Source organism: Petromyzon marinus, unplaced genomic scaffold (assembly GCF_048934315.1).
Source record: "Petromyzon marinus isolate PM22_M1 ecotype Great Lakes invasive population unplaced genomic scaffold, UKy_Petmar_22M1.pri1.0 PM_G_Scaffold_21, whole genome shotgun sequence".
Lineage (NCBI taxonomy): Eukaryota > Metazoa > Chordata > Hyperoartia > Petromyzontiformes > Petromyzontidae > Petromyzon > Petromyzon marinus.
The window spans coordinates 2,323,097-2,394,903 of record NW_027422773.1 but is presented as its reverse complement, the minus strand read 5'-3'; the positions used below and the strand labels follow the sequence as shown (position 1 = coordinate 2,394,903).

The 71,807-nt window shown below is 51.4% G+C and overlaps 2 protein-coding genes across 7 annotated transcripts in view; one reads left to right on the top strand and one right to left on the bottom strand.

Annotated features, from left to right (window-relative positions):
• Nucleotides 1–16,810: 16,810 nt before the first annotated feature.
• LOC142912561 (neuronal cell adhesion molecule-like) lies at nt 16,811–53,493 on the top strand. Of its 5 annotated transcripts, none has more exons than XM_076060679.1 (12): nt 16,811–16,967; nt 22,761–22,889; nt 25,170–25,275; nt 36,860–37,083; nt 37,254–37,376; nt 38,130–38,297; nt 40,782–40,890; nt 45,265–45,449; nt 45,735–45,869; nt 49,263–49,406; nt 50,003–50,114; nt 52,181–53,493. In XM_076060679.1, the coding sequence occupies exons 2-12, from the start codon at nt 22,802–22,804 to the stop codon at nt 52,350–52,352; spliced, it is 1,566 nt and encodes a 521-aa protein (XP_075916794.1). In that variant the 5' UTR covers nt 16,811–16,967; nt 22,761–22,801; the 3' UTR covers nt 52,353–53,493. The 5 variants fall into 5 exon arrangements, with proteins under 5 accessions (XP_075916794.1, XP_075916791.1, XP_075916792.1 ...); XM_076060676.1 differs by having other exon boundaries at nt 16,811–16,987; XM_076060677.1 differs by having other exon boundaries at nt 16,811–16,987; nt 22,687–22,889.
• A 15,837-nt stretch (nt 53,494–69,330) lies between these two features.
• Nucleotides 69,331–71,807, bottom strand: part of LOC142912560 (protocadherin Fat 1-like) — a 37,847-nt gene continuing 35,370 nt past the window's right edge. For both annotated transcript variants that reach the window (XM_076060674.1, XM_076060675.1), the window contains exons 16-18: nt 70,797–71,174; nt 70,289–70,536; nt 69,331–69,997 (exon numbers count right to left, since the gene is read on the bottom strand). In XM_076060674.1, the coding sequence (XP_075916789.1) occupies nt 69,989–69,997; nt 70,289–70,536; nt 70,797–71,174 (635 nt within the window). In that variant the 3' untranslated portion in view covers nt 69,331–69,988. The remainder of the gene's footprint in view (nt 69,998–70,288; nt 70,537–70,796; nt 71,175–71,807) is intronic.

Below are 71,807 nucleotides of genomic sequence, written 5' to 3'. Positions count from 1 at the left end.
TTAAAAGGAGACATGATGGTTCAATGAGCCACTCTGTCTACAGGAAAGCTACCCATACAGATGCTTACTTGAAACCGGATTCCCACCACCATCCATCCCAGAAGAACTCCCTCATCAAGACTCTATACCATAGAGCCCAATGCATTTCCGACCAGGAACACATTACCAGTGAACTCAAGCACGTACACCAGGCTCTCAGGGCTAATGGTTACTCCGACTACACAATCCGCAAAGCCATCACTCCAGTCATGAAGAAGGATCCTCTTGTGGAGCCACTCAAAACCATCACCTTACCCTACATTGCAGGGGTCACTAAAAAGATCTCCAAAATCCTGAATAAACACAAGATCCAGGTCCGATTCAACACAGTACATAAAATCCGTGATTTAGTTCCATCTGTAAAAGATGCTGTTCCAGACATACAGTACCCGGGCGTTTACAAACTAAAGTGCCTCTGTGGTAGTAGCTACATTGGAGAAACCAAACGACATATCTCGGACCGCATCCGCGAACATATAGCAGACTTGAAACACGGTAGAACGAACTCCTCTGCCGTGGCAGATCACTGTTATAATTCAGTGGGCTCACATGACATTGATTTCTCCAAGACGGAGGTTCTTTGCAAACCAACCGGCTACCATGAGAGATTCGTTCATGAGGCCATTCACATATACAAGCACAGAGACAATTTCAACCAAGAAGATGGATTCTGGCTTAGTAACCATTGGAAAGATGTTTTAAACCATTTCCGTTCTTAATTAATTGTATTTTACGATGACCTTCAGACCGCAGCTCTTTCGCCAGCATTGAATCTTAATACCTCTCACACCACGGTTAATGGTATGGTTTACAACATGGAGTATAATAGCGCCTCGCAGCTGTCTCTCTCCCCCTCCTCTGTTCCGACCATGGATGAACTCGTCCATCTGAACGGGGCCCGTAGCTATCCGTGTTGCTAAAGTTGAGGGTAAGAATCCACCCATTTTTTCGCCATATAGCATTGTGATATATAACGACTTATTGTTGGTAGCTTAGCTGATTGGAGAATATAGAGTTTATTGATAACATTAAGGTAATTTATATTTTAGTTTTGTATTGGTTCACTATATAGTATTCATTATATATTGTATTGTATACCCAGTTACTGTGAATAGCTCAGATGTGTAGGCCTTGACTTCAACATAGCCATTTCTGTGACCAGTCACTAGCTAATCACTCAGTTATTTCAATGCTAAATTCGCCTAGTTATTTCAATGCTAAATTCTGCTGTTTGATTTGTACTAGGTGCCTCGGTGAATGTGTATGCTCTGACTTTAACATAGCTATTTCTGTGACCAGTTACAAGCTAATCACTCAGCTATTTCAATGCTAAATTCTATGCTAATTCCTTTGTCAAGGGGTGCCTCTGCGGATGTGTATGCTTTAACTTTTAACATAGCTATTTCTGTGACCAGTCACAAGCTAATCACTCAGCCATTTCAATGCTAAATTATATGCTAATTCCTTTGTCAAGGCGCTTTGTTTCCTCTCACACAGCTTAAAGGTCGTGATCTGAACGTGGCTTTTTCACTCCAGTGCTGTCCTACCAGACAGTCTCGTCCCTTCACCTGATGAAGGCCGCTTGTATTGTGGCCGAAACGTCGTGAGAATATTATTGTGTTATTTTATTTTATCAATTTATTATTTTATTCTCATTCTACGTGACTTTACCGAAAGAACCAAAGAAGATGAAACATCACTGAATTGTCGGGGCCGTTGCCCACCGACTCCCCCGTTCCATTCATACCGCTACCCCCCGGCTGCTCTGTCAGGTCCAGACTACCGACCCCTAATGCCTCGCCCCCCCTGTACCTCTGCCTGAGATGTCGACCGCGTTTGCGTAGCTTAATTAGCGGCTCGATGCGCTACCCTGTTCAACGGCGGCGTGTCGCGGTGAGCGCGCTCGCAAAGTAAAACCCCGTCCTGCACGGGAATAAACAGGCGCGGCGCGCTCCCGTGGGATTTCCTCCCGCCCACGCTCCACGCGTTTAAGCAAAAACAAACACGCCGCGATTACTTTGATCCGATTTAACGGGTTGTTTACACAGCTGCGTATTCACGCACGCCAGGCGCTTAATTCGCTATTAGACAATCGCGCGAGTGCGCGCCCGCCACCCCGTCACACAGGCGCGCGAGCGCAAAGCGCTACTGTAGGCTATTGCGCAGGTACACGAGCGCTGGGCACCACCGAAGATATTCGTGTAGGTACGCGCGCGCTGAACAATACTGTAAACGATCGTACAGGTACGGACACTAAGCACGTTCTACTCCCTTATTCACTGCAAACAGCCGTTGTATGCGCGCGAACACAAAACACTCTGTACACACTCGTACCGGTATGCGAACACCAAACACTCCGTCTACCTCCTCGCACTCAAAGTGACCACGACACAGCTTTATCCTATTAGTGGTTTTATTCCCCGCGAGTATCGAACTAGACTGTGCGTGTCAGTACGGACCAGCAGGACAGGTCTAACCTATCTCGCTACTGCCTGATACTTAATGGACCTGTCTGCCCTCGATTTTCTCTCCGAATTTTGTCCCTTTGTCTTACCTCTCTCTCTCGTACTTACAGTCCGACCTCGCAGCGATGGAGGTCGCGGATAGATGATGCTGTAAACAGAATCTGGCTGTTCTCTGCCCCGTCTCACGGACGTGCGAGTAACAGTCAGGTGACAACTCCCCGATCCCTCCCTCCTGTTGATCTCCAGTCAAATAATAAAAATGGCCCCGTGCTTCCCCAAAGCGTCCCTTTTTATGCTCCTTTCAAAGCCCTCGCACCGCCCATCCGCGGTGCATCACGGGTCAGGCCGTTAATCCGCGGTACATCATGGGTAGGGCCGTTAATCCGCGGTGCATCATGGGTAGGGCCGTTAATCCGCGGTGCATCATGGGTAGAGACGCTAGCCCGCAGTGCACCATGGGTAGAGACGCTTAACCCATGCTGCCCCGCTCCCCACCTGTCTGCTGATCCGTGTGTGTCTTGGGCATCTCCTCACTGCGGTTCTCAGTGGGTTCGCCGTGGTCATTTAATTCTAAGTTAAGCCACGGCGCCGCAGTGCCATTTGGCCTGGGGGGGGGGGGGGGGGTGTCTGCCAATTCCCTGACCCTGAGAAACCGTGGAGCACCCCCACGAGGGGGCCTCTCGGGTAAAAACTCAGGGCAGGTGCCCCCCTCCCCTCCCTCCCCATGAGGCCCTACTTGAGTGTGTGTGTGTTTAGGTGGGGGGGGGGGGGGGTGGCGGGGGAAGTGCTGTGATGGGAGTCGGATGGCTTCTCGGTCGCAGCAGATGGCCCGATGGCTGGCGCAGCTGCAGGAGTACAACCTGCAAATCGAGTACCGTGCTGGGCGTACGCGCACCAACACGGACGCCTTGTCGAGGCGACCCACGGTGTGCGCCGAGACAAGGGTGGAGGAAGCTTGCCCGTGCTTCAGGGGGGGCCGTTGTCGGCAGGTGGTGGACCCCCAGGAGCGCACCGAGACTAACCCTTCCCTGGTGAGAGGCAGTGCAGTATGTGCCAAAGAGACCACTCGGCGGACACGGAGCCCACACCCCGGGGCCCGACGGGTCGGTCAACCCCACCCGATCGGATCCAGGAGGACGTCGGCTGCGCCTTCCCGAGCCTGGACGACAAGCAGCTGAGGCGGATCCAGCTTCGGGATCCAGATCTGGCGGCGGTGGAGGCGGCCCTACGGGAGAAAGAGGACACCCTACCGGGGCCCTGGAGTGGTTTGTATGCCCGATTGTGCGTGCAGAACGGGGTGGTATGGGAGCTAACCGAAGCCGGCCAGCCGGAATGCATCTGCGTGCCCGCCCAGGTGTGACCCCAGCTGCTGAGACTAGTGCACGACCACCCGCTCGGGGGCCATGATGGAGAACGGCGCACTCGTGAAACCCTGCGCTGCCAGTATCTCTCGCCCAAGTTGGCACAAGACGTGGCCGCCTGGGTGCAGGGCTGCCGCGCGTGTCAGCAATGCGGGCCGAAACCGGCGCGATACCAGGTACCCCTGAGGCCGTTCCGCGTCAGCCAGATGAACCAGTTGGTCGGGATCGACCTGCAGGGGCCATTCCCGCGATCCCACCGGGGCAACCAATATATTCTCGTAGCGGTGGAGTACTTCACACGCTATCCCGTAGCGGTAGCCATCCCCGATAAGACAGCCCTCGTAGTAGCCCGAGCGATCGTGGAACACTACGTACTTAAGCACGGGATCCCCGAACGAGTCATTACTGACCAGGGTAGTGAGTTTGAGGCAGAGCTATTCCAGGCACTGTGCCGGGAGTTCGGGATCCAGAAGGACCGAACTACGGCGTATCACCCCCAGGCAAATGGGATGGTAGAGAGAATGAACCAGACTCTAGCAGGGAAGCTTAAACGCATGGCGGCCACGAATCAACGGGACTGGGACGAACACCTCCCCTATGCTCTGTTCGCCTACGCCACCACAGTACACACATCCACAGGACAGACCCCGCTCCTAATGATGTTTGGTCGCGAGTCTCGCCTGCCTACAGATCTGCTGTTCGGTGTCCCTCCGCCGCAACGGGAGGAAGGGAGCCGCCCCGTGGAGCACTTGATGGGGTCCCTGCGAGAAGCTAGGGTCCGTGCCTACCCGCAAGGCGAGACCGCACACTGGCGGCAGGAGCAGGGCGCCCGACCCTGGATGGAGCCCCCCTTCTACTCGGCGGGCTCTAAGGTGTGGCTGCACACCCCTCGCGTCGGGGCCGGGCAGGTGGGGAAGTTAACCACCTACTGGCGGGGACCCTGGACGGTTGGGCGACAGATCTCCCCCTGGACAGTACTGATTCAGGGGGGAGAGAGGGGCCGGGAGATGGTAGTTAATGTTCGGCGACTAAAACCATGGAGGGCAGCCCCAGCGAGGGAGAACCCCACCGTTCGAGGACCTCGAAACCCCGGGGTCCCCACACCCCCGATACCCAGGGGCCTCGCACGGTATATGAGCCCCACGGGGTCCCGGGCCCCAGGGGGTCCGGGCCCAAGCCAGGAGAGACGGGGACGGCGCCCCCTGAACCCTACCACCCCCGAGTTTGTCTCCCAGCCCGCAGGTAGCCAGGGCCAGAGGGAACCATTGAAGTGGAGAAGGAGACTGCCGCCGGAACCCTGAGAGACGGAGCCACCACCCCCGAGACACAGCCACGAGAGCCGGGCGAGTCCCACGGACCCCGCGGTGCTACCTTGTAGGGTCAACCCAGGCGAGGTGCTCCAGTCAACCCGGGACGGGGACTGGCACCTTGGGGGGCTGTGTGGTGCCGCCGCAGCAGAGCCGCTCCAGCGGAGCCGTGCCCACTGCCGCGACGCCGTCACCGAGGCCTCGGATTTCCCGCCACTCTCCCGGGGCCGGTGCCTTCTCAGACGTCCGCGTTTTGCCCACTGCACAGTCGTGAGGCCGCCGCAGCAGAGCCACTCTGCCAAGGTCGTGCCCACCACCGTGAAGCCGCCACCGGGGGATGCCGACGCCGACGCGGAGCACCCTCGCCACCCCCCCCCCCCCCCCCGAACGCACACACGCCCCACGTAGAGCCGGGAGGGGAGGTCACCCGGCCGACAGGTTTTTGTCCAGAAGGCCCTAGTGGGATCGAACTTCATGGTTTCCTGCGGCCGGGAAATTGGGCGATCTTCCCCCTGTAGCTGACATGCACTGCGGCGCCGCGACCTAATATTAAAGTGGCATAGTCACGGCAAGGGCCATCGAGCCACCGCGAGTGGAACCACACACGCACAAGCACGGGTCAGTGGACTGGTAGCGGGAGAACAGAGAGCGGACGTCGGTGAGATCACTGCGGCGACGTCACCCGAGCTGGGATCCGGGTATCGAAAGGGCGGGAAAATCCGAGCCCCTGATTGGACGGGAGGCCAAGAGACCGAAACGGCGAAATTCCTTTGTTGTAGGTAGGATAAAGGGAGGGGGATTCAGGTAGCAAGTCAGTTCTTCTTCAAGTTCATCGCGGTTCCAGGAGCAGCAGAGTCAGCCGTCCGAGACGTCCGTGAGACGTACTCCAGCACCGCCAGGCTCGCCCCTCTACAGAGACAACTCGCCGCCTCGTCCCCTTACAGCGGTCAGCACAGCAGGGTGGAAGTAAGTGCGAGGGAGAGAGGCGTAAGTTTAAGTGTTTTAAATCCAGGGTAGAGAGCGGGGCGATCGGTAGGAGAAATTGAATCGAAGACCTCCGAGGGATAGACTAGCGACCACTGACCCACACCATCACACTTTGATTAAATTGGTTACTCGCGGCAAATAAAATCGCTAGCTGGAGGATAAAACTGCGTCGTGCGGTCTTTGAGAGCGTGGAGCGTGCTTGGTGTCCCCGCATCTGTACAATCACTTAGAATAGTGCTTAGCGCTCGCGCTCCGGTGTGACTGGGTTACGATCGCTCGCCTGTACGAGTGTCTATAGCGAGGTAGCGAGCGACGCGCCAGGCGTACGCGTATTCGCGCGGCGGTTTGAACGGCCCCTTTAAATCAGAACGCAGGGATCCCCTTCAACCAGCGTAGCGCGCTGTAAGCGTAGAGCGTACCGCCCCGCTAATAGAAATATGCCAACGCGGGCAGCAGCAAAGGCAGGGGTACAGGGAGGCGAGGGAGTTGAGCCAGGGGGTAGCGGTACGAGCGTCACGGGGGAATCGGGAGACAGCGGCCCCGACAATTCGGTGATGGCGGGAGACGGTAGCCCCCACACATCCACAGCAGCACGTACAGTTTCAGTTTTTTTTATTTTGGTATAGCCCTTTGAGCCATTCGGCTCTTGAATCGGGTGCAGCCACAACAAACAAAAAAATACGAACAAGAAAACATCTTAAAGTGACTACTACGTGTGACTGTGTAAAAACATAAAATCCATGAAAAAAAAACCCCATCAAAATATTCCTGAAAAAAGCACCGTGCACCAACAACGCTGTGTGCAAAAAAATCCCCAGCTGGTAAATGTCACGTGCACTCGCGCACTCACTGCAGCGCTCAGCTGCAGTGAGTGCGACTGGTTATGTTTCTATATTTTACAAAAATTGTATTCCGATTGTACGGGCCAGTTCGTGACACGGGGAAGGAGTGTCCGTTCAGAGCACTAGCAGGGCAGCGCTAACAACGTGTTTTTCGAGAACGGCCTGTAGAAGGAGATATCACAGAACTACTGCTTAGATCCCTTCACATTCCCACATGCCCTCAAGAAGAGGTTCATCGCATTGCAGTAAAATCTTTTTCTTTTAAATCTCTGAGCCGGATATTTTTTTTTCGCCAATTTAAGAAAAACTAATTTGATAGCGTGGAATGATCTTGTGATGTCATTGGTGACCGGCCCGAGACCATCGATTCCCTACACTTAACAACATTTGAAAATGGGCCGCTCAAACCCCACGTTTGACCCCAGGAATTTGAGCCTGGGCCACTCAGCGCTCAGATCCGTGACCTCCCCGAACACCTCCACGCGCGGTAATTCATCTCTCACAGTGCTGGTGCCAGTCTATGGGGGGGCTTAAGCAGACATTATTTGGGCCACCTCCCTTTGTCTTCAACATCCAGGTGTCCAACCTGTGTCAGTTCCTGCCTCAGGTGAGCAGTGGTGGTGAGGGTGGTGGTGGTGGTGGTTAGCGTGGTGGTGAGGGTGGTGGTGGTGAGGGTGGTGGTGATGATGTTAATGACGATGGTGTCGATGACGATGTTGACGTTGGTGATGATGTTGATGTTGATGATGTTGACGATGTTGACGTTGACAATGATGATGTTGATGATGTTGCAGGAGAAAGTGAGAGAGTTTGCCAAACTCTCTCGCGTTGACCGTCTAAAAAGCGATGTAGAAGTCCGTGGGATCCATTGACCTCTACAATCTCCACCAGAGACTCAAGGTCCTCCAGAAGTCACGCGGCAACACCGCCACCACCACCACCACCACACTCTGGGAGCGATTTCTACGCGAGTGTTTGGGGGCGTGACCCCCCCCATCCCGCACCGTTGGGACCGTTTCGCTCGGCGTTAGAGATAGGGCTCGAAGCATGGCATCCTGAGCTACCCGTAGCGGTAGTAACGCGGTGTTAGCGATAGTAATGCAGTGTTAGCGGTAGCTACGCGGTGTTAGCGGTAGCAGCGCGGTGTTAGCGGTAGCAACGCGGTGTTAGCGGTAGCAACGCGGTGTTAGCGGTAGCAATGCGGTGTTAGCGGTAGTAACGCTGTGTTAGCGGTAGTAATGCTGTATTAGCGGTAGTAACGCGGTGTTAGCGGTAGACCGCACACTGGCGGCAGGAGCAGGGCGCCCGACCCTGGATGGAGCCCCCCTTCTACTCGGCGGGCTCTAAGGTGTGGCTGCACACCCCTCGCGTCGGGGCCGGGCAGGTGGGGAAGTTAACCACCTACTGGCGGGGACCCTGGACGGTTGGGCGACAGATCTCCCCCTGGACAGTACTGATTCAGGGGGGAGAGAGGGGCCGGGAGATGGTAGTTAATGTTCGGCGACTAAAACCATGGAGGGCAGCCCCAGCGAGGGAGAACCCCACCGTTCGAGGACCTCGAAACCCCGGGGTCCCCACACCCCCGATACCCAGGGGCCTCGCACGGTATATGAGCCCCACGGGGTCCCGGGCCCCAGGGGGTCCGGGCCCAAGCCAGGAGAGACGGGGACGGCGCCCCCTGAACCCTACCACCCCCGAGTTTGTCTCCCAGCCCGCAGGTAGCCAGGGCCAGAGGGAACCATTGAAGTGGAGAAGGAGACTGCCGCCGGAACCCTGAGAGACGGAGCCACCACCCCCGAGACACAGCCACGAGAGCCGGGCGAGTCCCACGGACCCCGCGGTGCTACCTTGTAGGGTCAACCCAGGCGAGGTGCTCCAGTCAACCCGGGACGGGGACTGGCACCTTGGGGGGCTGTGTGGTGCCGCCGCAGCAGAGCCGCTCCAGCGGAGCCGTGCCCACTGCCGCGACGCCGTCACCGAGGCCTCGGATTTCCCGCCACTCTCCCGGGGCCGGTGCCTTCTCAGACGTCCGCGTTTTGCCCACTGCACAGTCGTGAGGCCGCCGCAGCAGAGCCACTCTGCCAAGGTCGTGCCCACCACCGTGAAGCCGCCACCGGGGGATGCCGACGCCGACGCGGAGCACCCTCGCCACCCCCCCCCCCCCCCCCCCCGAACGCACACACGCCCCACGTAGAGCCGGGAGGGGAGGTCACCCGGCCGACAGGTTTTTGTCCAGAAGGCCCTAGTGGGATCGAACTTCATGGTTTCCTGCGGCCGGGAAATTGGGCGATCTTCCCCCTGTAGCTGACATGCACTGCGGCGCCGCGACCTAATATTAAAGTGGCATAGTCACGGCAAGGGCCATCGAGCCACCGCGAGTGGAACCACACACGCACAAGCACGGGTCAGTGGACTGGTAGCGGGAGAACAGAGAGCGGACGTCGGTGAGATCACTGCGGCGACGTCACCCGAGCTGGGATCCGGGTATCGAAAGGGCGGGAAAATCCGAGCCCCTGATTGGACGGGAGGCCAAGAGACCGAAACGGCGAAATTCCTTTGTTGTAGGTAGGATAAAGGGAGGGGGATTCAGGTAGCAAGTCAGTTCTTCTTCAAGTTCATCGCGGTTCCAGGAGCAGCAGAGTCAGCCGTCCGAGACGTCCGTGAGACGTACTCCAGCACCGCCAGGCTCGCCCCTCTACAGAGACAACTCGCCGCCTCGTCCCCTTACAGCGGTCAGCACAGCAGGGTGGAAGTAAGTGCGAGGGAGAGAGGCATAAGTTTAAGTGTTTTAAATCCAGGGTAGAGAGCGGGGCGATCGGTAGGAGAAATTGAATCGAAGACCTCCGAGGGATAGACTAGCGTCCACTGACCCACACCATCACACTTTGATTAAATTGGTTACTCGCGGCAAATAAAATCGCTAGCTGGAGGATAAAACTGCGTCGTGCGGTCTTTGAGAGCGTGGAGCGTGCTTGGTGTCCCCGCATCTGTACAATCACTTAGAATAGTGCTTAGCGCTCGCGCTCCGGTGTGACTGGGTTACGATCGCTCGCCTGTACGAGTGTCTATAGCGAGGTAGCGAGCGACGCGCCAGGCGTACGCGTATTCGCGCGGCGGTTTGAACGGCCCCTTTAAATCAGAACGCAGGGATCCCCTTCAACCAGCGTAGCGCGCTGTAAGCGTAGAGCGTACCGCCCCGCTAATAGAAATATGCCAACGCGGGCAGCAGCAAAGGCAGGGGTACAGGGAGGCGAGGGAGTTGAGCCAGGGGGTAGCGGTACGAGCGTCACGGGGGAATCGGGAGACAGCGGCCCCGACAATTCGGTGATGGCGGGAGACGGTAGCCCCCACACATCCACAGCAGCACGTACAGTTTCAGTTTTTTTTTATTTTGGTATAGCCCTTTGAGCCATTCGGCTCTTGAATCGGGTGCAGCCACAACAAACAAAAAAATACGAACAAGAAAACATCTTAAAGTGACTACTACGTGTGACTGTGTAAAAACATAAAATCCATGAAAAAAAAACCCCATCAAAATATTCCTGAAAAAAGCACCGTGCACCAACAACGCTGTGTGCAAAAAAATCCCCAGCTGGTAAATGTCACGTGCACTCGCGCACTCACTGCAGCGCTCAGCTGCAGTGAGTGCGACTGGTTATGTTTCTATATTTTACAAAAATTGTATTCCGATTGTACGGGCCAGTTCGTGACACGGGGAAGGAGTGTCCGTTCAGAGCACTAGCAGGGCAGCGCTAACAACGTGTTTTTCGAGAACGGCCTGTAGAAGGAGATATCACAGAACTACTGCTTAGATCCCTTCACATTCCCACATGCCCTCAAGAAGAGGTTCATCGCATTGCAGTAAAATCTTTTTCTTTTAAATCTCTGAGCCGGATATTTTTTTTTCGCCAATTTAAGAAAAACTAATTTGATAGCGTGGAATGATCTTGTGATGTCATTGGTGACCGGCCCGAGACCATCGATTCCCTACACTTAACAACATTTGAAAATGGGCCGCTCAAACCCCACGTTTGACCCCAGGAATTTGAGCCTGGGCCACTCAGCGCTCAGATCTGTGACCTCCCCGAACACCTCCACGCGCGGTAATTCATCTCTCACAGTGCTGGTGCCAGTCTATGGGGGGGCTTAAGCAGACATTATTTGGGCCACCTCCCTTTGTCTTCAACATCCAGGTGTCCAACCTGTGTCAGTTCCTGCCTCAGGTGAGCAGTGGTGGTGAGGGTGGTGGTGGTGGTGGTTAGCGTGGTGGTGAGGGTGGTGGTGGTGAGGGTGGTGGTGATGATGTTAATGACGATGGTGTCGATGACGATGTTGACGTTGGTGATGATGTTGATGTTGATGATGTTGACGATGTTGACGTTGACAATGATGATGTTGATGATGTTGCAGGAGAAAGTGAGAGAGTTTGCCAAACTCTCTCGCGTTGACCGTCTAAAAAGCGATGTAGAAGTCCGTGGGATCCATTGACCTCTACAATCTCCACCAGAGACTCAAGGTCCTCCAGAAGTCACGCGGCAACACCGCCACCACCACCACCACCACACTCTGGGAGCGATTTCTACGCGAGTGTTTGGGGGCGTGACCCCCCCCATCCCGCACCGTTGGGACCGTTTCGCTCGGCGTTAGAGATAGGGCTCGAAGCATGGCATCCTGAGCTACCCGTAGCGGTAGTAACGCGGTGTTAGCGATAGTAATGCGGTGTTAGCGGTAGCTACGCGGTGTTAGCGGTAGCAGCGCGGTGTTAGCGGTAGCAACGCGGTGTTAGCGGTAGCAACGCGGTGTTAGCGGTAGCAATGCGGTGTTAGCGGTAGTAACGCTGTGTTAGCGGTAGTAATGCTGTATTAGCGGTAGTAACGCGGTGTTAGCGGTAGTAACGCGGTGTTAGCGGTTATTCCCATGACTTGCTACCTTTTTTAGGATTTTAGTTACTTCCTTTTTTTAGGGGTTTTTCGTCATCGTGTCTCGTTTAAAGGTTTGTTCAGCTCGCGATTCTCGTTTCGCCGGTATTCGTTTGACGCTGTTGTGCGGGTGTAGTGAACTGTCATTTTTTTGCCAGTTAATAATTAAATCGATAGCCTCGTGTCATCGACTGTGATATTAGCAGGGCTTGAATCATCAGACACCAAGTCCTTTCTTTTTTCGTTTCGTCAAAGCGGCTTACACGGCCCATATTTTACAACAACAACAACTAACACAACTGTGTGGGCATACATGCACTTGTATCGATGTGCAAATGGAGGAATATTTTAACGCTCAATGTGCGAACCTCTGCCTCAAAAGTACAGAAAGTGGCCGCTATTATTATTCCCCACAGACTTTGCTTTTGCGACCAAGACAGTGATATTTTGAAATGTACCTATTTTCAATGAGAAAATGGGCGAATAAAAATTAACATGTATTTATACTAAAGTAATAACAAAAATTGCTACAAAAGATTTATAAGCAAGTAGTTTTTCAAGATTTATGATTTTACTGTCAATCACTTTCACGAATCAGCCCCCAAAATATAGTCTCCCATCATGTTCTCGTTATACTGCTGCGAAGGGTCGGGCCCTCTCGACCACGTGTTCGCCCCCTCCCTGACGAGTCGAGGGCGGGCACCGTCGCCGTGTGGATTCACTGCCGGCGAGCGCCCCCCCCGCCCCGGACGAGGTTCTCGGCTCTCGCCGCCGTTAGAAGCCACGACAGCGCGAATTGTCGGTGCTGCTGCTGGCGTGATGAACACTCCGCGCGCTCCGCTCGGCCCCCCTCCGTGGCGTCGCGGGGGGCACTGCGCCCGCGCCCGAACTCGGCGAGTCACCGGGGTGACCGCATGCAGGTGGCCGCGCTCTATGCTTTAAACGTGTCTTGAAAAACAGCGTCGAAATTCGTGCAATCGCGCCTCGAAATGCTGCTGAATTTGTAACGTGCACGGTTTTCGCACCGAGGCCACTTGCGTGAAAAGCGAGAGGCAAGCTAGAAGGGAGCCATATCCGGTGAAATAAATGTCCAAGCTCTGCGCTTCTACACTGCGACGTTCAGCCAAATCCATGAATGACTATACACTACTATACACAACACTACACACTAGTGCTGTACTAGTACACTACACTATACACCACTATACACTACACACTAGTGCTGTACTAGTACACTACACTATACACCACTATACACTACACACTAGTGCTGTACTAGTACACTACACTATACACTACACTATACACTACACAATAGTGCTGTACTAGTACACTACACTATACACTACACTACACACTAGTGCTGTACTAGTACACTACACTATACACCACTATACACTACACACTCGTGCTGTACTAGTACACTACACTATATACTACACTACACACTAGTGCTGTACTAGTACACTACACTATACACCACTATACACTACACACTAGTGCTGTACTAGTACACTACACTATACACTACACTATACACTACACACTCGTGCTGTACTAGTACACTACACTATACACTACACTACACACTAGTGCTGTACTAGTACACTACACTATACACTACACTATACACTACACACTCGTGCTGTACTAGTACACTACACTATATACTACACTACACACTAGTGCTGTACTAGTACACTACACTATACACCACTATACACTACACACTAGTGCTGTGCTAGTACACTACACTATACACCACTATACACTACACACTAGTGCTGTACTAGTACACTACACTATACACCACTATACACTACACACTAGTGCTGTACTAGTACACTACACTATACACTACACTATACACTACACACTCGTGCTGTACTAGTACACTACACTATACACTACACTACACACTAGTGCTGTACTAGTACACTACACTATACACTACACTATACACTACACACTCGTGCTGTACTAGTACACTACACTATATACTACACTACACACTAGTGCTGTACTAGTACACTACACTATACACCACTATACACTACACACTAGTGCTGTACTAGTACACTACACTATACACCACTATACACTACACACTAGTGCTGTACTAGTACACTACACTATATACTACACTACACACTAGTGCTGTACTAGTACACTACACTATACACCACTATACACTACACACTAGTGCTGTACTAGTACACTACACTATACACCACTATACACTACACACTAGTGCTGTACTAGTACACTACACTATATACTACACTACACACTAGTGCTGTACTAGTACACTACACTATACACCACTATACACTACACACTAGTGCTGTACTAGTACACTACACTATACACTACACACTCGTGCTGTACTAGTACACTACACTATACGCTACACTACACACTAGTGCTGTACTAGTACACTACACTATACACTACACACTCGTGCTGTACTAGTACACTACACTATACGCTACACTACACACTAGTGCTGTACTAGTACACTACACTATACACTACACTATACACTACACACTCGTGCTGTACTAGTACACTACACTATATACTACACTACACACTAGTGCTGTACTAGTACACTACACTATACACCACTATACACTACACACTAGTGCTGTACTAGTACACTACACTATACACTACACTATACACTACACACTCGTGCTGTGCTAGTGACGAATTGGCACGTTCTGTTTACGTGACAACCCTTACTCGTTGGCTGTGTCGGGTGGTGGCGGGTTTTTACGACGCAAAATTTATCTATTTCCGCGATCTAACCAAACAAACAGAAACCTCTGTTGTGGATGAGGGAGGCCTTTGCCCAGCAATGGGAATGTACTGGCTGACAACAATAACAACAAACAAACAGCAACAACAAACCGGATGTCTCCGGTCAATGTTGCCCCAGAGCCCCATGCGGTTCTGACCGGCACGGTTGGCTACGCGCGATGCGAAAGACGTTCCAACGTCCACGCACGGAGCAGTTGCATCGCCTGTCAAATTCGATAGCTACGCCACTGCTCAAAGTTCAGCTCCAGCTGTTTGTGTCGGGGTCAGCTGCAACCCCACACTGCCCCCTCTCCACTGCACACACCCACACACGAGAATTCCTAGGCGGGGGTTTAGATGCCCTTTTATTTTGCATCCCTTCTCTCCGTGGGCCGAGATGCCTGCTGTGTCGCAGCTGCGGTTTGACTGTGAAGAGCCACGTGGCACGATAGATGTTGTGCACGCTACCCGCTTGCCGACAGCGCTTTGACGAACCGGGGGGGGGGGGGGGGGGGGCTCAGGGGCAATGCTCTGAGGCTGCACTGCTCAGTTTCTGCTTTTGAATCTGAGCAAGCTGCCCGTGATCAAATTTTGCTCGCGCAAGGGTTGTGAGTGAATGGTCTCTGCCTGGTCACCAATGACTCAAACACACACACAATAATACGTCATCATAATCATGTACGTTTGTATTCTTGGGTCTTTCGGTAAAGTCACGTAGACTTTTTTGTCATTTTCTTTGAAGCTATCGACGTGACTTTACTGAAAGACCCAAAGAATGTGAATTCCTGCAGTCACGAAAGCTTTAAGTCAAGATTTAATGTATGTTTGTTTCACCAATTGTGCCTTATTCCTGCTCTGAAACGAACGTATATGTGCACGTTTTATTGACATGTGGCGGACACAGCAGGGCACGTAACTAGTGTGCCCGGGGCTTCATCTCTCACCAAAATACTTTCCAAGCTGCTGGTAGACTGGAGTGGGTGCACAACGACAAGAGACGGAGCTAAATAGAGAGGTATACTGGATGTGGTGTGCTGGGTGCAGGAACAATGTCTCTGCCGCCGATCCGGACACACCCAGATGAAATGAAGTCCTCGTGTGGATACAGTCCAGTGCGGATGGATTAAGAGGCCAATTCCAGTGATTTCAGCAGTAGTTCTGACGTCATCTCTCACGGTCCTTGTCTGAAACGGGGTGATGATTCATTGCTCGCTATACAATATAACAGAATCGAGATTGATATCGCGACTAAAAACCAACGCATCTTTGAGCTCCAAATGGAAATGTGTTAGTCTCAAGACATAACGTCGATATTACAATTGCAATATAAATGTAAAAAAATTGAAAATGATACTCCTGCGTAGGTTTTGTTTTTGCTTTAAGGGTTCTGCTGTAGAGCTCTCAATTATATTTTCCGGTTGTGCCACGTGTTGTGGGGCGCGGTGACCGACGTTTCGCTCCACGCGCTGGCATCTTCAGGAATTGGATGCAGTTCCTATACAGCATGCGGTAAACAACCCACAAAACGGAGAAGCCCCCAAAATATGCATATCTCTATATATAAGACACGAGCTTTACTACTACACGGCTTCGCCCGAGACTTGGATTATTGTCTTGGATTAATACAGGGCCTACGCGGAGGGGGGGGGGGGGAGCGGGTGACGTCACCGCTCACTTGCCGTGCAAAATATATCCATTGTTGCGCTCCCACCTCAAAACACAAAAGTCTATTTTTATACTTTTTGCATTGTGTACAGTCTGGAAGCTACCCACGTGCCAAATTTCAAGTTTGTTGCATGTCGGGAAGTATTCTAAACATTTCGAACAGACACACATTCACAACTTTGCCTTTTATATACATAGATTATAGGTTCACGTGAATCCTCGCCTACTTAAACAGTTTTTTCTTCTTGCTGTGGTTGTCCCACCTGATGACGGTTGCTTGTGTTACGATCGAAACGTCGTCATCTGTTATTTTTCTACCTACGTGACTCTATGGGGCAGTGTTGTCAATGGGCGGTGCTTATCAGTTCTACGGATTGTGAATCATGCTCGCCCTCACGTGTTCTCCTATCCGCGCTACGTTTTCTAAAAGCGCCCTGCTAAGGCCTCACGTGATCGCAGCTGCGCGCAGTCGCCTGCCCGTGTTAGAGGCACGAAACGTCGGATTTCCTCCACCACCACCACACGAGGACACAGAAAAGAGCTCAAGACCCCCCCCAGACATCTACGCAGCGTTGCGCTGGTGAGGGCCGCGTTGCGCTGGTGAGTGCCGCGTCGAGGCCTAGTCCCGGGGAGTGATGCCGCTCTCGGCTAGATTGCCCAGCCGGCCGAGGTGGCACCCTGGCCGGCTACGGAGCCGCTGTCACTCGATGAACCCTATTGGAGACCTGTCAGATGGTCTAGGTATGTAGCAGGGAGCAAGCTTCTAAATATGTATTAAGGCTGCTTATAGGCTTTTGTAACGAATCGTAGCTGCATTTTTTAAACTTGCATTGTTTGCAATGAATGCACACGCAAAAATGCGTGTGCATTGCTCAAATACTTCACTTGAGCACGTGTTCAAACTCACTTTTTCCTATTTAGGAGCTTACAAACTGCCGCCTATAAAGTCACGTAGGTAAAAAATAAAATAAAAATAAATGAAAACGACTAAATTAAATCACGACGTTTCGGAGGCAACACAAGCTTCCTTCATCAGGCGTAAAAAAAGCACAGTTATTTTTGCTGTGCCTTTTTTTCTTAGACCGAGTAACCTGCTTGAACAAGTAACACATCCATAAACTCTGCCAGTACTGTATCTCGTTTTATTCACAGTCCGTGTTTACAAGGACGACAAAAATGCACGTAATTATCAGTACGTCGACCTTGCGGTGACGCTTTGCCAGGAGCCCTTTCATATCAACTTTATATTTTTTGATTTAAAGCTTTCGTGACTGCAGTAATTCATATTCTTAGTTTTTTCGGTAAAGTCACGTTGAAGAGAAACAACAAAATAACAAAATATATATAAAACAATAAAAATTCTCACGACGTTTCGACCATAACTCAAACGGTCATCATCAGGCGTGTCGGTTTGCATAAATTTATTTTGAAAACGTCATATTTATTTATTTATATAAAAAAATAACGTTTGCGTCACGCGCAACGATTGGCTGTTTGCCAGGACTAGTCCATCTATTTTTTGAAAAGAGGAGGGGGGAGACGAAATTTGTTTTTATGTATGCTGTCTGAAAGCCACTGTAAGCGTGAACAATCAATCAAGAACTGAAATGATTTATCAAATCTTTCCAATGATTGCTAAGATAGAATCCATCTTCTCGGTTGAAATTGTCTCTGTGTTTGTATATGTGGATAGCCTCATGAACGAATCTCTCATGGAAGCCAGATGGCTTACAAAGAACCTCCGTCTTGGAAAAGTCAATGGCATGTGAGCCTACTGAATTAGAACAATGATCTGCTACGGCCGAGGTGTTGGTCCTACCGTGTTTAAGGTCTGCTTTATGTTCACGAATGCGGTCCGAGATATGGCGTTTGGTTTCTCCAATGTAACTACTACCACAGAGGCAACTTAGTTTGTAGACACCAGGGTATTGTATGTCCGGAATCACATCTTTTACAGACGGAACCAGATCACGGATTTTATGTAATGTGTTGAAACGGACCTGGATCTTGTGTTTATTCAAGATTTTGGAGATCTTTTTTGTGATCCCAGCAATGTAGGGTAAAGTGATGGTTTTGAAAGGCTCCTCAAGAGGGTTCTTCTTCATGGTTTGAGTGATAGCTTTGCGGATTGTATAGTCGGAGTAACCATTAGCCCTAAGAGCTTGGTGTACGTGCTTGAGTTCACTGCTTATGTGTTCCTGGTCGGATATGCATTGGGCTCTATGATACAGAGTCTTGATGAGAGAATTCTTCTGTGATGGATGGTGGTGGGAATCCGGTTTCAGATAAGCATCCGTATGGGTAGCTTTCCTGTAGACAGAGTGGCTCATTGAACCATCAGGTCTCTTTTTAATTAGGACATCCAAAAAAGGTATCTTGCCATCTATTTCGACTTCCATGGTAAATCTGATGGCTGGGTGTATGGAATTGATGTGGTCGAAGAATTGGTCTAGAGCAGGCCGGCCATGTGGCCAGATGACAAAAGTGTCATTCACGTACCTCTTCCATAAGGTTGGGCGCAGAGTGGCAGTCTGGATGGCGTCAGTCTCAAATTTCTCCATGAAAATGTTAGCTATAACTGGAGAAAGGGGGGAGCCCATTGGGGTGCCCTCAGTTTGTTTGTAGAAAGTTCCATTCCAAGTGAAGTATGTATTGGTTAAACAGTGTCTCACCAGGGGGGGTACCTCAGTGTTTAGTCCTTGATGAACCAAGTCTTCAATGATTGCAATGGTGTCAGGTACAGGAACCTTGGTGAATAAGGAAACTACATCAAAACTGACAAGCAGGTCGTCTGGGGACAGGGAAATACCCTTGATTGTTGATACCAGGTGAGTAGAATTTTGTACCGCAGAGGTGGTCTTTCCAGTGAAAGGACGCAGGATTTCAGACAAAAAACGAGCTAGTTTGTAGGTGGGGGAGCTGATAGTAGAGACTATGGGACGAAGAGGTGTATCAACTTTATGTATTTTTGGTAAGCCGTATAATCTTGGTGGCCTGGCAGCAGAAGGTTTCAATGAAAACTGTTTAGATTGATCAATTAATGCGGTTGAATCAGAAATTATTTTGTTGGTTTGTGTGACGAGGCTGTTGGTGGGATCTCTTTTTATTTTTGTATAACTACCATCGTCGAGTAATTCTTTAATTTTGTTGTTGTATTCTATTTTATCCATGATAACAGTAGCATTGCCTTTGTCAGCTGAGAGAACTACAATATCATTCCTCTTTTTTAATTTATATAATTCAAAACGCTCATTTTTTTTCAGCAAAAATTCAAAACGCTCATTTTTTTTTTCAGCAAAAATGAGCGTTTTGAATTATATAAATTAAAAAAGAGGAATGATATTGTAGTTCTCTCAGCTGACAAAGGCAATGCTACTGTTATCATGGATAAAATAGAATACAACAACAAAATTAAAGAATTACTCGACGATGGTAGTTATACAAAAATAAAAAGAGATCCCACCAACAGCCTCGTCACACAAACCAACAAAATAATTTCTGATTCAACCGCATTAATTGATCAATCTAAACAGTTTTCATTGAAACCTTCTGCTGCCAGGCCACCAAGATTATACGGCTTACCAAAAATACATAAAGTTGATACACCTCTTCGTCCCATAGTCTCTACTATCAGCTCCCCCACCTACAAACTAGCTCGTTTTTTGTCTGAAATCCTGCGTCCTTTCACTGGAAAGACCACCTCTGCGGTACAAAATTCTACTCACCTGGTATCAACAATCAAGGGTATTTCCCTGTCCCCAGACGACCTGCTTGTCAGTTTTGATGTAGTTTCCTTATTCACCAAGGTTCCTGTACCTGACACCATTGCAATCATTGAAGACTTGGTTCATCAAGGACTAAACACTGAGGTACCCCCCCTGGTGAGACACTGTTTAACCAATACATACTTCACTTGGAATGGAACTTTCTACAAACAAACTGAGGGCACCCCAATGGGCTCCCCCCTTTCTCCAGTTATAGCTAACATTTTCATGGAGAAATTTGAGACTGACGCCATCCAGACTGCCACTCTGCGCCCAACCTTATGGAAGAGGTACGTGAATGACACTTTTGTCATCTGGCCACATGGCCGGCCTGCTCTAGACCAATTCTTCGACCACATCAATTCCATACACCCAGCCATCAGATTTACCATGGAAGTCGAAATAGATGGCAAGATACCTTTTTTGGATGTCCTAATTAAAAAGAGACCTGATGGTTCAATGAGCCACTCTGTCTACAGGAAAGCTACCCATACGGATGCTTATCTGAAACCGGATTCCCACCACCATCCATCACAGAAGAATTCTCTCATCAAGACTCTGTATCATAGAGCCCAATGCATATCCGACCAGGAACACATTACCAGTGAACTCAAGCACGTACACCAAGCTCTTAGGGCTAATGGTTACTCCGACTATACAATCCGCAAAGCTATCACTCAAACCATGAAGAAGAACCCTCTTGAGGAGCCTTTCAAAACCATCACTTTACCCTACATTGCTGGGATCACAAAAAAGATCTCCAAAATCTTGAATAAACACAAGATCCAGGTCCGTTTCAACACATTACATAAAATCCGTGATCTGGTTCCGTCTGTAAAAGATGTGATTCCGGACATACAATACCCTGGTGTCTACAAACTAAGTTGCCTCTGTGGTAGTAGTTACATTGGAGAAACCAAACGCCATATCTCGGACCGCATTCGTGAACATAAAGCAGACCTTAAACACGGTAGGACCAACACCTCGGCCGTAGCAGATCATTGTTCTAATTCAGTAGGCTCACATGCCATTGACTTTTCCAAGACGGAGGTTCTTTGTAAGCCATCTGGCTTCCATGAGAGATTCGTTCATGAGGCTATCCACATATACAAACACAGAGACAATTTCAACCGAGAAGATGGATTCTATCTTAGCAATCATTGGAAAGATTTGATAAATCATTTCAGTTCTTGATTGATTGTTCACGCTTACAGTGGCTTTCAGACAGCATACATAAAAACAAATTTCGTCTCCCCCCTCCTCTTTTCAAAAAATAGATGGACTAGTCCTGGCAAACAGCCAATCGTTGCGCGTGACGCAAACGTTATTTTTTATATAAATAAATAAATATGCCGTTTTCAAAATAAATTTATGCAAACCGACACACCTGATGATGACCGTTTGAGTTATGGTCGAAACGTCGTGAGAATTTTTATTGTTTTATATATATTTTGTTATTTTGTTGTTTCTCTTCAACGTGACTTTACCGAAAAAACTAAGAATATAACTTTATATTTGTTTCCATCAACAATTGTTTCACACAGCACTTGCACAGACGTGCAGCCGTGTTGGTTTCTATCCTGGAGGGTGTTCTCACTCCGGGGGGGGGGGGGGGGGGGAGCTGTTTAAGTGATGGGAGAAACCTGAGCTGTGGCTGTTACAGCGTTGCCCTGTTTCCTGGGGTATCAATGTTGATTTTTATTTATCTGGTTTAAAAAAATCGGCACGAGCATTGGTGCCAAAATAAGACTGTGTTTCCTCAACTTTAGTATTCTGCAGTGGCGAAATGCAGCCTCAGTGAAATGAGCACGTAAACATGATGAACGCAGGAGCACGTGTCCATCAATTAGGAGCACGTGTCCATCAATTAGGAGCACGTGTCCATCAATTAGGAGCACGTGTCCATCAATTAGGAGCACGTGCCCATCAATTAGGAGCACGTGCCCATCAATTAGGAGCACGTGTCCATCAATTAGGAGCACGTGTCCATCAATTAGGAGCACGTGTCCATCAATTAGGAGCACGTGTCCATCAATTAGGAGCGTGCATCCAAGTGTCCCTTGCAAAGGAGATCTTTAACCTGACATGGTTGTCACCTGGTGTACTGGAGGTCGTGGGTTTGATACCGACTGACACTACCTGCTGTATATTTGGAGTTTACGTGTCTCACTCCATGTGGTCACGTGGAATTTACTCCGGGTCCTCCTGTGTTTCCGTCCACATTCAGAAACACCACGCGTTTACAGTATTTGTCTATACTGCTATAAATGTCCACTTGATGATATCAGCCACCAGTTGTGGCCAGATCTCTGGGCTTTGCGTGGCAAGATCATGTATGGGTTAGTTTTATTAGTATATATTTGTAAAGTGGTTTGTTTACTCTTCCTGTACTCTGCCCCTCACATCGTGTTTGTTGTTGTGATGTTCTGACCCAGTGCCCCAGCTGGACATATATGAAAAATAGCTTCATAGCTCTTTGGATTCCTACTCCTGCAGTCTTAATAAATATCATTCCTCCTGCTCCACCTCCTCCAGCTCCCTCCCTCCCTTCCCCCCTCCTGCTACCTCCCTCCCCCTCCTGCTCCCTCCCTTCTACCCCCTCCTCCTAGCCAAGTGAAGGAAGCCCCCGGTCCGACCATCTGCTCCCCCGATGGACGCCTTCACCACCGCACGCTTTGTGGCGCTGCTATTGGCTGTGCTGGGCGACCGTCACCACCCACTCGCCCTGCCCCTTGACCGTGAGTAGCAAACTCTGCCCCGCCACCCCATTTGAGACGATGCCCCCCTCTCTCAACTCTACACCCACCAATCGTCCACTAAAGACCATCGGCTAAACTCGACTCGTTAGACTTCACCGGGCAATGCCCACCGAGCTACGTGGCTCCTTTCTTTCAGAAGCGACCCCGGCGGTCGCAAATGATAGCCGCAACAAAGCGGCACAACGTTCACAGCGGCGGCCCGAACACTCTGAACGCCTGACGCCGACTCTTCGCGCGGAGGGAAAAACTGGTGCCCAGAAATGTCCGAAGCCAACTGCGTCTTACGGGATTTTGGGTCCTCGTGTGCCGCTCAACGTACAGCGTCGCCGGATGCTGCTGGCGTTGAGGGGTGCCGTACAAAATCTTCTTCTTCCGCGCAGCCGATGCGGATGCAGAGCGACAACTGCGATTTCACGTGCAGGTGGTCAAGGCCAGACCGCCGTATCAGGAATTAGAGGCGTGGTGGCCGTGACGTCTCCTCCGTGCTTCTCGATTGGGGCAAACTTCTACCGGAGAGTTTCACATTTTCTTTGGTTCTTTCGGTAAAGTCACGTAGAATGATAATAAAATAATAAATTGATAAAATAAAATAACACAATAATATTCTCACGACGTTTCGGCCACAACACAAGCGGCCTTCATCAGGTGAAGGGGGGCGAGACTGTCTGGTAGGACAGCGCTGGAGTGAAAGAGCCACGTTCAGATACGGCCTTTAAGCTGTGTGAGAGGAACAAAGCGCCTTGACAAAGGAATTAGCATAAAATTTAGCATTGAAAAGGCTGAATGATTAGCTTGTGACTGGTCACAGAAATAGCTATGTTAAAAGTTAAAGCATACACACCTGCAGAGGCACCCATTGTTAAAGGGATTAGCATAGAATTTAGCATTGAAATAGCTAAGTTAAGGCATACACATCTTGACAATGGAATTAGCATAGAATTTAGCATTGAGAAAGCTGAGTGATTAGCTTGTACCTGCTGCAGAAATAGCTACGTTAAAGTCAGAGCATACACATTCACCGAGGCCCTTAGTACAAATCAAACAGGAGAATTTAGCATTGAAATAACTAGGCGAATCCAGCATTGAAACAACTGAGTGATTAGCTAGTGACTGGTCACAGAAATGACTACACATCTGAGCTATTCACAGTACTATATATTGAACCAATAAAAACTAAAATATAAATTACCTTCATGTTATCAATAAACTCTATATTCTCCAATCAGCTAAGCTACCAACAATAAGTCGTTATATATCACAATGCTGTATGGCGAAAAAATGGGTGGATTCTTACCCTCAAATTTCAGCACCACGGATAGCTACGGGCCCCGTTCAGACAAACGAGTTCGTGGTGCTGAAATTTGAGGGTAAGAATCCACCCATTTTTTCGCCATATAGCATTGTGATATATAACGACTTATTGTTGGTAGCTTAGCTGATTGGAGAATATAGAGTTTATTGATAACATGAAGGTAATTTATATTTTAGTTTTTATTGGTTCACTATATAGTACTGTGAATAGCTCAGATGTGTAGTCATTTCTGTGACCAGTCACTAGCTAATCACTCAGTTGTTTCAATGCTGGATTCGCCTAGTTATTTCAATGCTAAATTCTCCTGTTTGATTTGTACTAAGGGCCTCGGTGAATGTGTATGCTCTGACTTTAACGTAGCTATTTCTGCAGCAGGTACAAGCTAATCACTCAGCTTTCTCAATGCTAAATTCTATGCTACTTCTATTGTCAAGATGTGTATGCCTTAACTTAGCTATTTCAATGCAAAATTCTATGCTAATCCCTTTAACAATGGGTGCCTCTGCGGGTGTGTATGCTTTAACTTTTAACATAGCTATTTCTGTGACCAGTCACAAGCTAATCATTCAGCCATTTCAATGCTAAATTATATGCTAATTCCTTTGTCAAGGCGCTTTGTTCCTCTCACACAGCTTAAAGGCCGTATCTGAACGTGGCTCTTTCACTCCAGCGCTGTCCTACCAGACAGTCTCGCCCCCCTTCACCTGATGAAGGCCGCTTGTGTTGTGGCCGAAACGTCGTGAGAATATTATTGTGTTATTTTATTTTATCAATTTATTATTTTATTATCATTCTACGTGAGTTTACCGAAAGAACCAAAGAAGATGAATCATTGCAGTCACGAAAGCTTTAAATCGAAGTTTCACATTTTTTCATTTGTGCACCGGGTCTCCTCCACGTCTGTTTGCTGCAAGCTATGCTTCTATTAACCCGTCGATCTCTTGCAGTTACTCACCCTCCTTCCATCAGGCGGCATTCGCCATTGAATTACATCGTGGAACCGCAGGACAACATTGTGATGGAGTGTGAGGCCCAAGGCAACCCAACGCCCAAGTACGCTCCCTCCCTCCCTCCCTCACTCCCTCCCTCCCTGCCTCCCTCCCTCCCTCCCTCTCTCTTTTTTTTCACATTTTATTTACGCTTCAACATTGACAAGCTGCGTTGACAACAAGGCCTGAACAAAGGCCGGTGTCCTAAAACAACAACCAACGAACCGCTTTCCCCACCGACAATTTGGTACTGAATTCCTCCTTCCCTCTCAACTGCACAGCACAGCGGTGTAAGAAACTCTGGCGAAAGACAATTTACAAGGTTGGCCGTTTAAAATAAAAATTAAATTAAAATTAAACTCCCCTCCCTCCCTCCCTCACTCCCTCCCTGCCTCCCTCACTCCCTCACTCCCTCCCTCACTCCCTCACTCCCTCCCTCCCTCTCTCACTCCCTCCCTCCCTCCCTCACTCCCTCTCTCTTTTTTTTACGATCAGAGGAAACAAGAAGATGCTCGGTGTAGTCGGCACTTTGCTCCGTTCATCATTTCGTTTTTTTGTTTTTTTATGCTTTGCTTTATGTAAACCCCCCCCCCCTCCCTTTTAAATGAAAGACCCAACAAATTTTTTTTCTGCTCTCCTTTCCCCTTCCCTCTCTCTCTACCCCCCTCTCTGCCCCCCCCCCCCTCTCTCTACCCCCCTCTCTGCCTCTCCTCTCTCTCTACCCCCCTCTCCGCCCCTTCTCTCTCTCTGCCCCCTCTCTTCCTACTCCATTTGGCTCTCTCTCGCTCTCTCTTTTTTCTTTATAACTACAACAAGTGCTGCATCTGCACGCAGCCCTTCCCACAGTCAAACGGCCTTCGACGGGTAGCTTAGATCTGCATGCAGAGCTCTCCGTCATCTGCCACCGAGCACACGGCCTCCTCCAGTGCCCACTGCTCCTTGAAGGCCGGCACGGCGTGGGTCAGCCGCGCATGGCGGAACTCCAGCCACACCCTGGCTCCGACCAGAGCGCGGAAGATGCCCAGGCTGCTGGCTGGACGTTGCCCCTCCAGGACCATCTTCCTCGCCCTGTATATGGCGAGCTTGGCGTAGCCGAAGAGCACGTTGACCAGCCCCTGAAGATGTTGGGGTCCGTCGCCCTTCGGGTATCCAAAGATGAGGACCGTCGGGGAGAAGTGAAGGCTGAACCTTAGAAGGATGTTTCTCAGGACCTTGAACAGCGAGTCCAGGCTCTTGCACTCCACGTATTGGTATGCCACCGTCTCCACTTTACCGCAGAACCGGCACTCCGGGGACGTGTCGGTGAAGCGCGCCAGGGAGACGTTGGTGGTGACGGTGCCATGGGTGATGCTCCAGTTGAGATCGCCGATGCGGTTGTATGTCGGCCTGCAGTAGAGTTGCCTCCAGCGAGGCCTCTCCGGAGAGATGCAGGGCAGGGCTTTCCTCCAGGCATGGTCCTTGTGGCTCCTCAGGGTGTCCTGTTGGTGGAACCGGACCATGTAGGAGTAGAGCACCTTCCTCTTTACATTTGCGAAGGCCACCTCCGGTAGGTCTTCTAGCCGGCACAGGTTGTGATCCGCCTTGGTTTGTCGGTATTGGCGATGCAGTGGCACGACTGAGAGCTCCGGTGGAGGGGGATCGAGAGGGGCCTCGTCATCCCCAACGCCGATGGGGGGCGTTCTCCCCACTGCCGCTGAGAAGGCCCCCTTGGCTTCGGCCAGGATCCGGGCAGCCACCCGGAGCGACTGCAGCCCTGTCTTTGCGGCCATGTCTGCTGGTCCGAGCCACTGGCCCCGTGTTTCAGGCTCCACCAGATCCCCCATCCTGGTGAGCCGCGCGTTGGCGAGGCGCCTCTCCGTGCCAGGGGTGGTGGTGGTGGATGGCAGCTTTGTCTGTGGGTTCCTGAGGATCGGTTCGAAGACCAGATCCTCGGCGGATCGCGGTTGGTTCAGCCTCCTGACGGCGAGGGAGCTCCATGTCTGCAGGACGCTTCTGTAGAAGGGTGGCAGCTGTCCCAGTGGGAGGCCCTGCAGGTCCATGTAGAATAGTTGCTTGGAGCACTGCAGACCCCCAGCTGTTTCAGGAGGAAAGAGGCCGTGACTCTCCAGGCCGGTGCAGGGGCGGCATGCAGGAACTTTTGCGCCGCCTGCAGTCGGAAGGTGGCCAGCCCGTGACCGCCCTCGTCCAGTGGCAGGGCCAGGACCCCAGCCGCGACCCGGTGTCCTCCACCCCACCAGAAGAAGTCGAGGGCTCGCTTCTGAAGTGCGTTGACGAGGCTCATGGGGGGGTGCAGGGAGAAAAGTTGGTGCCACAGCATGGACGTCACGAGCTGGTTCACCACCAACGTCTTTGTCCTGAAGGTGAGGAACTTGCACAGGTGACCCCAGGTGCCCAGCCGCTCCTTCACCTTCTCCTCCAGCTCGACCCAGTTCCTCTGCGGTGGTTCCTCCTCTGGTCCGAGGAACATTCCCAGGTGGTGCAGCGATGTTGTGCTCCAATTGATGACTTTTGCCTTCTCGGGACACTCGGTCATGTCCCACGCTCCAACCAGCAGGCCGCTGCACTTTTGCCAGTTCATTTTTGATGAGGAGGCTTTCGAAAAGACCTCCTGGCACTCATGCAGCAGGGCGACATCAGCCAGGGAGCGCAGGATGAGGAGGACGTCGTCGGCGTATGCCGTCAGGACCAACTTGACGCTTGGTTCCCTCAGCACCAGGCCGCTGAGTCTCCACCTTATGAGACTCAGGAAAGGCTCTAATGCCAGGGCATAAAGTTGGCCCGACAATGGGCATCCCTGTCTCACTCCTCGTTCAAATTTGACCGGGGCAGTGAGGGCGCCGTTGATCTTAATCATGCACTCCGCCTTGGTGTAAAGTAGGCGGATCGTTCGGACAAAGGCATCCCCAAAACCCAAGGTCTTGAGGGTTCCCAGCAGGTACTTGTGGTCCATTCTGTCAAAAGCCTTTTCCTGGTCAAGAGCCAGAAACGCGATTGGGATGCCCAACCTCTGGGACACCGCGATGAGGTCCCTGACCAGGAAGATGCCGTCGTGGATGGTTCGTCCGGGGATGGTGTAGGACTGGTCCCCGTTTACGACTTGTGCAATCACCCCTTTCAGTCGCAGGGAGAGAGCCTTCGTCAATATTTTGTAGTCTGTGTTCAGGAGGGACACCGGATGCCAGTTTTGTAGGTGCCTCACATCTTCGTTTTTGGGAAGCAGAGTGAGCACCGCCCTCCTCCAAGACTGAGGCATCACCCCGGTGACTGAGGCTTCCTCCAGCACCTCTCTGTAGTCCTCCCGCAGGGATGACCAAAAAGCGGCGTAAAACTCCCCTGTTAGGCTGTCTAACCCTGGGGATTTATTCGGGGCCAGTCCTCTTACGGCTGCGTCAAGGTCAGTCCTGGTGAGCTTTTGCTCTAGCAGCTCTCTCCCGTCTTCCCCCAGGGTGGGTAGACCACTCCATGCCTCCGCCTGGGCCGGTTCCGATGTTTCTTCAGGGGAGAACAGGTTGCCGTAGAAGTCTCTGATGATGGTCGACTTCTGCTGGAGTTCGTGCACCAGGACACCATCACCATCAAAGAGGCACTCCATGGATTTGCGTCTCCCATTCTGCCTCCCGAGGGAGTAGAAAAGCGGGGATCCCGTGTCGAGGTCCGTGATGAGCTTCACCCGGGATCGCACAAACGCTCCCCTCGTCTGCTCCTCCTGTAGCCCTTTGAGACGCTCCCTATTCTCCTCGTATTCTTGGAGAAGAGCAGGGTCGCTGTCCTCGGCGAGGCGACCCTCCAAATTGAGGACTCGGGCTTCCATGTCAGTGATGTCCACGTTCTTCAGTCTGGTGCTCCCCCAGGTGTATTGTTGGCACAACAGCCTGGTGTGCACTTTGCCCATATCCCACCATTGGGCCAGAGAGTCGAACTGCGTTTTGGTTTTTCGCCACTCTTCCCAGAAGTCCTCGAACATTTCTAAGAAGGTGCCATCCTCCAGCAGTGAGTTGTTAAAATGCCAGCGGGACGTGCCCTCACGGGCCCTCTCCAGCCTGACACGGAGCACGATGAGGTTGTGGTCCGTGAAGGGTGCCGCCCTGATGCCAGACGTTGTGGCGCACGTCACAAAGCTCTTAGAGATGTAAAATCTGTCGAGCCTGGACTGCGTCACCGAGCCATCGCACCTCGTCCTCGTGTACGTGAACTAGCGTTGGCCCGGGTGATGTATGCGCCACACATCCACCAAGGCAGCGTCCTCCAGGAGTCCCTGCATTTCCCTCTTAGGCCCTACTCCCCCCGGCTGCCCCCCCCGAACGATCCAGGGCGCCGAGTGTGCAGTTGTGGTCGCCACCCACAATCATGCACACATCGTCCGGGATCCCGGCCAGGTGCCTCCTCAGGAGGTGCAGAAACGGGATCTTCTCCTTGTTGGTCACCGGCGCGTACACATTCAGTAGGTGGGTGGTGACATCGCCCACCCTGACCGTTACCGCGAGCAGCCTTCCCTTCACCACTTCGGTGTGGGTGATGAGTTCGGGATGAAACCCTTTAGCGAACAGGGTCGCGACTCCACAGGAGGTGTTGTCAAGGTGACTGTAGAAGGAGTCCCCTCCCCACTCCTTCCTCCAGTGATCCTCGTCCTCGACCGTGAGATGCGTCTCGTGAATGAAGAAGACAGAGGCAGCGTGTTTCCTCGCAAGAGACATTGCGTAAAACCTCCGCACTGCCTCCCTGCACCCGTTCACATTCAGGGAGCCGATGTACATAGGCATTGCTTGTTCCTTTCCCCCGTGGCCTCCCACCTTATAATTTGTTTATTTGTTTGCGGAAAAATCTCAGCTTTGCCCTGTCCTTGCCCCGGGACTCGAGTCTCTGCTTGGCAAGGAATCTCTCTGCTTGAGTCACAGAGGCCTTTATTGCCTTGCTGTCCTTCCAACGAGCCAAGGCAATGTCCGCTCTGTCCTTCCTCATGTTGGTCTCGTCGAGGAATTTCCAGAGATCTTCCGAGGAGATCAGGGGAGTCTGAGGGTCAAGGAGTGTAGACCTCTGGCTGCTCTCGCTCCCCATGCTGAAGCAGTCGTCCCGATCTGAATCGATTTCCTCGGCGTCCGGCTCCGCTGGAAGAGCTGCAGCGGCTGAGCTGGCGCATGACCCAGCGGCGTCCTCTCCCCCGGTGTTAGGGATGGCCTGGGATGGCTCCTGCTCAGGCTCTTCGGGTGGATGGCCCGGTGTCTCTTCCGCTGGTTTTAGATCAGCAGTGGTACGGGGACCTTCCTTCTCATTCCCATCCATTTCGTCCTTGCCCTTGGTGAGTGTTTCTCCGCCAACTTCTTCCTCTTGGTCAAGGGCTTTCTGTATAGCTGGTGGGGAGTGAGTCTCTATGACAACAGTAGGCGGGTCGATTTCCGTGGTGATGTCGCCTTCATCGTCGACGGTCTCCTGCTGTAGAAACCCTTCCCCAGACGCACGCTGCTTCTTCCTCTTGGTGGGTTTCTTCCTCGCCGCCCGCGCGTCACTTGGCGTGGCGTCTGGGAAGGCAAAAACCGCGTCTTCGGCATCTGGCAGCTGTTCTGCTTCCTCCCGTGGTGTGGGGGGTTTCACCGCTTCTTCCTGTTCGAGGTCTGGGAGGGGTTCCTCCTCTGAATTTGACCCTTGAGATCCGGGTCCTTCTGTATTCTTCCTCTTGCAATTTGTCGCTTGAGGCGGCGAAGTTGGGGCCACGACTTGAGGTGTAGGAGGCTGCGTGGCTGGTGGGTCTGGTGTGGGCTGTTGGGGGGCTTGTTGCAATGGGGGCTCTTGCTGCTTTGCCCCCCTTGCTCTGCCTCCCTCCTCCCCGCTCTTTTCTCCGACCCTCGCCGTCGTCGGTTTAGGGCAATCCCTTCGGAAGTGCCCCTCTTCTTTGCAGAGATTGCATCTGATGGAATCTTTGGCATAAAACAGTCTATGGGCAATGCCTGCATTGACAATGACAAACGAGCCCTCTTCCTGCTGTCCGTGAGTCAGCAGGACGTGCACCTGCCTCTTGAAAGATAAAATGTGATTGAGAGCAGGCTTTCTGCACCCCAGTGCCAGGGCACGTACTGGCACCACGATGGTGCCCAGCTTGGACACGTGCTCCAACACGGCCTTGTCGGGGATGTAGGGCGGCACGTTCGAAATGACTATTCGCGCCGCCACCGAAGCGATGGGTTCCAGCTGGACGTGGAGTCCCCCAACGGTCATCCCCTTCTCGACGGCCGCATCGGCCACCTTCTTCGTCGTCAGGAAGAATACGGCTTTCCCGCTGACCTTCGAGGCGTGGGTGATGGTGGCCGGCGGGACGATGGCGGCCAGGGCCTCGACGTATGCCTCGATCGTGACGGAGCTCGAGGCGTAGCAACGGATGCCGTTCTCGCGCAGCGGCAGTGGTCACCAATTGGGGGGGTTGGCCTTGGAGCAGAGGCCCTAGTGGGGGGCCTCGTGACTACAGGCAGATTGGCAGCTGCGACCTTTGCGTAGGTGGCCATTTTCTTCCTGCTGCCTTCAATTTCTACCTGACTGTGGTGCTGCGCTTCTATACAGAGCTCCCCTTGAGAGAATGTAAACTGAGGATGAATAAAGAATCCTCGTTTAAGAAAATAATGAAAGGAAAAAAGAAAGGAAAGAGATATATTTATTTATTCAATAAACTATTTTTATTGAATAAATTATGAAGCAGTAAATGGAAAAATAATTTGATAGTGATATCTAATAATAAATTTGCGTGTTAAATAAATGAATGTATTTTGCAAACAAATCTACTTTTTAGAAAAATGTGTTTATTAAATGCATTCACTCATCGTTAAATAAATACAACTTAGAGTCCTTGCACACTCGTGGAGGCAAACAAAAAAAACGCAGTGTTAAGGAATCATTAACTAATAGATTGCTTTAGCCTCAAAGTAAACAATTACTTGTGTGGCCTTAAATTTCTGCGCTACAGTGTGGATGCCTCCACGTGGCTCACACAAAATGTAAGTTATAACAAATCTCAAATAGTTTGAGATTCGTAAACCGAGATTAAAAACATAAGCAGAAGAATAAAGGAACAATAAGTAGAGTATAAAAATACCTGTAAAGTATGAAAACGATGCTTTAATTAACTATAGGATTGAGCCCATCGCCTAAGAAACACCAACGTGTTTCAAAAGGCTATGGCCTCACCCTGAACTGTTAAGCTTAAAAAAAGTAAAGAAAAATGAGCAACACAAAAAGTACTACTTGTGTGTGCAAAAGGCAGAATACTTACTCCTGATGAGTAAAAACTTGAAGAAAAGAAATGAATTAGAAGAGGGTATGTTAGATTTATAAAGTTACCACGGGGAGCTCAAACGAAGCGCGTCCTCTCTTTCTCTCCCTCCCTCCCTCTCTCACTCCCTCACTCCCTCCCTCACTCCCTCTCCCACTCCCTCCCTCCCTCCCTCTCTCCCTCCCTCCCTCCCTCTCCCTCAATCCCTCTCCTCCCTCACTCCCTCCCTCTCCTCCCTCCTTTTATTTTTATTTAACGATCAGAAGAAACAGAAAGATGCTCGGTCTTTCGGCACTTTGCTTCGTTCATCATGTCGTCTTTTTTTCGTCTTTTTTGTTTGCTTACGTGCCCCCTTTTAAAACAAAAATTAAAGATATAACACGGTTTTCCCATGTAACATAAATCGCATTGTCTGCTACTGTGTTCGTAAACACCATTAAAAAATTCAACCTTAAAAACCCATCACCACCAGATCCCCTGCTTTTGTCACATTACACAAAGCACCCTCGGTAGCCCAACGCGTCGAGAAAGACGTGACGCCCCCCGTCAACTGAGCGTACCGAAATTCCAGCCAAATTCTGCCAGAAACCAGGGCCTTGAAGATGCGGCAGTGGCTGGGGACGCCGCTCCCGTCAATTGCGCATTTCCTGGCCCTATAGATGGCCAGTTTGGCGTTGTTCATGATGAAGTCCGTCAACCCCTCGATATCCTTGGTACCCTCGTGCCCCCTATATCCAAAAATAAGAATTGTGGGGGAGAAATGAAGATTGAATTTCAGTAGAATATTGCGTAACAGCTTATAGAGTGAGTCTAGGCTTTTGCGGCGTACGTATTGATGCGCCACTGTTTCGAGCTCACCACAGAATCCGCGTTCAGGATTTGCGTCTGTGAAAAGTGCCAGGAATGTGTTCGTGGTCACAGTCCCATGGGCAGTGCTCCAGCTAAGATCACCGTGGCGCTTGTACGATGGATTTGAGTAAAACAGCTCCCAATGAGACCTCAAGCGATCACCGCAGGGGCATCGTGTCCCTCCAAGCGTAGCCCTAACGTGACGTTATTATTTGTTGATGGTGGAAATCGACCATTTGGGCGTACAGCTTTTTCCGGTCTACACCTGAGAAGCACCCCTCCTGGCCATTCCCCGTGGCGTGCCCCCCGTGCTGCCGTGAGGAAGAGAGGCGAGTGTGCTCCCGTGCTGGGACGACATTCAGCTTTGGTGGCACTGGGCCACCGCCGGCTGACTCGTCGCCAACGCTCGCAGCAGGCGCGCTCCCCACTGCTGTTGAGAAGGACCTTCATACCTCATTCACGAGTTTTGCGGCGAGTCTCACCGAGCGCATCTTGGTCATCGCAGTTATCTCGGCAGGGAGAAGCCATTGCCCCCCCCCCAGTGCCCGGTTTCACAAAATCGCCCACCCTCATGAGATGTGCGTCCACCACGCGTTTCTCCATGGCAGGGCCCGCAAGAGACGATAGTGCCGTGTGGGGGTTCCGTAACAGTGGCTCGTGAGCAAATTCTGATGCCGACTGGGGTGTGTTCAGTCGGGCGGTGACAAGGAAACCCCATGTATCTAGGATACTCCTGTAGAAGTGGGGAATCTGCGTGAGTGGAATACCCGTAATGTCCACGAAGAAGAGCTGCTTGCTGCACTGAAGGCCCCCCGAGGTTATTCAGAAAAAAAAAAGATGCTGTGGAGCACCACACGGGTGATGGGGCCGAGTAGAGAAACCTCTGTACGGCTTATAGACGAAAAGTAGAGAGCTGGCTCCGTACACACACCAGACCGTGCCCGCCCTCCCGCAGTGGCAAGGCCAAGACACTGGCAGCCACACGGTGCTTCCTCTGCGACCAGAAGAAGGCAGCTTTCAGTCTCTGAAGTTTTGCTAAGAGCTATGCGGGTGGAGTGAGGGAAAAGAAGCGGTGCCACAAGGTGGTATCCTCCGTCGATGCTTTATTGGGTGATGCCGCTTGCCCCTCCACTGATGACCCTCCATCGTCCTCGTCCCGGTCACCGCGCGTAGTTTGGTCAGTCGGGTCCTATTTGGGCTCCTCCGTGCTCTCGGCCGCTCGCGTTTCCTGGGAGCCCTCGGCCGCCTCGCAGGGCGCGTCGTCGCGGTCTGAAGCGCGACCCTCTTCACTGGTTTCCTCCGTCACTGCACAGGTTGCGTTTCACCCCCCGCTTCTATTTCAGGCTGCAGATTTTCTTCAGGCGTCCCGCGCTTGAGCTTGGTTCCCGCACGGGGCTTCTTCCCTGTTGTGTGTCCCGCCTCTAGGGGTGTCTGGGACGGTGAAGACCGCCGTCCTTGCCACCGGCAGCTCTCCACGTCTCCCCCAGGTGTTGGTGCGATGTCCGACTCCAACTCTGGGAGATCTTTAAAGGGACTGACCTCATCCCCGCTTGACTCTGGGGACGACGAAGCCGAATCCTCCTATAAATTTCCTCTTCAGAGGTCCGGCTGTCAATGATGGCTGGGTGGCTGGCTGAGCCTCGGTCTCCATGGCAGTAGCTGGTGTCGGAGCGGGGTCTACCGCCATCTCGGGTGATCTCCGTGGTGAGGGACCCTCTCCTGGGTCACTTGTTGGGTGTGCTTCTTTAGCATCCTTTTCCACCGTTGCCTCGCTGTTGGATTGGGCATTTGCTGTCTTTGGTGCAGTGTTTTTTAATATGCCCCTCTACTTTGCATAGGTTGCATTTTAGCACGTCCCTGCAGTAAAACAGCCTATGGGCCATTTCTCCATGCATGACGACAAAGGAGCCCTCCCTCAAGCTGCCCATTGGGCACCAGCATGTAGACCTGCCTTCTAAATGACAAGACATGCCTCAAGGCAGGATTTTTGAGGCCCAGAGGCACACGCTGTAGGTTGGAAGTCAGCGTACCCAACTTAGCCAGGTTATCTTGGATGTCTTTATCGGGAATGTAGGGGGGGGACGTTGGATGCGATCACGCGTACCGATGGCGACGACAGTGGCTCCAAGGTGAGGTGCCAATTGTCAACCGTCAGCCCCTTCTCTATGGTGGCGTTTGCCATCTTTTCGGACTGCATGAAGAAAACCACCCTTCCGCTCACCTTGGAGGCGTACTTTATCGAGCCTCCAGGCACGATGGCGCCCAGCGCTTCCGCGTAAACTTCGAGCGGGACATCGGTGGAAGCCGGGGCAGCGGATCCCAGCCTTCGCGTGGAGGCTCCAGCTGCTGCTGCTGCTGCTGCGGGCGCCTTACAGGCCCCAAGAGACCGGCCTTGCGTAGGCGTGGTAGCTTTCTCGTGTGAGATGTCGCACACAACTGCTAAAGCAAATCTCTCTTATTTTCTAAAGCCAAGAAAATTATTGACAAAAAAACAAGAAACGAAGATGAATGTTTATAAAGATGGTCAAACCTGTGTTATGACCACCTTCTCATAATTACTATTACTGCTGTCCACCCAAAGCTCCCATGGAGAGGGTAAAATTACTTAATGTTGAAAAAAAGCACACCAATAAAAATAAAAAATGCTGTAAACACGCTCGCAGTACAACACAAGAGGGGTCTAAAGGGGATGTTGGCACTGCACTCACACCGGCCGGCGTGGGTACAGTGCCAACACGTGGGTGCGTGTAACACGTGGAGGCACGCGAGACAAAGGAATGAACAGAAAACACGAAAAACGCACAAAATTCTAAAAATTGCTTGAGGAACAAAGGAACTCAAAATCGAATTAACAACAAAGAAAAGCGTGATTATGAAATCGACTATCAAGTAAAAGTGGAGGATTGTGCGGAGAGCGAAGACACCTGTACACTGCAGAGAGCGCAGCCGCGCCCTGAACGGTGAAAACAACATAAAGGAACGAGGAAAGAAGGACGAAGGAAGTCCAAATAAATAAAGAAAGTGATCACAAATTGTGTGTAAAGCAAGACACTGTTGGTGAAAATACATCCCGAAAAAAGGGTGAGAAAAATAAAAGTTTTAGAGGTAAGGCCAGGAGCTTCGGGTGAAACACGTCTCTCTCCATCCCCTCCCTCCCTCCCTCCCTCCCTCCCTCCCTCCCTCCCTCCCTCCCTCCCTCCCTCCCTCCCTCCCTCCCTCCCTCCCTCCCTCCCTCCCTCCCTCCCTCCCTCCCTCCCTCCCTCCCCTCCCTTCCTCCCTCCCTCCCTCCCTCTCCTCCCTCCCTTCCTCCCTCTCCTCCCTCCCCATCCCTCCCTCCCTCCCCTCCATCTTCTCCCTCCCTCTCCCTCCCTCCCTCCCTCTCCTCCCTCCCTCCCTCCCTCCCTCCCTCCCTCCCTCCTCTCCCTCCCTCCCTCCCTCCCTCCCTCCCTCTCCTCCCTCCCCTCCCTCCCTCCCTCCCCTCCCTCCCTCCCTCCCTCCCTCCCTCTCCTCCCCTCTCCTCCCTCCCCTCCCATTTGCGCTTCAGGTTCCGGTGGAGCAAAGACGGCCGGCGTTTTGACCCAGGCTGGGACCCCAACGTGAAGCAACACGGGAATGGCTCCGGCACTTTCACCGTGGACACGGCGGCGGTGTTGGCCGCATCCGGCGGCCGACACGGCGCTATGGAGGCCTACGAGGGGGTCTACCGCTGCTCGGCGGAGAACCGGCATGGAACGGCCCTCACCGCCAACATCGCCGTGCGGCTGGCTCGTGAGTAGGGGGACAAGCACCCCGGCGCGGCGCGCGGTAAACCAGCCGGCCCGGCGTGCGCCGCGGTGCCGGCCTTGCAAAGGTGCCGCTCGCTGACAGCGCTTGCCCCGACAATCTGTTAAGGCTACACGGGCGGGGGCGGGGGCGGCGTCTTTGTTTTTGTGCTGCAGGTGCCCCGGCGTGGCCCCTTGAGGACCTGAGCCCCGTATTCGCCGAGGAGGGCTCCCCGGCCGTGCTGCGCTGCAACCCTCCCCACGGCTTTCCCCCTCCCGACATCTTCTGGTTGGACGGCTGTGAGTACCACGGTGGATAGGAAGATGTTGACTACCTCTCCTGGTACACGGGAGGTCGTGGGTTTGATCCCGACCCTGACGACGCCTGCTGCTGCGTATTTGGGAGTTTGAGGTGTCTCTCGTCGCCATCGCGGTGGCTAGGAGATGTTGACTACCTTGCCTGGTATGCAGGGCTTCTTCCTCTTTCCCACGGATGCTGATGTAGATGCAGAGACAACGACTACAATTTCACATTCAGGTTGTCGAGCCAGGCAAGCGAGAAGTGGAGTGCATCATTGCCGTGATGTATCCTTCCAGATTTGTGAATCGGGGGAGGCAGTGCGTCGCTATACGTTGTACAGGGGCTCTTCTGCTGCCATGACTTGCGCGGCGGATGATGCTGCTGATGATGATGATGCTGATGATGATGCTGCTGATGATGATGCTGCTGATGATGATGCTGATGATGATGCTGATGATGATGATGCTGATGATGCTGCTGCTGATGATGCTGATGATACTGCTGCTGATGATGATGATGCTGATGATGCTGATGCTGCTGATGATGATGCTGATGTTGCTGCTGATGATGATGCTGATGATGTTGATTCTGATGATGCTGCTGCTGATGATGCTGATGCTGGTTTAGTGGTGGACTTCTGTGACAATTCAGTTTCATGGCTCGTCGGATTCCTCCTCCTGCAGTCTAAAGATTCTCGTTCCGAACCCTTTCATCCCCCCCCCCTTACCCCCGGCGTGCTGCTGGTGCTGCAGCCATGCAGAGAGTGCGGCTGGATGCTCGAGTGTCCCAGGGCCTGGATGGCGACCTGTACTTTGCCAACGTGCTCCCCGGGGACGTGGACTACTACGTGTGCTGCACCCGCTATCCGCGCACTGGAACCATCCAGCAGAAGGGGCCGATTCGGCTGATCGTCAAACCCGGTGAGCGGCGGCGGTGGCGGCGATCGCTGGCAGGGCATGTGTGTGTACGTGCGTGCGTCTGTGTGTACGTGCGTGCGTCTGTGTACGTGTGTGCGTGTGTGTGCACGTGTGTGTGTACCTGGTGCGACTTTATAAATATCACCATTTGGAGAGACAAAGGCGGTTGGGCGTGGTGCTGGCCACCAACCCCCTCGTGTGCCATGCCGGCCTTCATAGGTGCTACTTGCTAACAGCACTTGCCCCAACAGTCTGTTACAGGCTATACGGGGGCATCCTTCCAATCCTGTGGAACCCGTCCAGTGGTCTAGACTGATTATGATGTCATGTAGGGCAGTCTTAGCACAATAGCCACCCTCCCTCAGCATTTCACTTGGGAGATCATCTCTCCCTGGTCATCCCCACTTTGCCTCATGATGTTTTCCAGGCTGAAGGATTTCCCCTCCCCCAAGACCTCACAGAAATGCTCAGTAATTCTGCAAACCTGTTCCTGGGGGTCGAACATCGGATCACTTTTCTTTCCCCTAATGATGGTGATGGGTGTGGTGCTGCAAGTTACTTTTGTGATGGAGTTAAAGAGTGATTTGTGATCGCGGGCCACTGAGGCCGATTCCATCGCCTCAATAACCGAGGGAAGGCTGCGGTAAGCCTCCTCATTCTCTGACGTGGGATGCTCTAGACCAGGGGTCTCCAACCCCCGGACCGGTACCGGTACCGGTCCGTGGCCTGTTAGAAACCGGGCCGCACAGCAGCAGGAGGTGAGCGGTGAGTCCGCAAGGAGTAAGCCCGCACGCTCTAACCCCCTAGTAGCCACAATGAGTAAGCCCACAAGCTCTAACCCCCTATTAGCCACAATGAGTAAGCCCAAAAGCTCTAACCCCTAGTAGCCACAATGAGTAAGCCCCACAAGCTCTAACCCCTAGTAGCCACAATGAGTAAGCCCACACGCTCTAACTCCCTAGTAGCCACAATGAGTAAGCCCACAAGCTCTAACCCCTAGTAGCCACAATGAGTAAGCCCACAAGCTCTAACCCCTAGTAGCCACAAGGAGTAAGCCCACAAGCTCTAACCCCCTAGTAGCCACATTGAGTAAGCCCACAAGCTCTAACCCCCTAGTAGCCACAATGAGTAAGCCCACAAGCTCTAACCCCCTAGTAGCCACAGTAAGCCCACAAGCTCTAACCCCTAGTAGCCACAATGAGTAAGCCCACAAGCTCTAACCCCCTAGTAGCCACAATGAGTAAGCCCACAAGCTCTAACCCCTAGTAGCCACAATGAGTAAGCCCACAAGCTCTAACCCCTAGTAGCCACAATGAGTAAGCCCACAAGCTCTAACCCCCTAGGTAGCCACAAGGAGTTAAGAAACAAACGTCGCCGGAGAGCTTCTTTGAAAAGGGGGAAAGACCCAATGATGAACCCCCGCCCCCCGGTCCGTGAGTAAATCGTCTTCCACCAAACCGGTCCCTAGTGCCAAAAAGGTTGCGGACCGCTGCTCTAGGCGATGAGAGTGGGCCTGTCGCCACAAGTAACCTCGACCACCACTCCTCGCCTCTGGTTGATGGGAAGGCGAGCCCAAAGTAGCCTGGGGCTTACGGCTTCCCACGCCTCACCGCCACGCTACCACGCCCCCTTCATTCTTTTGCTCAGAAGAAGAGCCACTCCCTGTTGTTTGGCAGTCTCCTACCCCTAGTAGAGGGCTGTTTACCCCTCATGGTGGCAGGAGCCAGAGCCGGTCCACCGGACCTCCTGAGTACCGCAGAGATCCAGGCGGTATTTGTCCAGCTCTCGGCAGAGTAGTGGCAGCCTCTCATCCACAGTCAGCGTCGGAACATTCCACGTGACCACCCGCAGTAGCTTTTTGTTATTTCTGGAGGATCCCCAAGGGTAAGGATTCAGTCTCCTGGCTCTGCCAAATGGGGTTTGGCCAGGAGACGTCATGGACGCCTGTCCCCCCGCTAGAATATTTTTTATGGTTTTGTGCTAATAATTGAAGGTGGAGGGGTGACCAGCCCCTTGCACCCGATCAGAGCCCCCATTTGGCCGCTGTGGTGGTTACAAACGCCACGAGGGAAATGTTCGATTGAAATTGGTCCTCCCCCCATGGCACTGCTCACCGCAGCGTTACCGTCCGGCACCAACGAGGAGGTAGGGGGTTGTTTCGCTCGACTTGACAAAGATCCCCCCGTATGGCCTTAACAGACTGTTGTTAGCGAGCACCTGTGAAGGCCAACACGGCACACAAGGGGGTGGCCAACACCACGCCCGGCCGTCTTTGTCTCCCCGGTGGCAATGTTTACTACAAAACGCACCGGGCACTCGTTTGAGGCTGATTCGACCTAGGGTAGGCCCAGGATCGATTCAGATAATCAAAATGTTGGCTGTGAGCGAGAATCAAACTCGGGTCAGCGGGGTCGGAGCGCAGCATAGTGCTAACCACTACACTACCTATCCACCCACCCACTCCCCTACGCACACACACACACACAGCTCATCCGTCAAAGAGACGTCCGGTGTTTGTGGAGCCTCGCGGTAAGACAAGCAGCAAGCTGGTGCTTCAGGGAGACACGCTACTGCTGGGGTGCATCGTTCAAGGGCTGTACGTACACACACAACAACAACCGCCATTCACCACTAAGTAGCGGTGACATCACCACGATGCTTGTGCCAGGCTATGTGCACGTTGAGGCCACGTGAAGTGTCGAACGCCCGCTGGCAGGAGGTCACGGGGCAGACCCAGGTGCCACGGGTCGACTGACTGAGATGACTGAGATGACTGGCCGATGCACCACCTGTGCCGCCTACTGTGCCAACCTGTTGTGCTTTAGCCACACAGCCCCTACGCTCGTTGTTGTGAGCGTCGATCCTCCGCCCTCCGTTGTTGAGGGCGACTGCCTCCAACTGCCCAGTAGCAGCAGCGTCCTTCACGAGCCTCTTCCACAGAGGCCAATCTTGACACCGCTGGTACCGGTCATCGGCAATTCAGTCAGCTCCACGTCCTCCTGTACCACATCACTCCATCTTTTCTCTAGCCCGTGCCGCGCCCATTTAGCCCCCTCGATCCGGCCGAACAAAATCTGTTTAGGCATGTTCTTGGGTCTTTCGGTAAAGTCACGTAGATAGAAAAATAAAAATCAAAATCACGACGTTTCATTCGCAACACAAGCAAATATATATTTCTCCTGCCTCAGCAGTTTGCCTGCTGTATTTTTTCACCTCAAGATGATTGCTTGTGTTGCGATCGAAACGTCGTGATTTTTATTATTATTTTTCTATCTACGTGACTTTACCGACAGACCCAAGAGTATGAATTCCTGCAGTCATGAAAGCTGTTTAGGCATGCGGTATCTGGGCATGCGGGCTACATGACCTGGCCAACGCAGCCGTGCCTGCCAGAGGAGCTCACCGATGGGACTTTGTCCAGATCTTTCAAGGATTTGTGAGCTCACACAATCCAGCCCGGTTAAACCAAGGATGGATCGTAGGCAGGCCAGCCTAAATGTTTCTAACCGGCAAAGATGTTCCATTAGGGGGGTCCACGTTTCGCAAGCGTAGAGAAGGGAGGGAATGACTGTGGCCGAGAAGACCTGAAGCTTCGTGCGGAGCGACAGACCAGGTAGCTTCCACACAGCGTTACACAACCAATGAAAAGATAATGCCGCTCGACTGATTCAAAGTGAGACCTCTGCTGCCAAACCGGAGCCGGTCATGAGCACACTGCCCAGGTATGGGAAACTCTTCACTCTTTCCACAACTGCCCCATCACCAATTGGGAGTTGTGGGGGTGGAGTGTCCGATGGGACAACATACCCAGGCAGGTGCTTAGTTTTAGTGGGGCTGATGGTAAGGCCCCACCTCTCAGTGGCAAGCTCCAGGTTCAGCAGCAGCACCTCCAACTCCTCCTGAGTGAGCAGCAATTACCAGATCATCGGCATACATAACGCTGTTGACCAATAGGGAGCAATCCCTTGACCGCACCTGGGCATCGATCAGCCTCCCATTGTATCTATACCAGATGGAAATTCCTCCCGTACAGCCATCCAAGGCTTTACGAATTACGTGGTCGAAATTGATGTTTAATAATGTGGGAGCCAGAGGACATCCCTGTCGCACAACAAGGTAAACAGGGATTGACTCCGACTCCCGGCCACGTAGTTTTACCCGGTGCCTGCTCACCATCATGAAGGTCCTTAATAATTGTGAGCAGAGGGTCAGGGACTCCAAATGTACGAAGAACAACCCAGAGCCCAGGCCTACTGATGGTATCATAGTCCTTGACCAGGTCAATAAAGCAGAGATGTAGATCTTGTTGGAATTGCCTACACCTCTGCTGTAGCAGACGGACAGAAAATATGACATCTGTGCAGGACCGCCCTTTCTTGAAACCGCATTGGGGCTCCGCAAGCCTCTCCTCAGCGTGCCTGGTAAGGCGATGTTGAATAATCCTTGCCAGGACCTTTCCCGGCACACTGAGGATTGAGATGCTCCTGTAGTTGTAACAGTCTGTGCGGTCCCCCTTCTTAAGGAGGGGGACCACCAGGGCATCCTTCCAATCCTGCAGAAGCCGTCCAGTAGTCCAGACTGTTATGATGTCGTGGAGGGCAGTCTGTGCACAAACGCCACTCTCCCTCAGCATTTCACTTGGGAGATAATCTCTGCCCAGTGCCTTTCCTGGTCTCAGACTCTGGATCGCCTTCAGTACTTCCTCAACAGATGGCACCTCAGCCAGCCACTCACAGGGGGTGACTTCTTCCAATATCTGAGGCACCGCAGGTCTCAGTAGGGTCATCCCCCCTTTGTCCCACAATGTTTTCCAGGCTGAGGGATTTCTCCTCCCCCAGGACCTCAGAAATGCTCAGCAAATCTGCAAAACTGTTCCTGGGGGTCGGAGATTGGATCGCTGTTCTTTCCCCTGATGATGGTAATAGGTGTGGTGCTGCAGGTACATTTTTTGATGGAGTGAAAGAGCAATTTGTGAATGCGGGCCATTAAGGCAGACTCCATCTCCTTAGCAACCCGCAACCACCACCCATCCTTGCAGTGCCTCACGGCTCTTCGAACCTTCGAGCGAAGGCTGCGGTAAGCCTCCTCATTCTCTGACGTGGGATGCTGTAGACGATGAGAGTGGGCCTGTCGCTTTTTCTCAGTCAGCCTGAACATCTGTCAGCCTGGGTCTCTGGGGAGGTCTGGACCGTGTACCCAAAGCAGCCATTGCAGCTGCATGAGTCACAGTCCTAAACCTCGCCCATTTACCCTCGACATCAGGAGGAGTCGGGGACGATGCCAATCCCAGCCGCAAGCGATGATGAAATTCTCGCTTGCAACTTTAATCAGCTAGCTGAGACCAGGCCACTATGGGTTTGAATGGGGTCCTGGGTGTACATCCACCACCGGAGTGGAAGAATGGCAGGCGCATCTTACAGATGACAAGTCGATGGTCAATGGGCAGATCAGCTCCATGGTAGGTCCTGGTGTCAAGGACATGGGCCCTCATCCGCCGTTCTGTCACTATGTAGTCCAGCAGTTGTTCTTGCTTGGACCCGGCATGCATCCATGATGTGTGGATGCGCCGATGCCGGAACGGCGTGTTGGGTTGCACAAAAATCTAGCAGCCTCCTACCGTTGTCATTGAGCTAATCTGGCCCATGCCCTCCAATCACTCCAGACCAGGTGCCAGCATCATGACCAACTCGGGCATTGAAGTCGCCCAACAAGATGACTCTATTCCGAGGGGCCACTTTAGCTAGCACTTGTGACAGGAGGTTATAGAAGGCATCTGACTCATCGACCTTGCCTGCATCCCTCCACGGATGTTCATCTTCGGTGGGGCATATGTAACCATGACCACCACTCCTCGCCTCTGGTTGATGGGAAGGCGAGCCCAAAGTAGCCTGGGACTTACAGCTTCCCACACCTCATCGCCACGCTCCCACGCCCCCCTCATTCATTTTTCAGAAGAGCAGCCGCTCCCTGTCGTTTGACAGTCTCCTGCCCCGAGTAGAGGACTGTCCACCCCTCATGGTGGCAGGAGCCACAGAGATCCAGGCGGTACCATTCCAGCTCCCGACAGAGGAGTGGCAGCCTCTCTTCCGCAGTGAGCGTTCAAACATTCCACGTGGCCACACGTAGTGGTTTTTTGTTGTTTCTGGAGGAGCCCTGAGGGTAAGGATTCAGTCTCCTGACTCCGCCAATTGGGGTTTGGCCAGGAGACGTCATAAACGCCTGTCCCCCCGGGGCCTGCGACACAAGCTTAATAAGAGTTTTATTTCATGGTTTAGTGGTAATTAATTGAAGCTGGAGGGGTTACCAGCCCCTCGCAACCGTCCAAAGCCCCCTTTTGCTGCTATGGTGGCTACAAACGCCATGGGGGGAATGGCGAATCTAAGTTGGCCCTACTCCCATGGCACTGCTGACCACAGCATTGCCGTTCGGCACACGTACGCACACGCACGTACACACACGCACGTACACACACGCACGTACACATGCGCACGTACACACACACACGTACACACACGTACACGCACGTACACACACGCACGTACACACGTACACACGCACGTACACACACACACGCACGTACACACACACGCACGTACACGCACGTACACACACGCACGTACACACACGCACGTACACACACACACGCACGTACACACACACGCGACACGACTATTCACTTCACTACTGTACACTACACTGCTATGCACTACACTTCACACTACACTACGTAATATCCCACGCTAGTTTCGCACGCACACCCACGAACGTGTGTGCGCGTGCGTGTGAGTACACGTGCACGCGCATCCACGTGCGTGTGTGCACGTGCGTGTGAGTACACATGCGCGCACACCCACGTGCGTGTGTGCGCGTGCGTGTGAGTACACGTGTGTGTGCGTGTGAGTACACATGCGTGTGAGTACACGTGCGTGTGAGTACACGTGCGCGCATTCCCCCGCTTGCGTGCGCTCAGCCCCACACCGCAGCTTCGCTGGGCCAAGGTGGACGGGGAGCTCCCAAGCGGCCGCATCACCTTCGGTGCCTTCAACCAGACGCTGGCAATCCGTCACGCGCTGGCGGCCCACGCCGGTGTCTACCGGTGTCACGCCGACAACGGCGAGGGCAGAGCCCTGCACACCTTCACCGTCACCATGGAAGGTGCCTCGGGGGGCGACGGAGGGAGCGGCGGCACGGCGGTTAGCGAACCCTGCGGGTCCCAAGTCGCGGCAACGATTGTTTTGACCGGTCCCGGGCCTCTCCTAGGTCGACTCGACCTCAAATTAATACCCCCCCTCCTTCCCCCCTCCTTCCCCCCTCCTTCCCCCCTCCTTCCCCTCTCCTTCCCCCCTCCTTCCCCCCTCCTTCCACTCTCCTTCCCCCCTCCTCCCCCCCTCCACCACCTGCTCCCCCCTCCTCCTCCTCGTGTTTTCCCGACCGCTGCAGCCAAGCCTTACTGGATCGCTCCCGAGCCAGAGAGCCGCGTCTACGCTCCGTGGGACACCGTGGAGCTCGCCTGCCTCGCCGACGGAATCCCCAAACCGCTCGTCCGCTGGTTCTTCAACGGCGTCCCCATCGACGGTGAGACGCCTCCTCGCCCGCTCGTCCAACCTATGCGCTCGCTCACTACCCACTGACTTTGCTCGTCCACACGCTCGTCCACTCTCGTACGCTCGCTCACTCGCTGACAGCCTATCACACGCTCGCTCACTCGCTGACAGCCTATCACACGCTCGCTCACTCGCTGACAGCCTATCACACGCTCGCACACTCACAGTCTATTACACACTCACACACTTATAGTCTATTACACGCTCACTCACTCATAGTCTATTACACACTCACTCACTCACAGCTTATCACACGCTCACTCACTCACAGCCTATTACACACTCACTCATAGTCTATTACACGCTCACTCACTCACAGTCTATTACACGCTCACACACTCATAGCCTGAGAATAGGTTTTCCACTTTTTTCTGACAATAAAACAGCTGTGTTAAGATGTTAACACACCAAACTGAAACCTTTTACGAGTAATAATGTCTGCATTAACCACCACATATACTGGTGGTCAGAATGCAACCAAAAAACATACTCTGATTCAACAGCATTAATTGATGAGATCAAACAGTTCTCGTTGAAACCCTCTGCTGTCAGACCACCAATATTATATGGCCTTCCAAAGATACATAAACAAGATACACCCCTTCGTCCCATCGTCTCTACTATCAACTCCCCCACCTACAAACTGGCACGTTTTCTTGCTGATATACTGCGACCTTTCACTGGAAAAACCACCTCTGCGGTACTAAATTCTACTCACCTGGTATCGACAATCAAAGGCATTTCCCTGTCCCCAGACGACCTGCTTGTCAGTTTTGATGTGGTGTCCTTGTTCACCAAAGTCCCGGTACCTGACACCATCGCTATCATTGAAGACCTGGTTCATCAAGGACTGCATACTGATGTACCCCCCCTGGTGAGACATTGCTTAACCAACACATACTTCACCTGGAATGGAATTTTCTACAAACAAACTGAGGGCACCCCAATGGGCTCCCCCCTATCTCCGGTTGTAGCCAACGTATTCATGGAAAAATTTGAAACTGACGCCATCCAGACTGCCACTCTACGCCCGACCTTATGGAAGAGGTACGTTGATGACACCTTTGTCATCTGGCCACATGGCCAGCCTGCTCTAGACCAATTCCGCGACCACATCAATTCCATACACCCAGCCATCAGATTTACCATGGAGGTCGAAAAAGATGGCAAACTACCCTTTTTGGATGTCTTAATTAAAAGGAGACATGATGGTTCAATGAGCCACTCTGTCTACAGGAAAGCTACCCATACAGATGCTTACTTGAAACCGGATTCCCACCACCATCCATCCCAGAAGAACTCCCTCATCAAGACTCTATACCATAGAGCCCAATGCATTTCTGACCAGGAACACATTACCAGTGAACTCAAGCACGTACACCAGGCTCTCAGGGCTAATGGTTACTTCGACTACACAATCCGCAAACCATCACTCCAGTCATGAAGAAGGATCCTCTTGTGGAGCCACTCAAAACCATCACCTTACCCTACATTGCAGGGGTCACTAAAAAGATCTCCAAAATCCTGAATAAACACAAGATCCAGGTCCGATTCAACACAGTACATAAAATCCGTGATTTAGTTCCATCTGTAAAAGATGCTGTTCCAGACATACAGTACCCGGGCGTTTACAAACTAAAGTGCCTCTGTGGTAGTAGCTACATTGGAGAAACCAAACGACATATCTCGGACCGCATCCGCGAACATAAAGCAGACTTGAAACACGGTAGAACGAACTCCTCTGCCGTGGCAGATCACTGTTATAATTCAGTGGGCTCACATGACATTGACTTCTCCAAGACGGAGGTTCTTTGCAAACCAACCGGCTACTATGAGAGATTCGTTCATGAGGCCATTCACATATACAAGCACAGAGACAATTTCAACCGAGAAGATGGATTCTGGCTTAGTAACCATTGGAAAGATGTTTTAAACATTTTCTGTTCTGAATTAATTGTATTTTACGATGAACTTCAGACCGCAGCTCTTTCGCCAGCATTGACTCTTAATACCTCTCACACCACGGTTAATGGTATGGTTTACAACATGGAGTATAATAGCGCCTTGCAGCTGTCTCTCTCCCCCTCCTCTGTTCCGACCATGGATGAACTCGTTCGTCTGAACGGGGCCCGTAGCTATCCGTGTTGCTAAAGTTGAGGGTAAGAATCCACCCATTTTTTCGCCATATAGCATTGTGATATATAACGACTTATTGTTGGTAGCTTAGCTGATTGGAGAATATAGAGTTTATTGATAACATTAAGGTAATTTATATTTTGGTTTTATTTTTTATTGGTTCACTATATAGTACTGTGATTAGCTCAGATGTGTAGGCCTTGACTTCAACATAGCCATTTCTGTGACCAGTCACTAGCTAATCACTCAGTTATTTCAATGCTAAATTCGCCTAGTTATTTCAATGCTAAATTATCCTGTTTGATTTGTACTAAGTGCCTCGGTGAATGTGTATGCTCTGACTTTAACATAGCTATTTCTGTGACCAGTTACAAGCTAATCACTCAGCTATTTCAATGCTAAATTCTATGCTAATTCCTTTGTCAAGGGGTGCCTCTGCGGATGTGTATGCTTTAACTTAGCTATTTCAATGCTAAATTCTATGCTAATTCCATTGTCAAGGGGTGCCTCTGCGGATGTGTATGCTTTAACTTTTAACATAGCCATTTCTGTGACCAGTCACAAGCTAATCACTCAGCCATTTCAATGCTAAATTATATGCTAATTCCTTTGTCAAGGCGCTTTGTTTCTTCTCACACAGCTTAAAGGTCGTGATCTGAACGTGGCTTTTTCACTCCAGCGCTGTCCTACCAGACAGTCTCGTCCCTTCACCTGATGAAGGCCGCTTGTGTTGTGGCCGAAACGTCATGAAAATATTATTGTGTTATTTTATTTTATCAATTTATTATTTTATTCTCATTCTACGTGACTTTACCGAAAGAACCAAAGAAGATGAATCATTGCAGTCACGAAAGCTTTAAATCGAAAAGTATATGCATTGTCTTTGAAACTGATTGGTCCACACCAGAGGCAGCTGTCAAACTCACAGAAACTGATTGGTCCACACCAGAGGCAGCTGTCAAACTCACAGAAACTGATTGGTCCACACCAGAGGCAGCTGTCTCTGGTGTGGACCAATCAGTTTAAAAAAACAATGAATTTTCTTTCAAAACAGCTGTGTTAAAATGGTAAAACACCAAACTGAAACCTTTTACAAGGAATCATGTCTGCATTAACCACCACATATGCTGGTGGTCAAAATGGAAACAAAAAACATGCTCTGAATCGTGTCAAGGCCCCCACACGCACCAAACCGTGCCGGGTGTCGTGTCGCTGTGCGGTGGAGCAGAGGCCCCCGCGGTGCCCGGGCGGAGCGTGGACGGCGACTCCCTGACCCTGAGGCGGCTGGACGGGGGAGCCACCGGCGTGTACCAGTGTGAGGCCTCCAACCGGCATGGCACCATCCTGGCCAACGCCTACGTCAAAGTGCCGGGTGAGCGGGGGGCGGGGGGTGGGGGGGTGACCGGGAGGAGGTGGGAGGAGGAGGAGGGAGGACGAGGAGGGAGGTTGGAAGAGGGAGGAGGAGTATGGGGAGGAGGAGTATGGGGAGGAGGAGGAGTATGGGGAGGAGAAGGAGTATGGGGAGGAGGAGGAGTATGGGGGGGAGGAGGAGGAGTATGGGGAGGAGGTGGAGGAGTATGGGGAGGAGGTGGAGGAGTATGGGGAGGAGGTGGGAGGAAGAGGAGTATGGGGAGGAGGAGTATGAGGAGTATGGGGAGGAGGTGGAGGAGTATGGGGAGGATGAGGAGGAGTATGGGGAGGAGGAGTATGGGGAGGAGGAGGAGTATGAGGAAGAGGAGGAGTATGGGGAGGAGGTGGGAGGAGTATGGGGAGGAGGAGGAGTATGGGGAGGAGGTGGGAGGAGTATGGGGAGGAGGAGTATGGGGAGGAGGAGGAGAATGAGGAGGAGGAGGTCCTTGACTGGACAGACGGCTGTAGGTCGCCCCCCTCTAGGCAGGGCACTTTGGACCGACTCTGACGGACGACCCCTTCCGGCTGGCTGTCTGTGCCCCCCCACTCCTCCCACAGCCGTGCCCCCACAGATGCTGTCGAAGCAAGACAGGCTGTACGTGGTGAGGGAGGGAGAGGCGGTGTACATGGAGTGCGCGGTGTTTTCGTGGCCGCCCGCCGAGTTCCTGTGGTGAGACGGAACGCTGCCCTGGCTCCTTCCCTCTCCGCCTCTCTCTCTCTCTCCGCTCACTTAGACGATTGTTTATTTATTTGAACCTCATGGTGGTTCCCCGGGGTATCATAATACCCCGGCTCTCGCGTAATGTGCGTGATGCAGTAATTTTTAGTCTGCTGATGGCCGGCGATGCGGCAGTCGACTCATCTCGACGAGCCGCTTGCGATTCGCCGCTCAAAGTTCAATGTTAACGGTGACGGTTTTTTTTTCACGCTGATGTTTAGCGTTTCGAGATCGCCGAGCGTGGCACTGATTTCGGATCGACCGGTACCCCGGTCGCGGAGTTGAGTAACACCCCGGTAAAAAAAATAGCGTCCCAGAAATAAAAGATTCCCGATCGCCTCGGCCATATTCTTTGTGGGGGTGTTTTCCGGTAAAGTCACGTAGATCGGTTCACAGAAAAATAACGGAAAACCAAAAACTTCGACGTTTTGATCGCAACGCAAGCGGTCGTCTATAAGAGGGGTAGTGGGCGCGCGAAATGGCTGTGTCGGTGTCAATACTGTGAACGCGCAAGTTTGAAATGGGCGTAAATTGCAACTAGCTAAGGTGGTAGGATGGGAACATCACAGCCAGTCATGACTTAAACTGGTTGATAACATCCTTCACTTTGCACCCATCTCCTCGGTTGAAATTGTGTCCGTTTCTATATGTATATGGATGGCTTCACGAACGAATCTTTTGTTATAGTAATAGGTTTGACCCTTTTGACTGGCACAAAAACTGACACCTTTATTCAAGGCATCATGTTTGCAATAACCACAACACAAGCAGTCAAAATGCAAACAAAAGAGACAACTCTGATAATAATATGCACTGTCCTTGAATTTGATTGGTCCACACCCGAGACGGCTTTTCTTAGAGCCTAGTCTCCACTGGTGTTGGACCATTATCAGAGTTGTCTCTTTTGTTTGCATTTTGACTGCTTGTGTTGTGGTTATTGCAAACATGATGCCTTGAATAAAGGTGTCAGTTTTTGTGCCAGTCAAAAGGGTAAAACCTATTACTATATCTTGTTACTGGCAAAGGAGGTCTCATAATGAATATTTTGTTGATGGCCAGCGAGCGTGCAAAGTACCTTCATCTTAGAGGAATCTACTTCGCGTGAGCCAGTTGGTATCATTCACTACCCCGGGGGTGCCGCCATGAGGATAGTTTCACCAGCTCATGGCCACTGAGCTACGGAGCGCTTTATACTGTGTAGGAACCTCCTGGTTGTTACACCACCAGCAGCACACAGGGGATTGTTGTTGTGTCTGTCAGTCGTGCATCCAATCATGGGAGGGGTGGGGCTGGGTGGGGAGGGGCTTGGGTGGGGCTGGGTGGGGGGTGGGAGGGGTGGGGCTGGGTGGGGAGGGGCTGGGTGGGGGGTGGGGCTGGGTGGGGGGTGGGAGGGGTGGGGCTGGGTGTGGAGGGGCTGGTCACCCCGTGGTGCCCTTATAAAACTCAACGTTTAACCTACTCACGCCGGCTCGTGCCCGCCCTCACAGTCGGGCATATTGTGCTGAATGCACCACGCTGCCATTGACCGAGCAACCCAACGTTCCTACTACCAGCTCCCTCCCTCCGCAGGAGAATGTGTTATCAGAAGCGGCCATGTCGCAAACGACAGCCCCGACGAAGTGGCTCATTTGTTCGGCTAAGGATGCCTTGGGCGCTCTTTGTACCGCGAGGCCTGTACCTACGTTGAACTTCTTCTTTGGTTCTTTCGGTAAAGTCACCATGTAGAATGAGAATAAAATATTAAATTAATAAAATAAAATAACACTATAAAATTCTCACGACGTTTCGGCCACAACACAAGTGGCCTTCTTCACGAAACGTGAGAATTTTATTGCGTTATTTTGTTTTGTTAATTTATTTATTATTTTATTCTCATTCTACGTGACTCTACCGAAAGAACCAAAGAAGATGAATCCTTGCAGTCACGAAAGCTTTAAGGTGCGGGAGTTTAGTCGGTTTCGTGAATATCACCGGCGGGTTTCTCTCTCCCCCTCCCCCTCTCTCTCTCTCACCGCCAGGTTCAAGGACTCACGGAACCTCCGCCTGCAGGACGAGCGCCACCGGACCTTCAACAATGGCACCCTGCGCGTCATTGGCGCGCGGCGTGAGGACACCGACTCGTACGTGTGCATCGCCGTCAACGACGTGGACTCCAGGCCGCTGAGGGCGCACCTCCTCGTCGAAGATTAGCAAAGTGCCGTCGCCGCCGCCCGGCCGGCCGCCTTTGTCTCACCACGACCACTACCACCCCCTCCACTATCATCAACACCTCCACCACCAGCACTACCACCCCCTCCACCATCATCATCAACCCCACCACCACCACTACCACCCCCTCCACCATCATCATCAACACCACCACCACCACTACCACCCCCTCCACCATCATCAACACCACCTCCACCACCACCACCGTCTCCACCATCATCATCAACACCACCTCCTCCACCCTCACCACCTCCACCACCCTCACCACCTCCACCAGCACCACCACCAGCACCACCAGCACCACCACCTGCAGCACCACCAGCAGCACCACCACTACCACCACCAGCACTACCAGCACCAGCACCACGAGCACCAGCACCTCCAGCACCACAACCACCAGCATAATCACCAGCGCTACCACCACCAGCAGCAGCACCACCACCGCCAACCACCACCAGCACCACCAACACAACCACCACCACCAGCACCACCAGCATTACCACCAGCACCGCCAGCACCACCAGCACCAGCACCACCACCAGCACCACCACCAGCCGCACCTCAGGGCACACGCATCTATGTCGTGTTTTTGTGCTAATTAATTGAAGGTGGAGGGGTTACCAGACCCTCGCACCCGTCCAGAGCCCCCATGTGGCCGCCGTGGTGGTCACAGACACCACGAGGGGAGAGGCCAATTTGGTCCTCCCCCCACGACACCGCCCGCCGCAGCGTCGCCGCCCGGCAGGCACCACGAGGAGGCAGGGGGTTGTGTTTGCCAGACACTCACAGAAGCCCACGACTCGTAGAGACCCACGGGTAACCAAACCGCGACGGCCGTCACGGCGCAGGAGGGCCGAGCAAGAATGCGACCGGCGACGACCACCGGCCGTCGAGAGGGGCCGAGGTGGAGACGGAGGAGGAGACCGCAGGAGCATCGACGGCATCTCGGCCAGGCTGAGGCGGCCGCCGCGTCCCTGGGCCGCGGCTGCAGGCCAGGGAGGGCCGGGGGCCGGGGAGCGGCGGCAGGGCCGGAGGGCGGCAGGGATTCGAGGAGGGGGAGCGATGAACGGATGAGGCTGAGGGAGGCGAGGGTAGGGGCATGGGTTGAGACGCAGAGAAAACCTGGGGGGGGAGGTAGGGGGGAGGGGCGAGGGGGGAGGTGCAGAGAAGATCTGGGGGGGAGGTGGGGGGGGTGGGAGCGGTGGGAGGGGCGAGGGGTGAGCGAGGGCAGGGAAGAGAGGGGGGAGGGGTGGAGAGAGGTGGAGGATGAGGGAGGGCGTAGGAAGGAGGCGCAAGGGGGGGGGGAGAGAGGTCAGAGGGGGCGTGAGTGGATGGGGCATTCTCGACAGTCTGTGACGCTGACATGGAACTGGTTTCGTCACTTCGGGAGCGGTGGGGTGGTCAGGAGGGACGAGCAGTGGGTGAGGGAGGGGAGCGAGAGGGGGTTGCTTCAAACTGGAATGGGTGCGAGGAAGTGTTCAAAAGGTCGATCCAACAGGCAAACGGTAGTGAATGGAACCCAGTGTTAAAATAGCAACGTAATAAACATTTCCTATGAGCATTGAACCAGGTCTTGTCGTTTTCAATATCAGTTAAGCATTTCTCCATACTCTACCTAATGACCGATTAATTATTTCCAAGCCTTTCGTGTGTTAAACCACAGAACTGGCCAATCACGTCAACAAGTGGCTAGGGACTGCATGTATCACCTGTGCACTGACCCTTGTCATCGCTGCCAATACACGATCACTGACCCTTGTCATCGCTACCAATACACGATCTTAGCGTGTGCATTTTTTAAGCTACACGTGCTTTTGTCTGAAATGTCATGGCACGTGTAGCATGATTCCAATGGGCAGCAGCAGAGATGAATGACCATTGCAGGTAAGTGACAAGTCTACGTGCATACAAATACATCTGTAGTGTTCTTCACTGAGGCACCCACTTGACTTGGAAGCAACACGTTTACTTCACAGCCCCGACAGGGCTAATTACACCAACGTACACATGCTCACTAGACCCCAACAGGGTAACTACATAACCGGGTCAGCCAGTAACGTCCTGACTGACCACGATGCCGAGCGGAGACCGAAGATGACTTCGCGAACAAATCTCTGAAGGTAGCCGGTGGGTTTGCAGAGTATTTCCGTCTTGGAAAAATCTATTTGGTGTGCCAATAGATTGTTCTATGGCAAGGATTGCGTCAAATGCAATCTTTGCAAAGAAGAGGGGTGGGTTTGCAGAGTATTTCCGTCTTGGAAAAATCTATTTGGTGTGCCCATAGATTGTTCTATGGCAAGGATTGCGTCAAATGCAATCTTTGCAAAGAAGAGGGGCACTTCCGAAGGGATTGCCCCAAACCGACGACAGCAAGGGTCGGAGAACAGAGTGGGGATGAGGGAGGCAGCAAGAGCCTCCGTTGCAACGAGGCCCCCAACAGCCCACACCGGACCCGACAGGCATTGCATTCTCCCACACCTGAGGTCGTGGGCCCCAACATCGCCGCCTCGCGTGGCAAATCACAAGAGGAAAAATACAGACGGACCCAGATCGCGAGGGTCAAATTCAGAGGAGGAACACCTCCTAGACCTGTCTACAGGAAGGTGATGGGCTCAGTGAACGAACCTCCAACCAGAATTCACAACCTTTAGAATGTGAGGGCCATCCGGCCAGTATTTGTTTGCTCCGCTAGCCTAGACCAGCGGCTCTGCTCCCGTGGCCTCACGGCGGGAAGGGGAGTAGAGTCAAGGGCGTTAACGCGTGGGGGAAAACGCGGAATGGTAAAGGGGAAGACAGGAAAGAATGGGAAATAGGAAAAGGATGGAAAAAGAACGGAACAGTAGAAGCCAAGGGTCGGGAGAGGTTAGGATATTGACGCAGAGGCTGCATCGATAGTGGAGGGATTCAGAGTCGGGGTGGCCACACAGAAGAAGGCATGAGATTCCCGGGAGCCTTGACCTGATTTAGATTTCGAGATGTTACAGCGAATCTTTTGCATATATATCGTATAAATGATACCTTCAGTGAGTCTTACACAAATCAGTGCGTTGCATTGTGAGTGTAATATATTTTTTGTAATCGATGCTTCGTTACCACGATCCGGTTTTTATTTTAATGCATCAACATTGCGAGAGCTGATGAGGTAATTACTGACCATATAACCTCGTATTTTCACTCTGTCTATGCTGGTATCTGCAATCCAAAGGTTGAACACGAAATTCAACACTCTTCTAAAATTCGTGGTCCGCCAGGAAGTGTCTAACTGTGTTGTTGGCCTAACTGGATGTGCTTCACAATGTTTTTTCAGGTTTGTTGAATTCTCGTCTCTCATCCTTTTGTCGTATTTACCTCCGTGATTTGTTCTTGACATCTGATGAAGATTGCTTGCGTTGTGATCGAAACGTCGTGATTGTTTTGTGTTTTAATATAATTTTATTGTATTTCTACATACGTGACTTTACCGAAAAAACCAATGAGTAATTTTATGCAGTCACGAAAGCTTTAATACTTTATTATCACACTTCTACGGGGAAGTTACCGTTGTAATTATGTGTAAGATGTGCCCTTTTTTGAGCTGCCATTTTGTATTTACAAGAGGTGGTAATTTTTTGAGCTGCCGTTTTGTGTTTACAAGAGATGGTCCTTTTTTGAGCTGCCGTTTTGTATGTGTAAGATGTGCGTGTTTGAGCTGCCGCTCTCGCTCTGGCCCCTCCCCCCCTCCAACCGTATTTCCTATTTAAGCTTCTTTTCATCCCTCCGCCCCCCCCCCCCCCCTCTCTCTCTGCCTCCCTGTCCGTCTTTCCTCCCTCCTTACCTCTTGGTGGATTTGTATATGTATTTCTACTGACCGTGTACCTCGTATTTTTCATTCTATCTATGCTGGTATGTGCAATCCAAAGGTTTAACACGAAATTTAACACTTCTGAAATTCGTGGTCCGCCAGGAAGTGTCTAACTGTGTTGTTTGCCTGACTGGATGTGCTTCACATAATGTTTTTTCAGGTTTGTTGAATTCCCGTCTCTCATCTTTTTGTTGTATTTACCTCCGTGATTTGTTCTTGACACCTGATGAAGATCGCTTGCATTGTGATCGAAACGTCGTGATTGTTTTTTGTTTTAACATAATTTTATTGTATTTCTACATACGTGACTTTACCGAAAAAACCAATGAGTAATTTTATGCAGTCACGAAAGCTTTAATACTTTATTATCAGAATCAGAATCAGAAAGGGTTTTATTCGCCATGTAAGTTCACACCGACACGGAATTTACTTTGGCAGGATGGTGCATACATTCAACATATAGGAATCTAAAATCTTAAATAAGTTTTAAACAAGTCTTACTATAATAAGGGTTAAAAGTCTAACACCAAGGGGCTGAAGTATATAAAATTAAATAAATATCGAATATAAAATAGCTTTAAGATATAATTTAAAAATAAAAAATACAAATAGGGTAACATAGTTAATATCGGCAAGGTGTCGTTATGTAGATCAAATGTTAAAAACAGTGTTAGCCCTTGGCCTTGTTCAGCTTCCCACCTATAGTCAGACTCATCCCCACCAGAGATCAGCCCAATGAGGGTGGTGTCATCCGCAAACTTCAATAGTTTGACGGACAGATGATTGGAGGTGCAGCTGTTGGTATACAGGGAGAAGAGCAGAGGGGAAAGGACGCAACCCTGAGGAGTTCCGGTGCTGATGGACCTGGAGTCAGAGACTTGTGTTCCCAGCTTAACGCACTGCTTCCTGTCAGACAGGAAGTCTGTGATCCATTTACAGGTGGTGTATGGCACGTTCAGCTGGAAGAGCTTGTCCTGAAGCAGGGCAGGGATGATGGTGTTGAAGGCGAGCTGAAGTCCACAAACAGGATCCTGGCGTAGGATGCTGGGGCGTCCAGATGATCTAGGGTGAAGTGGAGGGCCATGTTAACTGCATCGTCCACAGACCTGTTGGCTCTGTAGGCAAACTGAAGGGGGTCCAGGAGAGGGTCTGTGATGGCTTTGAGGTGTGCCAGGACCAGGCGCTCAAAAGACTTCATTACCACAGATGTAAGGGCGACCGGTCTGTAATCATTTAGTCCTGTTGGCCTTAGCTTTTTGGGCACAGGGATGATGGTGGAGGACTTGAGACAGGCTGGTACATGGCATGTCTCCAGGGAGGTGTTAAAGATGTTGGTGAACACCGGAGACAGCTGGTCAGCGCAGTGCCTGATGGTGGCTGGAGAGACAGAGTCCGGCCCGGCTGCTTTGCGTGGATTCTGCCTCTTGAAAAGTCTATTAACTTCTCCCTCCTGAAAGGAGATAGTCGTCTCTGTAGTATTGGTGGGGGATGGGGCCTCTTGGGTTGGAAGGGGTGGTTCAGGACAGTCCAATTGTCTTTCAAATCTACAGTAGAACTCGTTCAGGTCGTTGGCTAGGCGGGAGTCGTTAGTGGTGTGGGGGGCTCTGGGTTTGTAGTTGGTGATCTGCCTGAGCCCTCTTCAGACAGAAGCAGCGTCGTTTGTAGAGAACTGGTGTTTTAGTCTCTCTGAGTACAGTATCACACTTCTACGGGGAAGTTACCGTTGTAATTACGTGTAAGATGTGCCCTTTTTTGAGCTGCCGTTTTATATTTACAAGAGGTGGTCATTTTTTGAGTTGCCGTTTTGTATTTACAAGAGGTGGTCCTTTTTTGAGCTGCCGTTTTGTATGTGTAAGATGTTCGTGTTTGAGCTGCCACTCTCGCTCTGGCCCCTCCCCCCTTCCAACCGTATTTCCTATTTAAGCTTCTGTTCATCCCTCCGCCCCCCCCCCCCTCTCTCTCTGCCTCCCTGTCCGTCTTTCCTCCCTCCTTACCTCTTGGTGGACTTGTATATGTATTTCTACTGACCGTGTACCTCGTATTTTTCATTCTATCTATGCTGGTATGTGCAATCCAAAGGTTGAACACGAAATTTAACACTTCTGAAATTCGTGGTCCGCCAGGAAGTGTCTAACTGTTTTGTTGGCCTGACTGGATATGCTTCACGTAATGTTTTTTCAGGTTTGTTGAATTCTCGTCTCTCATCTTTTTGTTGTATTAACCTCCGTGATTTGTTCTTGACACCTGATGAAGATCGCTTGCGTTGTGATCGAAATGTCGTGATTGTTTTTTTGTTTTAACATAATTTTATTGTATTTCTACCTACGTGACTTTACCGAAAAAAACAATGAGTAATTTTATGCAGTCACGAAAGCTTAAATACTTTATTATCACACTACTATGGGAAAGTTACCGTTGTAATTATGTGTAAGATGTGCCCTTTTTTGAGCTGCCGTTTTGTATTTACAAGAGGTGGTCATTTTTTGAGCTGCTGTTTTGTATTTTCAAGAGGTGGTCCTTTTTTGAGCTGCCGTTTTGTATGTGTAAGATGTGCGTGTTTGAGCTGCCGCTCTCGCTCTGGCCCCTCCCCCCCTCCAACCGTATTTCCTATTTAAGCTTCTGTTCATCCCTCCGCCCCCCCCACCCTCTCTCTCTGCCTGCCTGTCCGTCTTTCCTCCCTCCTTACCTCTTGGTGGACTTGTATATATATTTCTACTGACCGTGTACCTCGTATTTTTCATTCTATCTATGCTGGTGCGTGCAATCCAAAGGTTGAACACGAAATTTAACACTATTCTGAAATTTGTGGTCCGCCAGGAAGTGTTTAACTGTGTTGTTGGCCTGACTCGATGTGCTTCACATAATGTTTTTTCAGGTTTGTTGAATTCTTGTCTCTCATCTTTTTGTTGTATTTACCTCCGTTATTTGTTCTTGACACCTGATGAAGATCGCTTGCGTTGTGATGGAAATGTCGTGATTGTTTTTTGTTTTAACATAATTTTATTGTATTTCTACATACGTGACTTTACCGAAAAAAACAATGATTAAGAATGCACCTGCTGTCGCGTTTCCGGAACTTCCTTCATCCATCGCCCCGGTGCCACACTGCCATGAGCTCCTCGTACCCACTCCTCCGGAGAGACAGCAGCCGTCTTTAGAAGAGAGCAGCAAGTCAGAAATCGAGGAAGACTTTGTAGATCCAGATAACAATTTCAGAGGTAGAGCTGAGGAGAGAAACCCATACTACCCCAACCAAAAAGACCTCAATGACTTGATCCGAGATCTTGGTCTCACCAAGTCCAATGCTGAGCTTTTGACGTCTAGGCTGAAGCAGTAGAACTTGTTGGATGAAAGTGTGCAAGTCGCAGATCAGAGGAAGCGTCACCAACCTTTTTGCAGCTTCTTCACCCGTCAAAATGGGCTCCGCTTCTGCCACAATGTGACCAGTCTTTTCGAGGCAATCGGAATCGCCTGTAACCGTCTCTTCCCCTGGCTCATTCGGTGTACCTCAAAGAGGATTACAAAAGCATCAAGACCTTGCTGGACACCTTGAAGTATGATGAGTACGGCTGGGAGGTCATCAGAGACTTAAAAATGGTGGCATTCCTGATGGGTCTCCAAGGCGGTTTTACCAAGTTTCCCTGCTATCTTTGTCTTTGGGATAGCAGGGACACCAAGGCGCACTACCACAGGGGGGACTGGCCACAGCGGAACGAGTTCTCTGTGGGGAGAAACAACGTCAAGTGGGAGCCACTGGTGGACCCCCAGAAGGTGCTGATGCCACCACTGCACATCAAATTGGGCCTTATTAAACAATTTGTCAGAGCTGTAGATAAGGAGTCGGCAGCCTTCAAGTACCTTCAAGACTTCTTCCCTAAGCTGTATGAGGCAAAGTTCAAAGCCCGTGTCTTCTTTGGACCACCGATAAAGAAAATCCTGGAGTGCAATGAATTCCCCAAGAAGCTCGCCAGTAAGGAGAAAGCGGCTTGGAACAGCTTTGTTGCAGTGGTTCGTGGCTTCCTGGGCAATCACAAGGTCAAAAACTATGTGGAGCTGTTTGAGACTCTGGTGAAGAACTACGACACAATGGGCTGTAGGACATCCCTCAAAGTTCATATCCTTGATGCTCATCTTGATAAATTCAAGGAGAACGTGGGAGTGTACTCGGAGGAGCAAGGCGAGCGCTTCCACCAGGATATACTGAACTTTGAACGCCGCTACCAAGGGCAGTATAACAAAAACATGATGGGAGACTACATTTAGGGGCTGATTCATGAAATTTATTTACAGTATAATTGTAAGTCTCGAAAAACGACTCGGTTCTATATCATGTTTGTATCACTTTAGTATAAATACATGTTACTTTTAATTCATATGTTGTTGTTTTTTTACTTTATGTGAACGAAAAGACACAAATTCGCCCGTTTTCTCATTGAAAATAGGTAAATTTCCAAATATCACTGTCCTGGTCACAAAAGCTTGTGGGGAATAATAGCAATTTTCTAGACTTTTTAGGCATAAGCAATTACAAAATAACACTTACTACCCAGGAACAAAATTTGTGTTACATCGTGTCATTGGAGCTGTAACAATTCACCACCCCCAAGTCCCCTCTGCTTCCCAGCGATTTCATGAATTATTGTGATGCAGTGTCACCCAATGTACATATTTTCATTGATAGCTTGAGTGTGTGTATTAATTTAAAAACTTTTTAGTAGTTTCGTTGCTGTGTCATGTTTATGGTTTATGTAATCCACAGCAAAATGTAAATTAGAATTCTGTCCAGAGTTTCTGTAATGAAATGTGTCTGCACCCAACAGAAGCTCACGTTTAAACAACTATTTAATACATATATGGATAACATAGACAGTCATAGTAACTACTGTGTAGGTTTTCATGGTTGTGCTGTATAACAATTAATAAGGTTAAATCTTGACTTAAAGCTTTCGTGACTTCAGGAATTCACACTCTTTGGGTCTTTCGGTAAAGTCACGTAGATAGAAAATAATAATAAATCACGACGTTTCGATTGCAAGACAAGCAATCGTCTTCAGGTGAAAAAATACAGCAGGAGAACTGCTGAGGTGATATTTCTCCTGCCTCAGCAGTTCTCCTGCTGTATTTTTTCACCTGGAGACGATTGCTTTGCGTTGCGATCGAAACGTCGTGATTTTTTTCTATCTACGTGACTTCACCGAAAGATCCAAAGAGTAATGAATATGGTTGTTACATTAAGCTAGCTGGCCAATCAACTAGAAACCAACTAGTAAATTCGACAACCAACTCCTCAATTAGGTCCACGTGCACGACTGTGCCATTGGCGTCTTGGCATCCACTCCAGGACCTGGATCAGGATGCGCTTTCACGCGAGATCCGAGTTCCTGTTGATAGCCCGATGGTGCTGGGTATCACCTCCAGCGAAACGCCGTCGTGAGACCGCTCTCCAACACCAACAGCGGTTGTGGTGCTGCTGAAGCAGCGATACATCTGGCTAACGTTTGAGTGACGTGATGCTTGTTATTCAGTGCCTGTGTTCGATTTTGCAACGCATTTTTACTCGACCTAACCCAGACGAAACCAATTTAGAATAATAACGTTGGTCGTGAAAGCCCTACGTATAAAATTACGAGGCAAATATTTTAAAGCCCACGGGCGAAGTAATCATAATTGTTTTCTTTTGAACGGTTTCGTTTCCAGGCATTGAAGTTTGTCTTAATAAAATGTATCTTTGCATCCATTATTTTTTCTAGTTCACAAAAATGGCAATGATAATAGCTACTGCCAACTATTTCTCACAGTTCTTATGAAATTCATTGTTTGACTTTCGTCTGCATAATTGGGTGTTTTATGGTTTGCAATGCCACTCCACTCTACTCGTGTCTCATCTATCAGATAATAGAGGCAACATGTCAAAAGCTTTCATCCTCAAAGTGATTCATCTGTGAGACATTTAAAAAGCCACTTTTGTTGCCTCTTGCCAATCCACACGAGATGGCACATGGTGTAGCAATTTAATAATATTTCTGCACCTATTTTACATATGTCATTTAGTAATTGCCAATTGCTCCTGGATTCCTGGAACAGCCTTGAAAATTCAGCAAAGTGCTGTTGCCGGATCACATATTGACGCACAAGTCTCGAGTTAATGTACAAAGCACCCTCTTATCACGGATGCTTGTTTGACATTGCCTGCCAGAGCCTGGTTTAAATAACTCCTTGCTGATGCTGAGATGGGGTAATTGTTTGTTATTGCCTCCTTGCTTGCTTGGTGCAGTGTTGACAGTGATCGGTGCTACTTTTCTGAACATTATAATTTCTTATTGAGCACACCATGCTTTCCTTTTTCCGAGCAGGTCAAAGTGTAGCCCAACTCAAACGAGCATGGATCTGTGATCATCTACTTCAGTGTTCTTCACAAATTATCAGAGGGGGGGGGGAGGGGTAGGGTGGGCACTTTCGCCGATAAGATATCATCAGTGTTAGTGCCACCACCCATTTGAAAACATTGGGTTTGTGGCAGCAGCACGTTGATGATGGGGGTGTTTTCACAAGTTGTGTATTTTCGGGGGCCGCACGTCAGGGGCCCCACTAAAGGCCACCAGCGGGCCCCGCCAGTTGATTCTAACCCAGGATTTGAGCCACTCGGTCACCTGCAAAAAATGCAACGGTCTTGATGGAATGCATTTAATTACGTGAAAATGTCGAATATCTGCAAGATAAAAGGAGAGTAGTTGGAACCATGACAACCTTAGTCTGCCTCTTTCGCACAATAAAACATTAACTCGCTGAATATGCAACATAATAATTTTACAATCGTAATGCTCATGGACATAAAATACAGTGAATTGAAAGCACTTACTTTTTATATTTCAATTAGTAAAAAATGTAACTTCCACTCTCATTCACATCCTTACATGCAAATCCAGAATTTAATGCAGCTTTAGCAAGCGTGTTCATAATGTATGTCAGCTGTTAGAAAATTGGAAAGAAAATAATTTACATTCCAATGATTTTTGGTCTTATGGAAGAATATAAAAGACGTAGAAATAAGAACGGTAATGATAACTGCATTTTCAGTTTTTCAGTTATTTATTTTGGTAGAGCCCTGTGAGCCATTCGGCTCTTGAATCGGGTGCAACTGCAACAAACAAAAAAACAAAAACATGAACAAGAAAACATCTAAAAGTGACTATGTGACTGTGCAAACAGAAAATCCAGGGAAAAACACAGCAAAAATGTTCCTGAAAAAGCACCGTACACCAAACGCTGTGTGCAAAAATCCCAGTGGGATGCAAGTCAAACAACAACAACCACAAGACAACTTAGATTAAGGCTATGAGTCTAACTCCGTATTATTAAATATATCCCCAAACACAAATGCGGACACATCACTTTAACTCCGTTTAGGAATGGTGGATAATAAAGCGATATGTAATTTCGCAGCCAACGCATTATTCTAAGCGTTGGGTTCTCACATTGTCCAGTCAATGCACAATCAAACGGATTCCAGAAAGGCGTAAAATTTACCCCCGGGGCAGCGCTTTAAGAACGTGATGATGAGAGCATGAGTCACTGCCGGTTAAATGCGTCTGCCGAGTAAATGTATTTGCAGCTCCCCCGCCAATGCCTTTCGCGAATCTCCACAACTGTCAGGACATTTGCCATTCACACATAATGCATCTGTCTCACGAAACACATAGCCAGCCATGTAGGTATAGAACAACGTTCCGTGTGCTGTTAGCACGCCGCTATGTTTACGAAAGCGTGGCTGTGCATCAGGCCCTCGTTAAACAGTGCGGTCTGCACACAATTTAGGTGCCTATCAGATAGGTGAATTTACAAATAAGAAACATTCTTAATGGTAAAGGTTCAAGCTTCAGCCCTGCAATTGCGGTTCACGCCAGGGGGCTCTTCTTCTGCTCGAAGAGCCCCTCCTGTCGGGCATTTTGGTCTCCTCTTGGAAGAGGTGGGAGGACCGACACTTTACCCCACTCCATGTAACCCGTCGATTGATTGATTGTGGTGTACCGTGCATGCTGCTGGCTGGACAGAGTTGGCGAAATGTAAGACATTACAATTGTTTCAGCTGCCCGATGTAGGAGATTAGAACCTTGCGACGTCTTTGTTGCACGTTCAGTGTGACAACCATTACACCACAGCAGTCAAATAATATACTCTTAAAAATATATATTAAGAAGGGCATACATTCATTCATCACTATCAGCAGCCGTGTTCTATCCACTGCTGGATGAATGCCTCCACACGAAGCCGTAATCCACGTGGGGTGCGATTGTCTCAGACTCTGCTCTCACGTGGTGTCTGGCATACACTTTTTTTAAAGCATATAGCAGCATGCACGTCCTTTCGACGTAACCATTCATCCGTAACTATCTCTCCCTCCAGCCAGCTGGCAAAACTTTGTCTAAATATGCACGCATAATAGAGGTTTTCTTTGGGTTAGATCGCGTAAATGTATAAACGTGTCGTTTACTCTACCACTTCTGGATATTCTGCTCGGACGGGGTCTAAATGGGAAAATAATGCACAGTTTTTACTGAAAGAAAATGCATGCTGATGCCTATCTGAATGCAGAGTCACACCCTCACCCTGCACAGAAATCTGCTCTTATCAAGACGCTCATTCATCGAGCTAAGAAAGTGTCAGAAGGTGACAGTCTGAGAAGTGAAATTCCACACGTCAGAGAAGCGCTGCAAATGAAGGGTTACAATGATGCACAAATCAAGAGGGCATTGAATACCAAAACCAAATCAAATAACACGAGCATTGAAACTGCCCAAGTAATTAAAACGATCAAAAAAAGGTACATTGCGGGAGTAACTGACAAACTAGCCAGATGTTTGAAAAAACAAACATCCAACCACTTCGCCACCCCCACGCCCGCCTCGTTCCTGCAACGCCAATGACCCAGCCACCGACTCGCACGACCATCAGCCCCGCACACACAATCATCATCCACTCAGCCTGCACTCAGCGGGCGCCGCTGAGCAGTATCACCGGTCACCCACTCGCCGACTCACGTGTCCACCTGCTCACCCACCAACCCTTCCTCGCACCCACCCACCCATCCACCAACCCTTCCACCCACCCACCCTCCCACCCACTCACCCACCCACCCACTCACCCACCTACCAACCCTCCCACCCACCCTCCCACGCATCCACCCACCCTCCCACCCACCAATCCGCCCACCAACCCTCCCACCCATCCACCCATCCACCTACCCTCGCACCCACCCTCTCATCCACTCGTTCATCCACCCATACAATTACCCATATAATCACTCACCCATACAATCAATCACTCACCCATACAATCAATCACTCACCCATACAATCACACTCACCCATACAATCACTCACTCACCCATACAATCACTCACTCACCCATACAATCACTCACTCACCCATACAATCGCTCACCCATACAATCGCTCACCCATACAATCGCTCACCCATACAATCACTCACCCATTCACTCACCCATGCACCCATTGATTCATCCACTCACCGAAGCTGCCTAGCCCTCACTCAGCGACACTCCGACCTATCCACCCACCCAACCACTCGTACTCCCTGATTCTCACTCACTCACCCAATACGCTCACTCACCCACTCAGCCACGCACTCAACCACTTACCCGTTCACCAACTCACCTGCCTACTTGCCGTCCACTAATCCACCTACCCACAGACCTGCTTTAACCCACTGACCCACTAACTCACCCATCCACTCACTCAACCACCGAACACTCGCCCACTAATCCACGTATCCACTCACTCATCTATATACCCACCCCTCATCTACCCATCCGCTCGCCAATGCACACCCACTCACCCATTCACTCACCCACTTACTCGCCCCATCTACCACTCATCAACCCATTCACTCACCCACCCCCTCACCCAAACTCACACTCACCTACCCGTCCACTCATCTAATCTCCAACGAATGTACCCACCCGTTTACCCACCCAGCTCACCCAAATGCAAAGATCCCCCGTAGAGCCTGAACAGACTTTTGGGACAAGTGCAGTCAGTGAGCAACTGTGAAGGCCGGCACGCCACACGAAGGGATGGGTGTCTAACACCACGCCCGGCCGCCTTTGTCTCCCTAACGTGGCGATGTTTACCCACCGTGCCGGGCCTTCGTTTTCAGGCTGAGTCGACCTAGGGGTAGACCCCGAAATTGGCTTCGGATAATGGTCACTCGTGTGTTGGTGGCCGTGATCGGAGTCGCTGGGATCGTGAAATGAAATGCACGCACACGACCACTCACTTGCATCGCAAAACTCACTCGGCCGTGTTCACCCAACACACAGACTCGCAGACGAATGCAAAGCAACTCCAGCGTGCCTGCACGGACTGTTGGGGCAAGGGCTGTTAGCGAGCACCTATTAAGGCCGGCGTGGAACACGAGGGGTTGGTTTGGCCTGGCCAGCACCACGCGTGGACGCGTTTGTCTCCGCCGGTATATTTTAATAAACCTGAGCAGGTACTTATTCAAGGCTGAGTTGACCTAGGCGAGACCCACGATCGTTCAGAAATCACTCTCCATTGATGGTAGGCGTGGTCGGGAATCGAACTCGAATGGCCCAGGTTTATAGCGCAATGCGGTGCCGTCACCACGGTGCTTGTGCCAGGATAGGTGCACTCCGTCATCGTACACACACCAACACACAAACACTCGCACACACACACACACACACCATCATACACTCACACACCATCACACACTCACACACCAACACACAAACACACACACCATCGTACACTCACACACCAACACACTCACACGAATACTCGCACACACACACCAACACACACCATCACGCATACACACACAACCGCCATTCGCCACTAAGTGGCGGTGACGTCACCACGACGCTTGTGCCAGGCCATGTGCACCTTGAGGCAACGTGAAGTGTCGAACGCCCGCTGGCAGGTCACGGGGCAGACCCAGGTGCCACGGGTCGACTGAGATGACTGGCTGATGCACCACCTGTGCCCCCTACTGTGCCAACCTGCTGTGCTATAGCCACCCGGTGCTCCGCGCGTTGTCGTGAGTGTCGCTCCTCTGCCCTACGTTGTTGAATGGAGGGCGACTGCCTCCAACTGCCCAGTAGCGTCCTTCACGAACCTGCTCCATAGAGGCCGATCTTAACACGGCTGGTACCAGTCATCGGCAAGTCCACTCAGCTCCACGTCCTTCTGTACCACATCACTCCACCTCTTCTCTAGCCCGTGCCAGTGTAGCCCCCTCGATCCGGCCGAACAAAAGCTGTTTCGGCATGCGGTGGCTGGGTATGCGGGCTACATGACCCAGCCAACGCAGCCTTGCCTGCCGGAGGAGCTCACTGATGGGACCTTGCCCTGATCTTTCTAAGATTTGTGAGCTCCTCACACAATCCAGCCTGGTTAAACCCAGGATGGATCGTAGGCAGGCTAGCCTAAATGTTTCTAACTGGCGAAGATGTTCCATTAGGGGGGTCCACGTTTCGCAAGCATAGAGAAGGGAGGGAATGACCATGGCTGAGAAGACCTGAAGCTTAGTGCGGAGCGACAGACCAAGTAGCTTCCACACAGCGTTACGCAACCGATGAAAAGATATTGCCGCTCGACTGATTCGGAGTGAGACCTCTGCTGTTAAACTGGAGCCGGTCATAAGCACACTGCGCAGGTATGGGAAACTCTCCACTCTCTCCACAACTGCCCCATCACCGATTGGGAGTTGTGGGGGTGGAGTGTACGATGGTAGAAAATACCCAGGCAGGTGCTTAGTTTTGGTGGGGCTGATGGTAAGGCCCCATCTCTTAGTGGGACGCTCCAGTCTCAGCAGTAGCGTCTCCAACTCCTCCTCTGAATGAGCAGCTATTACCAAATCATCAGCATGTATAACGTGGTTGAGCAATAGGGAGCCATCCCTTTACCACACCCGGGCATCGATCAGCCTCCCATTATATCTGTACCAAATGGAGATTCCCCCCATATAGCTATTGAAGGCTTCACGAACTACGTGGTCAAAATAGATGCTAAATAATGTGGGAGCCAGAAGACATCCCTGTCGCACCCCAAGGTGTACAGGGAATGGCTCTGACTCCCGGCCACGTAGTTTTACCCGGGCCCGCTCACCATCATGAAGGTCCTTAATGATCGTGAGCAGATGGTCAGGGACTCCAAAAGCACGAAGAACCCAGAGCCCAGGCCTACTGATGGTATCATAGGCCTTGACCAGGTCAATAAAGCAGAGATGTAGGTTTTGCTGGAATTCCCTACACCTCTGCTGTAGCAGACGGACAGAAAATATGGCATCTGTGCAGGACCACCCTTTCCTGAAACCGCATTGGGGCTCCGCAAGCCTCTCCTCAGCGTGCCTGGCAAGGCGATGTTGAATAATCTTTGCCAGGACCTTTCCCGGCACACTGAGGAGTGAGATGCCCCTGTAGTTGTTACAGTCTGTGCGGTCCTCCTTCTTAAAGAGGGGGACCACCAGGGCATCCTTCCAATCCTGCGGAACCCGTTCAGTGGTCCAGACTGTTGTTATGATGTCATATAGGGCAGTTTGTGCACAAACGCCACCCTCCCTCAGCATTTCGCTTGGGAGATCATCTCTACCCGCTGCCTTTCCTGGTCTCAGACTCCGGAACGCCTTCAGTACTTCCTCAACAGATGACATTTCAGCCAGCCACTCACAGGGGGTGACTTAGAAATAGGTTTTACCCTTTTAACTGGCACAAAAACTGACACCTTTATTCAAGGCATCGTGTTTGCAATAACCACAACACAAGCAGTCAAAATGCAAACAAAAGAGACAACTCTGATAATAATATGCACTGTCCTTGAATTTGATTGGTCCACACCCGGGACGTCTTTTCTTAGAGCCTAGTCTCCACTGGTGTTGGACCAGAAGACGCCAAAAGGCATACAACTCAAAAACAGCGCACTATCAGAGTATTGAGGGCTCGGTTGAGCATTTACATTATGAGACCGCTTTCGCCAGTAACAAGATATAGAAGTAGGTTTTACCCTTTTAACTGGCACAAAAACTGACACCTTTATTCAAGGCATCGTGTGTGCAATAACCACAACACAAGCAGTCAAAATGCAAACAAAAGAGATGCTGTTTAATGGCACTCCGCTCCAGTGCAACGGGGGGGGGGGGGGGGGGGTCGATGGTGCTCGCAGCGAATCCGAGGAAAGAACTGATGAGGGAACGCATCGAGTTAATTTTACAGCGGACAGAGAGGAGTGCGAGCATCCAACGCACCGTTATCAGCGGCAAATTTAAAGATTTCGGGTTTAGTAACATCTACCAGAGCCGATGTGTTTCGAAGAAAAAACATTGAACAAAAAAAAGATAACAGCCCCTTACTCGGCGGGCAATCGGTTTTTTGTTGCCGCACCGCACAGCAAAATGCTAATTGTCTTGCAACACAAACAAAACGAGGAGGGGCTTTAATTTAATGGCACCAGGGCACTGCCGTGGCGGGTAACGTTTGCCCGAGCCGAGCCACGAGTCCCCTCCGATGCTAACCGACAGCGGATACGTTGGAGGCGTGCGATCCTCGCCTGGCGAGGTGCATCACCAAAGCGGCGACGTACAATTAGGCACCAACAACAAAACAACATCCGTCAGCCTTGAGTTGAGTGATCTGCACGCGGACACGCTCCCGCAATGAGCGAGCGAGGGGCTCCGTCGGGCAAACGAGGACGCAGCATCTCCTCCTCCTTCTCGCTGCTGGCGTCGCCGGCTGCTCCACTCTACGGACGCTGCAGCGGTGAAGGAGACAGACGGCGGTGGCAAAAAACACACAACACAAACACAGCAGAGAGACAGCTTTAACCACAACACAAACACCGCTAGAGAGACAGCTTTAACTATAACACCGCAAGAGAGACAGCTTTAACCACGACACAAACCCTACCACCCACCATGATCATCATCATGCTGCTGCTGCTGGTTTAGTGACGACCTAAACGCGACATTACAGGTTAACGCCGTCACCGTGACGACGGTCTGGCGACGACGTAACCGGCATCGTCACGGGTCGACGCCATTACCGTGACAATGGCGTCACCAGGCAGGGCGTCCTCCTCCCCGACGACGGCGCTCTTCTTGGCGAACAGCGCATCGTCGACGTCGGTGACGTCCACGGTCACCACGGTGATGGCGCTCGGCGAGGTCGCCGCTCCTCCGGCGTCGTCGCCATCGCCGCCGTCGCCGTCGCCGGCGGCGGCGGCCCACACCGTCAGGTAGTGGTGGCGGCGCTTGTCGTAGTCCAGGGCCCTCGCCACGACGCTTATGACGCCTGGGGCAACACGGCACACACAGCACGCACGCACACAGCACACACACACAGCACGCACGCACACAGCACACACACACACAGCACACACACAGCACACACACAGCACGCACTCACACAGCACGCACACAGCACGAACGCAGCATGCACACAGCACACACACAGCACACACACAGAATGCACCTCTGCGTGAGTCTATGGGTCTCTGTGCGAGACAGAGACCCAAGAGGGCCGCCGTCTGTGCCCCGTGCCGCGTCTCTCACCGAGCCTCCGGTCGATCCCGAACGCCCCGAGCTCGTTGCCGCTGGCGATGCCGTAGCTCGGCGCGCCCGCCCCGCCGAAGGTGGCCGCCACGGTGACGACCGTGGTGCCCGGAGCCGCGTCCTCCGGCACGGTGACGCGGTAAGCCGGCCGCCGGAACGCCGGGGCGGCGACGTCATCGTCGTCACGGAGGGACACGGAAATCGCCGCGGTGGCGGAAGGCGCCGAGCCCCCCCCCCCGGCGCGGGCGAGCACCGTGAGGTTGTAGAGGGCACGGCGCTCCAGCGGACGCTTGACGATGATGAGGCCCGAACGGACGTCGATGGCGAAGCGGTAGCCGGCCGAGTCCAGCAGAGAGTGAGTCACCCCGCGGCGGCGGCCTAAAACACACGACAACAACAACAACCGCCATTCGCCACTAAGTGGCGGTGGCGTCACCACGGCGCTTGTGCCAGGCAATGTGCACCTTGAGGCAGTCAAGTGAAGTGTCGAACGCCCGCTGGCAGGAGGTCACGGGGCAGACCCAGGTGCCACGGGTCGACTGACTGAGATGACTGAGATAACTGGCTGAAGCACCACCTGTACCGCCTACTGTGCCAACCTGCTGTGCTTTAGCCACCTGGCGCTCCGCTCGTTGTTGTGAGCGTCGCTTCTCCGCCCTCCGTTGTTGTTGGAGGGCGACTGCCTCCAACTGCCCAGTAGCGTCCTTCACGAGCCTCCTCCACAGAGGCCGATCTCGAGACCGCTGGTACCGGTCATCGGCAAGTCCACTCAGCTCCACGTCCTCCTGTACCACGTCACTCCATCTCTTCTCTAGCCCGTGCCGCGCCCGTTTAGCCCCCTCGATCCGGCCAAACAAAAGCTGTTTCGGCATGCGGTGGCTGGGCATGCAAGCCACATGACCCAGCCAACGCAGCCTTGCCTGCTGGAGGAGCTCACCGATGGGAATGTGTCCAGATCGCCAAAGTCAAAGATCCCACGTGTAGCCTCAGACTTTTGGGGCAAGTGCTGTC

Excerpts from the sequence above, each read along its gene's own strand:
- LOC142912561 (XM_076060679.1), top strand. The coding sequence starts at position 22,802 with ATGGACGCCTTCACCACCGCACGCTTTGTGGCGCTGCTATTGGCTGTG. Across the intron at positions 40,891-45,264 it reads GGGTGCATCGTTCAAGGGCT|CCCCACACCGCAGCTTCGCT; the intron begins GTACGTACACAC and ends GCGTGCGCTCAG. Across the intron at positions 50,115-52,180 it reads CCGCCCGCCGAGTTCCTGTG|GTTCAAGGACTCACGGAACC; the intron begins GTGAGACGGAAC and ends TCTCACCGCCAG.